This window comes from Photinus pyralis, unplaced genomic scaffold (genome assembly GCF_008802855.1).
Source record: "Photinus pyralis isolate 1611_PpyrPB1 unplaced genomic scaffold, Ppyr1.3 Ppyr1.4_LG8, whole genome shotgun sequence".
In the NCBI taxonomy this organism is placed as follows: Eukaryota; Metazoa; Arthropoda; class Insecta; order Coleoptera; family Lampyridae; genus Photinus; species Photinus pyralis.
In genome coordinates, this window is record NW_022170819.1 from 12,826,780 (window position 1) to 12,886,048 (window position 59,269).

General features: G+C 36.4%; 8 protein-coding genes and 1 long non-coding RNA gene across 11 annotated transcripts; 4 read left to right on the top strand and 5 right to left on the bottom strand.

The window, feature by feature from the left end:
* Nucleotides 1–3,301: 3,301 nt before the first annotated feature.
* On the bottom strand, nt 3,302–7,488 carry LOC116178397 (protein tramtrack, beta isoform-like). Its single transcript, XM_031497890.1, has 4 exons — nt 7,208–7,488; nt 6,907–7,080; nt 3,679–3,826; nt 3,302–3,631 (listed from the first exon to the last, which is right to left on the bottom strand). The coding sequence occupies exons 1-4, from the start codon at nt 7,388–7,390 to the stop codon at nt 3,354–3,356; spliced, it is 783 nt and encodes a 260-aa protein (XP_031353750.1). The 5' UTR covers nt 7,391–7,488; the 3' UTR covers nt 3,302–3,353.
* Nucleotides 7,489–14,456: 6,968 nt separating this feature from the next.
* On the bottom strand, nt 14,457–30,664 carry LOC116178382 (nuclear RNA export factor 1). 2 transcript variants are annotated; one of them, XM_031497868.1, is made up of 10 exons: nt 30,441–30,663; nt 30,118–30,386; nt 29,984–30,070; nt 29,499–29,933; nt 18,636–18,745; nt 17,723–17,759; nt 17,262–17,675; nt 15,232–15,405; nt 15,006–15,178; nt 14,457–14,833 (listed from the first exon to the last, which is right to left on the bottom strand). In XM_031497868.1, the coding sequence occupies exons 1-10, from the start codon at nt 30,493–30,495 to the stop codon at nt 14,734–14,736; spliced, it is 1,854 nt and encodes a 617-aa protein (XP_031353728.1). In that variant the 5' UTR covers nt 30,496–30,663; the 3' UTR covers nt 14,457–14,733. The 2 variants fall into 2 exon arrangements, with proteins under 2 accessions (XP_031353728.1, XP_031353729.1); XM_031497869.1 differs by lacking the exon at nt 14,457–14,833 and adding an exon at nt 14,841–14,945 and having other exon boundaries at nt 30,441–30,664.
* LOC116178406 lies at nt 24,898–29,492 on the bottom strand. Its single transcript, XR_004146841.1, has 2 exons — nt 28,941–29,492; nt 24,898–25,659 (listed from the first exon to the last, which is right to left on the bottom strand). It is a non-coding gene; the product is annotated as an uncharacterized LOC116178406 (long non-coding RNA).
* A 4,743-nt stretch (nt 30,665–35,407) lies between the features above and the next one.
* Nucleotides 35,408–36,499, top strand: LOC116178393 (dehydrodolichyl diphosphate synthase complex subunit DHDDS-like). Its single transcript, XM_031497885.1, has one exon. It carries the CDS (start codon nt 35,580–35,582, stop codon nt 36,459–36,461), a length of 882 nt encoding a protein of 293 aa, XP_031353745.1. The 5' UTR covers nt 35,408–35,579; the 3' UTR covers nt 36,462–36,499.
* A 285-nt stretch (nt 36,500–36,784) lies between these two features.
* LOC116178386 (serine/arginine repetitive matrix protein 1-like) lies at nt 36,785–41,628 on the top strand. Its single transcript, XM_031497873.1, has 5 exons — nt 36,785–37,313; nt 37,368–37,582; nt 40,172–40,604; nt 40,824–41,190; nt 41,243–41,628. Exons 1-5 carry the CDS (start codon nt 37,303–37,305, stop codon nt 41,576–41,578), a joined length of 1,362 nt encoding a protein of 453 aa, XP_031353733.1. The 5' UTR covers nt 36,785–37,302; the 3' UTR covers nt 41,579–41,628.
* Nucleotides 41,629–42,313: 685 nt separating this feature from the next.
* Nucleotides 42,314–45,348, bottom strand: LOC116178390 (protein phosphatase 1 regulatory subunit 7). Of its 2 annotated transcripts, none has more exons than XM_031497882.1 (5): nt 45,230–45,348; nt 44,859–45,150; nt 44,645–44,807; nt 42,710–43,018; nt 42,314–42,658 (listed from the first exon to the last, which is right to left on the bottom strand). In XM_031497882.1, exons 1-5 carry the CDS (start codon nt 45,240–45,242, stop codon nt 42,485–42,487), a joined length of 951 nt encoding a protein of 316 aa, XP_031353742.1. In that variant the 5' UTR covers nt 45,243–45,348; the 3' UTR covers nt 42,314–42,484. The 2 variants fall into 2 exon arrangements, with proteins under 2 accessions (XP_031353742.1, XP_031353741.1); XM_031497881.1 differs by having other exon boundaries at nt 45,203–45,348.
* A 2,780-nt stretch (nt 45,349–48,128) lies between these two features.
* LOC116178383 (actin-interacting protein 1) lies at nt 48,129–56,765 on the bottom strand. Its single transcript, XM_031497870.1, has 10 exons — nt 56,659–56,765; nt 56,491–56,588; nt 56,239–56,360; nt 52,099–52,189; nt 51,076–51,404; nt 50,731–51,015; nt 50,356–50,683; nt 48,961–49,337; nt 48,621–48,768; nt 48,129–48,572 (listed from the first exon to the last, which is right to left on the bottom strand). Exons 2-10 carry the CDS (start codon nt 56,504–56,506, stop codon nt 48,463–48,465), a joined length of 1,806 nt encoding a protein of 601 aa, XP_031353730.1. The 5' UTR covers nt 56,507–56,588; nt 56,659–56,765; the 3' UTR covers nt 48,129–48,462.
* A 70-nt stretch (nt 56,766–56,835) lies between these two features.
* LOC116178402 (ribonuclease P protein subunit p20) lies at nt 56,836–57,348 on the top strand. The gene is made up of 2 exons (XM_031497895.1): nt 56,836–57,005; nt 57,056–57,348. Exons 1-2 carry the CDS (start codon nt 56,862–56,864, stop codon nt 57,320–57,322), a joined length of 411 nt encoding a protein of 136 aa, XP_031353755.1. The 5' UTR covers nt 56,836–56,861; the 3' UTR covers nt 57,323–57,348.
* Nucleotides 57,296–57,813, top strand: LOC116178403 (transmembrane protein 203). The gene has a single exon (XM_031497896.1). It carries the CDS (start codon nt 57,322–57,324, stop codon nt 57,730–57,732), a length of 411 nt encoding a protein of 136 aa, XP_031353756.1. The 5' UTR covers nt 57,296–57,321; the 3' UTR covers nt 57,733–57,813.
* Nucleotides 57,814–59,269: the final 1,456 nt, after the last annotated feature.

Sequence of the window (59,269 nt, forward strand, 5' to 3'; positions counted from 1 at the left end):
TAGAGCAGGCGTGGGCAACCCACGGCCCGCCGATAGGTTTTGTCCGGCCCGCTAATATAATTCATAGTTAGGTAGTACTTCATAGGGCTCACAAGTTTCAAATTCTAATTAATTAATTAATTAATATCATTATGTTACACGTGCAGCATCTAGTGGACGTGATCCGAAGCTTCCAAAACGTTTGAAAGCCTAGTTAAAGATGCATTTATTGTTTCAGAGATACCGCCAGGTATTTTCCAGAATTTTCCTCGCGATAATACCGGGTGGGGCAATACAACGACACGTGCTTTAGAGATTAAGAATCTTAAGAGCATAAATGAAAATTTGGATACAAACTGAATATGGGGATTTATTATCCACATCTGTTAAATTTTGTTTGCAAAATCGTGTCAATTTTCAGTACTTATTGATTTTTTTTTAAAATAATTTTTACGAAAGCAAAAAATAGATCAAGACCAAAAAGAAATAGATACTTAAATATTGATTTCTTTAAACATACTTTTTATTTGGATTTTCAAGTGTGGCCCGTGGCGCATATAAAAAATTTTATTTTGGCCCCTTGGAAAAAAAGGTTGCCCACGCCTGCCTTAGAGGAAGACCGTATTGATTTGTACCATAGGTAATCATCGGTTCCATTTAAGAGATTGCGTAACGTTTCATTAAAAGTAATCAAGAAAATATTTAAAGGAATCGATCATTCGAAATTTTATTGTCAGTTCCTTTTTTGTTGTATTTTTCTTTTGTTTTATTCTTAAAGCTCAAATAAACTTTATTATTATTATTAGTTAAAGAGAGAATATTCCTATAAATGAATTCAATTTTGTTAGCTATAAAGTGCTTGTTTTTTGTATAAAATTGGCATATACTTTATGCTTCAATGGTAGAGCGTTGGGTTATAAAGTCGGAGGTCGGGTGTTCGAACCTGGACTGAGGTAAAAATTTTTCATCTGTGATAGAGATGGAAATTTCTTTAGACCACTTTGTGCTGTAAATGGATGTTCTCTGTTGAGCAATAATAATAAATAAATAAATAAATGAATAAATAAATAAATACATAAATACATAAATACATAAATACATAAATACATAAATACATAAATACATAAATACATAAATACATAAATACATAATGTATAATATGTATTGTAATCTTAGGTTTAGTTGTTAGTAAACACTTTAACTGTAACAATTGGCGCCCTCCACGTGTGGACTATCGTCAGCAACGCGCTTCAACGACCCCCACGCCCATGCAGACAAGAAGCGGAGAAACCGCCGCCGACGCTGGCCCAGCACAAAACAGCGACACGGTTACAGACGTCCCGCCACCAACAAAACCAGCACCAACTTACACAACGCCGAGTTTTTAACCAAGGAGGAGAAGACAGAGTCCATCCATGCCTTGGTTCAAAGAAAGGCGAACATTGAAAAGGGATCAACCCCAGAATCCGTCGGCGTCGGTTTTTGCGCAGGACCAGCCAAGCGACGCTGCTGGAGCTAGCGAAATTTAGCAGCAGCATCGAGGCAGATAACAAGGAGATGAGCAAGTCGATGCAACATAGCACATATTCTCGTAACGATCACAACCCCGGATATCATTTCCATCGTGACTGCCCAGTACGTCTCGCCGATCAAGGAAACGGAGCAGCAGCGGCCGGAACTTCCAGCCAACAATACAATTCATCCGCTCCGAACCCAACGCCGACATACCAACACTTTTGGTTACCGTGGCCGGCATCATAGTGCATGCCCTACTTGACTCGGGATATGCGCGGAGATCCATTCACCGTTGGACAACCCCCATATTCCACCCGAAAGCCAATCGCGTGTAGAATGGAGTAGAGAGTCAACAAATTATAATAAAAACAAACAGTTTATTTTCTCCATTACGAAGCATTATTATTGCTTGTTGAAAGATCCCCGTAACTTTGTGTGTTTTGATAGATGATTCCATCTATTGTTGGAATTTAACAACGCAATTTTACCGCGCAATGCGTGTCAGTTCTCATTCTTCTTTTTTTCGTAAACCGTATCGAGATACACTTCGTTTAATAAAACAACTGAAAGCGGAAGTTAGAACGCATGGAATTTTAATTGCCATCATCCATATCTATATATTTATCTCTAGCGAATGGATTCATAATTTGGGGATTCCGACGTAATTTACGTATACCGCTTTATAATGAAAGAGAGCAGAACTTATATTCCAGAAATAAAGCGCTTTAAAAAAAGAAACAAGTGTTCAAGCAGATAAAAGTCGAAACGTTACAGTGTTGCCGGCTCTAGAAATCGTTTCCGATATACTTACCTATGTATAGAAAACCGAGTGAACGCTGGTTTTGGGATGGATCCGTTTCAGAACTTTCAACCGGTGAGGTACATAAGTGAATATCTAGTGGGAGAGCGGCATTCTTACTCAAACTTTCGAAGAGAATCTATGTCGGTCAAGCGCTACATTTTTTCGATCGCGTATGGATTCTTAACCGAACCTTCACAGTAACACCGCCAATTTTACATCGCGTATAATTCATTCGCTTGGCGCATTTATCGATCGGTACGCGTTAGTCGAAACCATCCGGAGACACACAGAGGCACAACAAAAATTCCATCAAAATCCTTCCAGCCGTTTAGCAGCAGTTCAGTCACACACACACACACACGTACAGAAGAATTTATTCTATAAGAAGTTAAACGAGTTCGTGCCATAAAAGGATACGAAATAATTTTTAACCACGGTATTGTATGTGAAATGCTACTTCAAAAGTTAAAATAGTTACATAGTTACCGTATTAATACGTGAACGAACATTTTTTCTTTGCGGTGCATTAGTAGATTAAGTTGTTCGTAGTTAAATAAGTTGTTACCACGAAGGCGTTGGAGTCCGAGGTGTAAAACGTTCCGTTACACCGGATTTGTAGTGGCAAGTTACGTAAAAAAAACAATTTATTGATCAAATTTGTGCATCTAATTTGATTATACAAGATGCTCATAATATTATGAACAAAGCGGCTACCGGTAAAAGATTAGAGACAATTAATTCAAGCTTCTGTTGGCAGTTAAAAACCCTAAATTACAAGGGTACATTTTTGACATTTAGACAATGTGGAAAATCGGTAAATTACTAATGCGAACAACTCAAAGTTCAACTGATTAAATCAATGTAAACCCTAAGCACGGTTTTCCTGAATCAAATTCGTCAAACATTTTTCAAAATTAATGTTTAATAAGTAACCCGAATTTATGTAATATAAGTACCCTTGAGAAAACGAATGTCAAATAAAATTGAAAGTTCAAGTAAGTGAAGTAAGGAAGAATTCATTTATTAAACACATGATCTACAAGCCAGAGAATGATTGTCAACCTATACTCTCCATTTTCTTCCTCTTTTTAATATTATACTGTTCTTGATGTCTGTACGAGACGTGTTTTCGAAGGGCGTCTCGGCTTCTAGATACGTGAGGACAAGATTGACACATATAGCATCCTTCTTCGTGCGTTTCCATGTGCACCCTTAAGTTGTATTGGTTACTCAGGTATTTCCCGCAAAGAAAACATTTAAATAGCAAGTCTTTGGTTTTTTTCGACGGCGCACCATCGACGTTCTCCTCCTGATCAAGTTTCGCTTTAAATTCATCTGCAAATTTTTAATCAGATTCCTAAAGAGAGTACTCATTTACTTACTGCACTCTTTCAGTTCGATATCTTCATTATCGACGTCGTTTTGAGGTTTTAGCACGGGGGGTAAGAATCTGTCGTCGCTATGAAGCTGGTGATGTCTTGGATACTTTGAATCCGTTAGTCCAACCCTATCGGGAAGGGCATAAGGTAACTGCAAAATACCTATTATATTAACATTAATTAAGGTATTTAAAAGAAGAAGGTTATAAATTAAAAAATGCCGATAGTTAAAAAGAGCACGAATTGGAGGTCTATATACTACACTTTTAATAATTTGTACTGAAAAATTAATTAACATAACCGATTCTGACCCCCCCCCCCTCGTCAAATATTCTGAAATAGCCACTATATTGGCTATAGTTTACTAAATATATATACATTTTATAACAAAATTCTTAACTGGTATCACTGGCATAACACAACATTCCACCAAAAAATAAAAAAAAACCTAGCTGAAATCGGTTTTGCGTTTGGTCCGTGTACATAAGTAAAAATCGGGTGGGAAAGAGGAATAATTCTTAGCCAAACTTTTCAGGCAAATCTATGCAGACCCAGCGCGGAATTTTTCGATCGCTTATTGAAGACTTCGCCAAGCCTTCAATGCGAAACTATGTTCGATCTGATGCCGTATTTTTGAAGTTTAAGAAAGTTTTGTGATCCGCGTAGTCGCACGTGATAAAATAAAAATAAAATCAAGAAAAACTGTACTACCGTTTCCACGAAATTATTGTCGTGGGAGTGTTATCAATTTCTTCGAGCTTCGTTGTGTAATGGAAATTAACTGACAGCTGGTTTACGTTCAACCGTGAATGCAATGCGAATTCGATTACGGAAAGTTTCAGAACTATTGAGAAACTTTCCAGAACGACCTGCAATCAGAACTCCATCCGTTACAGAGCAATCATTTTCAGGTACTATCCGGAACTCTAATCGAAGTTAAAGATACTACTAACCAGGAACAGTCACGAATATTCCTTTAGCACTTGAAAAAGCCTCTTTTTTATTACAAGGTTCGCTAGAGAAAGATTTATGTACAGAATCCAATTAAACTACAAGAAAATCTGTGTCGCCAGAAAAAAACCTTTTACAGAAACTTTCAGAACTTTTGAGAGCGGGAACCCCAACCAGAACTCAACATTCTTTAAAAAATGTGCATGAATACCTTTTTGATATAAAACTACATTACGGAAAGTTTTAGAATTAAGGAGTGGCTCTCCAGAACTCTAACTCTGCCCAAGAAGCCCCCTGTAGAAGATTATTTCATTTTAAGTTTGCCTATCGTTACGATAAGAGTTGCGGCTATCGCTAGAAGTTAATTAATTTTGTAAACAGATATTGTCGTAGGTGCGCGTTTAGATAAGAGAATTTTGTTTATTTTAGCTAAAGAAGTAGGTAGGAAGCGGACGAGAGGGAAATGTGTTAAAACGAGGAGGAAGTGCCGTGACCTTTTGCCGTTGGCGTTTGGCCTATAAGTACTTCATGTTAAATTGAATAGCGAGGTTGAGTCAATGAAAAGCCGTGAGTCACATATTCGGAGAAAAGTTTAAATGTTATGTATTAAAGAAGTGAGGTGTCTGAGATGAATTTAGTTTAGTGTTTGTGTTTTTTGTACGCGTCTGTTTAATGGAAATCGCAGTATAGGACTGGATATTTGGATTATTGACATTACAAGGTAATTAATACTTTATTTAATTTGTTTCGATCGAGCGCTTGTAGCGTGGTATTCGTCTCTGGCCCTGAGTGCCAATTCTTTTTACGGCAATTATCGAATAAATTTGTTTTGTGTTTAAATGAACAGTTTTGTATCAGTTTGAGCTCAAATTACGATCTTTGATTTTAAAAGTTTTAAAAGAACGATTTTAAAGGCACATAGAAGGATTTTGGAGAATCTTTAAAACCCTTGGAAACCCTTTTGCGATACTTAAAAGTTCGGATCTCAGACAAGATGTAAGATCTCTACAAGGATTTAGACTTTTTGAAGCTATTTGATCGTCTTGAAGATTGTTAGCGTCTTTCAAAGGCTCTGAAAAATTTTTGGTGACACTTAAAAGCTTTTCAGGATTCTTAAAAGTGCATAAGAGCTCCTTAACCCCGGAGATAGGTCCTTAAAAAACTTTTAAAGTGTCTTAAGATGTTTTAAAAGTTTCAAAAATAAAAAAGGTAGTTAAAAGCTCCCAAGAAGACTTTTAATATCTTTTAATGTACTTACTGGTCCTTAAAGTACGTAAAGGATCTCCTGAAAATTCGGATATTGGGTACTCTTACAGATTATTAAAATACCTATAATAATGAGTCTCACAAGTTTTTACAAGCCAATGGTTCTAAAGACCCACAAAGAGCTGAAAACTTTTGGAACGAAAGGTTCCAAACAATCCTTAGCTCTTCAATACTAATAATGGCGTTGCAAGCTCTAAAATAATTTAGAATGCTCTTGGAGATTTTCAAAGGTTTATTGACGTATCTTTAGGATTGTTGGCGATCCTTGCAAATTCTTAAAAGCTATTAACGAGTCCTTCAAATACTAAACGAGTTTTGAGAGCTATTTAAAAGCTCTTCAGAGGCGACAATGTTCTTAAAGGCTTTTTAAAGATCAGATTTTAAACAAAACACTCTTACGGATTGTTAAGGTGTCTTAAAGACTAACCGTTTATTCATGATTCTATCAGTGTCTTTTGGTGACCATAAAAAACTAGCTTACATTCCTAACGACTGCCTCATTTTAAAGAAAGGAGAGAATTACAAGAATTCTAAAAGCTTCTGGAAGTCTTTTGATGGTTCTTTGGGAACTGTTTGACGACGACTTCCTATACCCCATTTTTCATTTAAAGGTCTGGAGGAGACCAAGACAACAGAACCTATTCAGTAAAAAACATACAAACGAACCACAGTATGAATTCCAGTTAAATTGAAAAGGTACTCAGTACTGAATTTTCTTCAGTTCTTATTTAAGCGGCAGAGCTAAGCGATGCAAGTAGCTTTATGGGGGAGTCGATGGTGTCGCTCTGTCTGTCTGTCCGTCCGTGAATTCGGTTCAAACTTTGCACAGTTGACCTATATGCCTATTACAAATGGGTCAAATCCAATGACCCCATAGGGCGTAGGGTCACACCGAGGTGCTCTGTCGCTTTTTTAGATCTGCTTTAGGGGTTTATTTGGTTTCTATGTTACAGACAGGTGGTACACATGCATTTAAATGAACAGAAAAGGCATCAAGCTACACACAAATCTTACTTTCATATCACATAATCCCTGAATTTGTAGTAGCTTCGCCAAGGATAACAAACCGGGTAATTGGTTTCTAGTAACCAGGCACTGTCCTCGGTATATAAAGGATATAATAGATTTTAAATCGCTGTAGCTTGTATTATGAAGAATAATCACAGGATGTTGAAGGGAACCAATGTTCTACAAGAAAAATCCACTTTAAAAATAGTCGCACATCAAACGCGCTGTCTATATATAACTCATACATATGACTAGGTATAAATTTAGACGAAAGGAAATAAAATTTAATGAATTAATCTCAACATACCTGAAATAGTTGCAGAAAATAGGAACTACAAGACGCTAAAACAATCCTGTGCGCCTTTACTATTTGGTTGTCCGCCGATAGGGTAATATCGGTTAATATGTCCGATTCGAGCAGTTGAGGTAAATTGCGAACTAACGTCGTCTCGTGGTAATGCCACCTTAAAATGAATTGTTGATCTTCCATTTAATTTCGCACATTCACAAATGATAACAAAATTTTATATACTGACTTGCAAAACTTCAGTCTACAATTATCCAGCTTGAGCTATTTATATAACAGAACTGGAAAATAAATAAGTGCCAAGGATTTTGCTTTACCTATAAATATTTAGCTTACATTAATTGCACGAAAAAAAAGTATCCCCCGCAGTTCTTTCAATTACGGGGGGTGCTAGTTTATTATAGTGAGGAGTTTTTCCGCTTTTAACAGATTATGTTAGTCAATGGGAGTATTCAGTTGCAAGAGGTAGCATCTGCAATGCAGTGGACTCATAATTTCTATATTTCTTTTCAATATGGAATGTAGACGTCTCTTGATGTACCTATAAGAATACATAAGCTGCAAATTTAGCAACAACATTACACATGACTGTAGGAAAAATCGCCTTCAGTTCCATAAATTCGCGCCGAGATTATATGACTTACAGGAAGTATACAGTATACAGTATCATGTAGAAGTAGACATAGGGATTTCTTGTAGGAATTTCCTATGTCTACTTTTACATGATAAAAAGTCTTCTGAAAGACGCCTAATTTTATGCAACCAAAGTAACTACCTACAACCAATGAGGATATGCCTGTCGTATTAATTAATTTGAATATTATCGCTTTGACTTCCCTATTCTAATTTGGGTTTGTGTGCGATGTATTCAACTAAAGAAAAAGTTTCCAATTGGTATAGTGCCGATTACAGTTAAAGAAGCTTAAGAGATTTATTTTCTGTGAAGCTAAAGCAACAATATTCAAATTAGGAATTAATAGGACAGCCAGATCTTTATTTGTTTCAAGAAGTTATTTTGGTTGCATAAAATTGGGCGTCTTTCAGGAGGTAAAAGTAGACATAAGAAACTCCTATAGGAAATCCCTATGATATGTCTACTTCTACATAAATATCACTGTTTGTAATGTTTAACACAGTAAAATCGGAAATTCTGCAGAGAAAAGTACATACCTACTTACCAAAGGCGTAACTTAGTCCTAATCTGAGAACCCGATGACGTTTTTCAATCAGGATTTAGTAAAAAGGCCTTTTTTGTAAAAATGGAAATACATCCTTCTATTCAAAGGGGAGCCCGACCAGGCAGCACTTAGGCACACCAAAGGCCCATTGTGCCTACCTCCTTTCTTTCGCAACTAGGTTCAGAGCCCGTTCCTCTCAATGAAGGATAGGACCCTGTTTATCCTAAGTTGCTTCACCCGCCCCGGTTTCAGATAGCTGTCTCCAAGGAGTTGATTTTCCGGTTACGTACATTAAAGAGTGACCTTGTTTTGTGGCGCAAGACGTGACCTGGGATTTCTTGAGATTTCCCTGGTGAAAAAAACCCTGGTTATGTGCTTGAGCGTTATGCATCTTTTCGGATGGTCGGATGGCAACGAGTTTAATGGCACGACGCGAAGCGGAGTGCCTTTAACGTTGCAAGTGCGTTTGAAAAGCGTTCCAGACTTCTAGCGATTAAGTGCTTTCCAGAGAGTATTTCGAGAGTTTCTTCTTTCTGAGCCTTTTCCGGTCCGGAATTACTAACTTCGACGCCACCGATCGATTTGCTATGCACCTCGAAGGCCGGCGATAGTAGGCCGCCAGGTAATTTAGGTAGAATTACGTGATTGATCTGATTCAGATGGTGTAATTTTTCAAGGCTTGGTAGTCAAATATGACATAGATATTTCATACGTACATAGTAGTGGATCCAAGTAGATAATAACGAAAAAGTAATCCAGAAGAGAAAATTAATAGAAAACTATAAGAGAACAATGAGGGAAGATAAAGCTCTAAAAAATCCGTCTTAGGAATAATGCTGAGTCATAATCTTTACATACCTCACACAAATTACGTACAAATATAAATCCACTAAGCGTATTAAATAAGTGAAGTAAAAGTAATCGCGTATCGAGACAAATTTGCAGGTAATCATTGTGAAAGCCCGATCTTCTTTGCGGGAAAAAAATACAAGTGTACGCAAGACCAAATTGAAGAAAGGATAGGATTAAAACATCTGTACGACCTCTGCCGGCGAAAATAAAAACTATTGTAAATGAAATCTATAATACCGGATGGAGTCTAGTGGCAAACTAAAGAACTAAGTTAATAACAAATCTACTACAGGAATAACTTACATCAATAATCCCATATCCTTAGGAAGTTTGGGTTTACAGGTTCTCAGTTTCTCTCAGAAGTGTGTTTAATTATCCTTTAATCATAGGTTGTTTGCAAACTTTTAAAGAAACATTGGCAAAAATTTCATAATAAAAAATATTGATTTATATGTTTTACAATGTTAGACCGTTTGTTTTTAGATCCCACACAGTGTCTCTTTGTAAATGTTTAATGAGATTAAGAAAATCTCATTCACCTTCAATATTACAACTATCTGGTTCGGTCCGGTTTATCGATCGCTCTGAAGCGATGTAAATAAAAATGAAACTACGTCTTATACTGTTCGCTTACTAAAAATTGATACGCATTGATACGACACTGTTCTACTCTGCTCTGGGTCATTAGATCTTAAATGATATGAAGGATAAGAAAGAAATCAAGTGGCATTACAAACAATTTTCGTAATATGTTGACATTTTTACGAAAAAGATCTTTCCTAAATAATTCTACGACCATGCCTTCCGATAGCACTACAAAGAGTACCATTAATCCTTATATTAATTTCCTGAAGGAATCACAAAAGAATGAGCGCCGTCCATTGGAACACCTGAGGCAGATATGGAGAGGAATGTCAGCCCAACAAAAACAAACCTACAAGGTGAATAGAACGCTTTCGCGTAACCCGTACTTTAATTTCCGGAAGAAATTCATAAGGGAGAATCCAGGAAGTTCACATAAAGAGGTAGGTCATAGATGGAAGGAAATGTCAGACCAAGAAAGAATGCCGTACAGGAAAATGGCTAAAAGTGCACCTGTGATCCGGAGACGTAGAAGACGAAGTTAAAGTGAAGATCATATTAATAGTTTATATTTGGAACTTAAATAAATTATTGATGTGTTTCTTGTCGTTCTCGTTTCGATATTAGGTATAATTTTGAATTGACGAAAACGTCTGCAGCTTCGTTCAGTACCTGAGGCGCGTTCGCGTGAAGAAGGGAGTGGGAGATTTGCCGGAAAATTCAGATCAAGAGGGAAGGTTACTTATGGTCTAAGATCTCTCAAATCTTTTTTTTTCCATATGCGTTGTAGTAGGTACGTTTCCAGCTACGAGTTATGCATGGTTATTACTAAATAGCAGAATAGCATTTGTGAGTAGGTACCGTACCGAGTCATTTATTCACCGCGTCTAAATCTTCCTGAAGGACTTCACAGCAATCTGGAGCAGAGATAGCTTTAAATAATTTTATATCGTCTACATATCACGGAAATTTAGCGACCTTTTCTAGGCTGCATATAGAGAGAAACACGTAGTTCTATTTTTCGTAATATGTAGTAAAGTAGTTAGTTGAAATTTTGTAAGGGCTGTCAATTCGAGTTATTCGTCTTCCCTGCCCTAGGATCTGTCGATCTTTTCCTCCCAGAGGTTTGTTATTTCTGGCTATATCGCCACTAGTCGATGCGTCATTCTGTCTTCGTTCCATGTTTTCCTCCTTTTCTATAACCCAGGTTCCTAATACGTGCTGTACAGTCTTTGAATTCTAATTTTATATTCAAAGGTACAGTGTAGTCCAATTATGATGGGATTACATGGGTGACTTTTTTATTATATGATTTTTTGGAAATTATAGTTTGCCATGGTTTTAAAAGATTATTGTTTTACAAGCTTTCCTACAATGTACCTATAATACATATCATTCTTATATTCAAATAAGTTTTCTATTATGAATTTTGCTTATTAATAGGTAGGTACATCTTGTCTGAAAGTAAATAACAAGAAATGGTCAACTATAATTTCTATTAAAAAATCAACTTTGAGTTGCAACGCAGCTACTAAAAGGTCTAGAAACAGACGACTGAGGGCATTGATTTCTAGGTTCAACAGTGCCCGAAAATGCGAAAGCGATTTTGTACAGATGTGCACGCCCTTTTACCATCACTAAAACTAACAGCCGCCGTAACCTCGTTTTTCTTAATGAAAGTTAAGGAAACGCATCCGAAGGGACGCCGAGCTAGCGGCCGTTGATGGTTTGGTATTTCAGGGGAACTCGGCGGGTCTCGAATGCGACGCGCTCGGACGGACACCACTTCCACCATCAAATAAACTACTTTCCTTATAAATTTTCTAATCAACCGCCTATCACAGTTAGATTAGGTAAACGTTAACCACGGCAGAACGCGCCAAAACGTCTCCACCTCCCCAATATGAGACGCGTAATTCTACGAAACACCTCATTTCTTAACAGAGATAAAAAACGTGCCTTAATTAATTTTGGCATGATATAACTCCTTACCGCAAACGGCCAGATGTGCCTTACTTCTATAACACGTTAATATGTAAATTGAATAATTTTTGCGAGAACGGTAAAATAACGCATTTGCAAAAAGCAAAAAACGACACTGGGATACAAAATTCAAACCAAATGAATCAACTTTGTGTTTATATCGTAAACAATCTCCAGATTTGCTTATTAAATTGAAATATTCTCATATGTAGGATGCCCCGTCATTATTTTTGGTGTTTAGAGCGAAATAACGTCTACATAACGTTTACACAACAATATATTAGAAAAAACTGAGTTGAGATGCACTTGCGCAGAAACGGAAACTTATTCGGCATTCTTTTTCTTTTCGTCCACTGTACCTACGTGTTGGAAATTAAAAAACCGCAACCTTCTAAAAGAGATCCGAGTGCTGTGATTCCTCAGACGGTCTGACGGACGGACAAAATTCATGCAGATAGCTGATGTATTTTCATGAAATATACGCAGCGGAAGAATATGTAGAAGAAAGTATTACTTTAAAGAACCGTATTTGGGTATTTCTCACATGATTGCCAGTCCTCCCGACCCAGGTGAAGAGTATAGGTAGGTACATTAGAAGGGAACCAATATGCTTTGCATATTTCTAACATACCACAAAACTATAAGTGGGTTCATCGATAAACACATCTGTTCAAACAAGTATCAGGAGCCGATCTTCAATTGAGAGAAGTTTAGGGGTCAGCTATAACTTAGGGAAGATTAGAAAATTATATTTAATTAATAACAATTGGAAGGCAGTCACAAAAATCATAACTCCAACTTATTCGTTGTTGCGTCAGATCAACCCAAGAGTGAAATATTTCGCAATACATAAAGGGATTTAAAATCATGATACATCCATAGGAATCGATTGGAATCGACCATGGTATTTTGGAATCGACCATGGTATTTTGGAATCGACTGTTACAGAGATTCAAAGGTGCCGCGAAACGTCCGTCTTTCGACTTGAAAATTAGATGGCTCTGCTCGTAGTTATTTCCCCATTGTTACCAACTGTAAATATAGGGTAAGTCAACATTGCAGCCCCAGCTTAGGAGACTTACAGCTTGTAGCCTATTTTTACAAATTGGGATATGGGCTCCCGGGATAGGGGCCTCCAAGTTTAGAAGTGCCAGGGTGTCTAAGATGGCTCTGGGTACTATACAGTCCAACATTTTTTTTTACCTCACTGATCCTTAGACCATATAGTACATGATCCAGTCCGAGCCGACTGCTACGGAAATTCTAATGCCACAAAAGGTTCGCCGTTATGACTTGAAAGTTAGGTGGCTCTGCTCATAAGTTTTTCTGGTTTTTCCCCAGAGTTCCAACTGTAAGTATAGGCATTGACTTTATTTCAATAGCATATGCAGTCAAGATTGCAATAATAATAATATTTGTGCTAAAAATACATTACTGTATTTACACTTGTCATATTTAAAAATAAAACAAATTAAAATTAACATCACAGCTTGGAGGACAAAAATTCATCGATCGAATAAAAGCTACCAGTTAGCAAGATCTTTTTAACATCAATTCTGAATTTATTTAAAGAGGCAGTCCTTAGCGTGTCAGGTAGATGATTAAACAATTTGGGATAGTTGGTTGAATTCCTACTCCTGTCGAGTCTTAAGCGTTTTATGTTAATTAAGTCTTTGGTACGGGTGTCGTGTGCATGAATGTCATTTTGAGTCGTATATACATGTACGTTGCCAGCCAAATGGGGAACCCCAAAGAACATTACACAGGAAACAAAAATTCTAGGAAAAAGTGAAGTGCACAGGATGAGACTAATCCTTAGTGCAAAATTCAAAGTTTAAAGTACGGAGTGTGCAAAACTTGGTGCATTGCAACTCATGTTTTTATTAGCGAGCTACTACCCCTGGAACTTGTAACTTGTCCGTTGTGTGGGATATCCAAACCTAAAGTCGAGATCACAATCACAGTCTGATATTGTGGGGTTACAATATTTCCTCTCTATGACTCTCAATGTGAAAAGTAAGTTTACATACATACAAGTCCATACAAACAATTCAGCCTTTTGCATATTGAAACGAATGATCAGACATATATTCATAACACGAAATTGGTTGGAAGTAAGTACCTAAACACGTTTGAACATCTTTTTCACTATATACAATTTCAATGAACAAAATAATCTATTGATAATAATCCGCTTGCCATTGGTGTCTGCCTAAGTAGTAAATGTTCATAATCTTCATCTTATATGTGTATCCTGTAACATATACATGAACATTCTTACCGTTTGTATCAAACTGCTCCAACTGGATCATGTAAGTGCTTTCGTACCTACTGTAAGTTGATTGGGAACATCAAAGACCAATTAAAAAATTGTTAAAAACGTTTAATCTAACAGATTCAACTCACATATACTGTTTTCTACCTTTCTCAAAACTTGCACAATCAAACGGAAAAAATGGAACTTTATAAGTTTAATTAAAGTAATACAACAAGTTGTAAGAAAGGGTTGGCAGTAACGCTTTTTGCTAAATTAATAATAGTACTGGAAAATAAATGACAAATGTACAATCATGTTAGATACAAAAATAACAGTTTTACCAACATTTTTAGTTCTCGAGTAAAATTCTTTTACTAGAAACCAAATTAAAATCATGTTCAGTGTACTCGCTATATTTAAGAATCACAGCTGCTTTTAAAAAATACATCTAGAAAGGTGTCTATATAATGGCGTTAAAAAATGATATCTACTAAGAGAGGTATGGTAACAGAAATATTTAACTATTGTTTTAAAAGTATTCTAATTGACAACAAGGTCTCTAAATGTTAAATGTGCCTGTTACATACAAATGAGGGAAATTAAAATTCTACAATTCAACAGTGTGCACTTACATAATAAGTGCACCTCATTTAAAACTACATTAACTCTACTTGTTATTTAACAAAAGCTTCGGCCGGTATCGTCCCTTGTTTCTGTAATTCGGTGAAAATGAACGCGGCGCGATTGAAGTCCCAATTTGTTTCCTCCAAACATCTGCAAAGAAATAAGTTCCTTAACCTCTCCCATTTAGTATGTTTGCAACGATTTACATAATTATAACATTCCATTCAATAGTATAGATTCAAGATTCGACCTTGTGGAACACCTATTTTGATACTTCCGAGTATATCAACATTATTCACCCGACAGGAACTGTCATACTTACTTCTGTGACCACTCTAAATTCATTCCGGATTGTTGAGACATAGTTTGAATCATTTGCTGTTTCGTATTGTCGTCCACCATTGGCACTACCGGTGGAATGGCGGCAGCGGGTGGTGCGGCATTTAATTCCGGTGCCGGTTGAGGTGTTTGAATAATAGGTGTTTTGAAGGCGAGCTGTTGTATAAAATTTTATTTTACTGAAATGCAATCAAAAATTGTGTCCTTACCTTTGCTTGTTGTTCGGTAGCGTTGGAGACGTGCAACTGCTCATTCGCTATACAAAATCCGGAACCGGCCGGTACAATAACTAATGATCTAAAGAAATGTCGTATCGGAGCAGTTTTGTGGCCACTACGCAGCTCTCTGAACATTCCGCTGACGTTTAATAACAACAGTTGCGGCTAAAATTAGGGTGAGATTATAATTGGGTGTCTTAAATTAATTATTCATACGACAATTTCAAATAAAAAATGTGCGCAAGACCATTGTCTTGAAAATGGCGGCATGACACTGTAATTTTCATATATTGGTTTCTTGTGCCAAAAATAACATAGGCAAATTATATCTACTGGGTCCCTATTAAAGATGGAATCAAAGCTCTCACGCTCAAACCGTTTGAGTAGACATGAAAATTAAAATGCTTCCATTTGAATTATTTCACATATTTTGAGGTAAAAAATTTGATTTGGTTTTTGAATGCGACCGCCATTTTGAATTTTTTTTAATGGCTACATAGTCCAAGTGATACGTAATTAGAAAGCTTATTTCTTTCTCGAAATTTGACATTTTCAGTTTTCCAGTGGTCTCAGTCAGATTTACCAAAAATTTCAAAAAAATGGTAAAATCAACATTCAAAAATATTCACTCGTTTAAGGTAAGAAAGTTATGAAACCTAACCTCATTTTTTTTTAATTTTTAATTTAAAATGTTGCGTCGCCAAAAAAGAATTCTTACCTTTAGTTATTCCTTTGAAATTCCTTCAAAGATCTTTAATACGCCCTGTATATAACTATTTCCTGTCCCTGTATAGTCTGAACTTGCACAATGAATCTTTTGGTAAACGTTTTTGAAAAAATCCTTGAACACGTCAATTTTTATCTTAAATGATGCATATTTTACTGTCATTATCACTTAATGATCGTCTTTAATTTTTGAGATATGACGCATCACGCAAGCGATAATTATTATAATTAAGTATTAATGTTATAAAAACAACTATCTCGAATATTTCAAAATACAATAATGTACATATACATTTTTAACGTACTTGGTCTCAGAAATCCATGGTCTTTCCAAATTCAGCATAAAAAATAGGGTTCGCTTTACCCACTACATAAAAAATAGCATATTAATTTATTCAAAAATATAACACTAAAAAGACCAAAATAATCAATATTGATTCGAAAAGATTTTTAAAAAATTTAAAAGAAATTGAAGAACTTCAAAACAAATTTTTGAAAAGAGATCTTTTTAAAATAAAATATATAAGGTGTTCCATTTATAAAAATTCAGTTAGGTCCGATAACTTTCTTACCTGACCTGAAAACAACCGAATGTTCACCAATCATCGTAAAGAAACTTTTATAATACACACTTCTCTAACTCATCCAACTTAGAAAATTATTAGAGTCATTCTGAGATTGACAATTTTTTTTATTTTCCCCCATAATCTCTTACGCGAGTGCATATTTTCAAATGTTGATTTCACAATTTTAAGTTTGACCCAAAAACTGTTGAAAATGGGACACCCTGTACATGTACGCTTAAGATTAAAAAAAAATACTAACTAAGTATTACTAGGACTTCTTCAAAAAATTACAAAATTCACATTCTTCAGTTTTTCCAAATCCTTCAATTTTATACTGTTACACTTGCTATTTTTTCGTTTTTTTTTAATTCTTGAAATGCTTCAAATTTTGCAGACCGATAAGACTTCAAATTGTTAATATTCTTCTATTCTATGTGTTTTCTAATCTCAGGATCTATGCAAGAAAATGTATAGTGTCATACAACCTTTATAGAATTTACCTTTGTATAAAAAAAATTAAATGGCAGAGGCGGAGATAAAGAATAAACAAAACAGAAACGATTTTGACACTACTGTTGACAGCTGCAAATCGTAAAATAGTCTTTCTGCCAACACATTTCATTGCATGCAGATCTCCAAGTCACTTTTTAATGCATGAACGCCAAGTTTCTGATATTTTTGAACTTAGTTTGAGAAGATAATCTGCACACGAGCACGCATCAAACTTACCGTTGATATATTTAAATCCACTGTAAAGCTGTGGATATCATGTTTCGATTGGGGCATTTCAGACAAGAAAGAAACCACAGCCAAATTGCCTTGCTTCAGCAACTTTAGCCGCCTGTCGTGGTCCTGCACGCGCAGTATATTTCTACTGTCCGTATTATACCAATTGAGCCAGCTCGAGTTTTTAGGATTCTGTCCGTACGGATACGCCGAGGTCATCGAAAACTTGGCGTCCTCGTGATACGCTTGCAATAGCGGCTGCCGCGAGCCGCTATCGAATACTTGGAAATACTGCTCCAAGAACTGTCGGACGATACCTTGAGCCTCGGCATTGCAAAGGTACGTCTGAACGCTCGGGGGTAATCGTACCTCTTCGGCTATGTCGAAACCGATCGGCGGCGGTAAGTCGATTCCATCCTGCAAGGAAAAGTGCAATTTCCCGACGGCTTGCTCGATACGCTTACCAGTTTGATGACCTTAGGAAATCGCTTTCTGACTTCGCTAGAAGGGGAATTAGCGAGCGAGCACGAGGCCCACACGCCACATTAATACCGCATAGCCTATAAAATATTTTCGCAACAACAGTAAAAGAACATAAATTGACTATGACAGTCTAGGCACTCTTAATAATCATACTGCGGACAATAAAAAATAAACTGCCTGTTGATCTTAAAGTTACAGTCTCTAAAAATCGTTATATTCGATCCAAGTGCAGTTTGGTGTAAGAAATCGTTCAGACCTTTCTTTTTTTTCCCATTTCTTTTTTTTATGGAAATCATGATTACCAGTCAAACAGCATGACTTAATCAAAAATTTGCAAGCAATCACCCGGCCCGTTATTTTTATGTATGTATTACATTGGAGGGCAATGGAGACAATGTCGAACCTATGTCATAGGTTAAGAAAAAGGTCTATACATAGACACTCCAGTAGCGGATGTGCAGCATCATTTCCCAACACTGGGGTATTATCGGCGATATAATGTGAAAAGCCTAGTCTTGCTGTGCTATTTCACTTGCCTCTCCTGCTTTTGCCTCAGCTGTTTTATACACATTTTTATAAGGCAACAATTGTGAAAGTTCGCAAATAAGAGGTTGTGTTACATTAAAACCAGAATCATAATTTCCTTTTGATTTTTTTTTACTCAGGGATTTTTTTCTTGTTCTAAGATCCTTGCGACTCCTTACCTCAACTACTCTCTAGAAATCACTAACAACGATCCCTAGAAGACACGCAGTTAGCAAAGATTCCTTAAAGGCGCCTATTAATCCATTGGCAGCAGTATTTCGGTTCGCATTTTCGAAATGTGGTCAATGTTATGTTGACAAAGAGTAAACAGTGCATTTAGTAAAGCACTTTAAAATAGAACGGGCTCACCTAATGTATGCTTCTCGTTCCCTGAATTTGGTGCAGAGTGGATTTCCATCGAGAACCACCTCAACTATGGGTAATCCGGACAAAGGGTCGAGCATTGTCATTTCTCGTATCTTAAATAAAATAAGGTCTCACCACCTGATTCGTACATTTTCAATCTTAATTTTTTTCTGCTGATCATACCACTAATTGTGTATACAGTGCGCTCTACAAAAAGGGCCCAAGGCTATAGCGATTTTAACTATGATTTAACCTTAGATTAGGAACGAGTATGCATACCGCGTATGCCGTACAGCCTGTGTATTAATCGTGTTACCTTTTTAAACAAGTCAGCCATTTTATACAGTGAATTTTTTTTAAATGTGAACATAGGAGTTTGCATGCAATGTAATTTCCCTATGTTCGATTTTAAAAAAAACACATCAATCTATGAGGTGTGCGCGGTTCACATTCCCAAATCGTGCAACTTGTGTGACTATGAACAGCAACCGATAGTCTTTATGATGAAGAGCACTCGGTAAGATTTTTTTTAAATCAGCCGTGTGAGGCCATAGCAACTTTAGGATAAATTTACGATAACTTACGATAACTTGACTTCACATGGCACGCGCTGACATCGCAATTCATTGTGAACCAACCTTCAATTATTTGTAGGCCATGCGCACCTGGTATTCTACTAATTTGATTTATTCAATACATAAATGAAGAAAATAAGAAAATAAATAACAAAAACAATTACAACAAGTGTTCGAACTGGCCTCCTTGACATTCTAAGCAATAACCTAACCGATTTCATAATTAAATTGGACGGCGGTATTTTAAAAAATGTGACAGCTGTCGATTGTATCTACTACTCATTTGAACTACTCAATAGATTGATGTGTTTTTTTTAAAATCGAACATAGGGAAAATACATTGCATGCAAACTCCTATGTTCGCATTTAAAAAAAATTCACTGTATGTGGTACACATGTCATTTAAGTTTCATCGTTTTTTATGAGTTTTTGCGCTTAAATTGGGAGGAAATACACAAAAAACAACTTAAAATCATGGTGAATTGTGCAGATTGTGGATGCAAAAGCCGGAGTGAGAAGGAGGAACCAGGAATTTCATTTCAGACGTAAATATTGAAAATGTGCCTAATGCCGTTACCACGTATTTTCCTATTTTTCATCATAAAGCTTTTTCCTTAAATATTCTTCTTTAAATATGTTAAAATTTATAGCTTAATGAATGATTATACATAATTTCGCACAACAGAACCAATCCCATGCATTCAAATTTTGATAACAAACGTCTTCAGGGACGGAATTATTCAATAAACTCCATAGGCGTAGTCATTAGCGCGTTTTTCAAAGAGAAAATTGGTACGGGAACAGCTTTTACGTGAAGAATCAAACAGAAAACAATGAAGATTCATATTTTACTACAATCTTTAACTGGAGGGACAGTTAGTTTGAAAGGCAATCCCAAAAAAAGAAAAGAGGAAGTTTCATTTATACCTGTGTCTGATTAATAAATAGCGCAACGCACTGTGACGAAGAAAACTGGAAGGAAATAAGAAACCCAGCACTACGGCTCCAGCTGCTCTCGGTGGTAGGGGTGGTTCGACGATCCTGAAAGAAATAGCTATAAATGCTCCGAAAATTTAGGCGCCACTAATTTTTCGATAGTTCCAAGCTGTACAGGAAAAAAATTAGAAACCTGCTCCTGTTGGTCTGGAAATGCAGGGGTAAAACTATAAAAAAAGAAATAGAGAAAGATAGCGGGAAAGAAAAGGTATTTATTCTTCAAGGAAATCAAGAATTTAACACAGATATTGTAGGGCGAATGATGATGATTGATAATGGCACGGAATGATAACAGGGAAATAACGGCAAAAAAAAAGAAAACGATACGAGATCTCGTCTCACAGTAAAACAATAAAATTTGACTAAATTACTTATTATGATGTAGGGTGGCTGAATTAATGTGATGGGTTTTTTTTTTAAATTAACTTAACGGTTTTTTTGTTTTTTTTTAAATGTAAATAGGTAACTTGAACTTAGCTGTTCTGGCTCCTGAAATTGTCCAGCAGTTGTTTGGCGGACTTGGCGGTGGTAGACCAGTGGCTAAATACGGGGCAGATTAAGGATAGGGATGCGGGTAGAAGGGAACAAGGAAAAAGAAATTTGAGGGTATCGAAAGAAGATTGAAAACTGAAGACGGACGAGTGTAGATTGAAGACGGACGACTGAAGATTGAAGATTGAAGACGGACGACTGAAGACTGGAGATGGACGAAGACGAAGATTTCTTAGTAGTAGATGGGTACGTATAACAAGTATAGACAAGAAATAACTAAAACTACAAGGCCCTAGAACAACCCACCCAACATTACAAGCTAAAATTATCACAAAAAGGCTACTTACGAGATGGTGTGGGCCTTAACGTAGAGACAATATATAGATATGTATGCTCAATTAAATTGGTGGACGGTGAAATAACCCTCGGATCCTAAGAGACAACGAAGAAATAGAAAAGAATACAGACAACAAAAATACTTACACAAGGGTTGAAATCCGGCGAGCAAGGGTAACATATATATATTGGTTGTAAGTAAGTTCACAAATACAAATGCGCTTCCTCTTCCACTCTTAATCCCCAAAATAGGGTTTCCAAGGAAGAAGTACCAATGCCTTGTAATGAGTGGAGACTATCTGACGAGGGTAGAAATCCCAAAATTGTCGGATAAAAGCGGCTGCAAAAATTCCGCACCTCACAAGCACACCATACAATTGACAATTGACCAAAACGGAAACGAAAACGTAGAAGATTTTGAAAAAAAACGAACAGTAATACCAATAATTAAGGAACATAAAAAGTTTGCGGGAAAAGAAGAATAGATTTTTGAAAAGAGCGGGAAAGAATAGCGTAGCTTACAAGAACTGACAATAGATGACACTGAAAGCGGACCAGAGGCGTAACATGGAATAAAATAGTACACATAAGCTTCGAAAATTAGAATAGTGAAAACAGTAAGGAAAGAAGAAGTGTTTAAAGCGTGAAAGGGTAAATACAATTGTAAGAAGAGAGCAAGAATCCAAAGAAGCGAAGAAATCGAAAGAAGAAATTTAATAAAATAGGCACGCCTATGTGATGAAAATCAAAACAAAATAAACAAATTCCTAACCTAAAAATCAAAATAACTAAAGCAAAACTTAACTAAAAATGGACCTGTAACAGCACGAATTTCATTCGTATGTTCAACGTGTTTTATTATTAGTTAAAAAGTAGTTTGTTTTTTAGCTACTTCTGCTACTATTCGCATTTAGGGATGCTACGCCACTGGCCAATTTCATTATGTGGCAGATGGTAACACTATCGCTTGTGAATTATGCGTCCATATTCTTTCCTTGTCTAAGGATTTAACCATTATCAAACCTAAATCTAATTTGTTGCGCAAAAAACCCGTTATTTATATTAATCTATCTATAAAATATAAAAATCAATATATAATAATATATAATATATTATATAAAATATAAAAATGAATCGCCGAAATTTTTGTACGCGCATCACTTCAAAACGACTGCACCAAATTAGATATTTCTTTTTTTTCTGTGCTTGCGTTATCGAAAAGTGATGCTCAAGGCAAGCAAATAGGAAACTCTTTTCTTAAAAATGAAAGCAAAGAAATGCACGCAAAGGATGCAAACGTTAATAATTAATTTATGAAAATAATCGTCAAGATATAAATATAAATTCGTACCTACCTACTCTACATCTGCTTTAAAAACATCTCCGCAAATTCTATTTATAAAAAGGGCAAGGTTTGCTGTGACTTTAACAACACAGTCACATGTCACAAAATTCATTCCAACCTGTGCTTCTGAGGACGACCCAACATGCAATTAAGCCATAAAGGGATTAAATTTACCAAATGTTTAAGAAGCAATTTAAGATTTACTATAAACTACAGCAGGTACGACGAGGTTCTCAGTGCTGCGGGCTTTCTCTCGCTTGGGGTAAAAGTCAGGGTCGGATAAATACAGGGACGGAGATAATTGGGGGGGAGGGTGCAGGATTTTCATTATTTGGCCAACTCTTCGGAAATAATTGACCAATTAGTTGGAAAGAAAATCTAGAAACTGTGTCCCTGATAAGGATGTCTATCATGGAGATCGAAACCATAGAAGATACGACAATGGTCAAATTAGAGAAAAGATGCGCAACTAAACCATTATTATCGTGCTTTAGAGAAAACAAAAAAATTCAATTACGAGTATTTCCGAAGATATGACAGAAAAACCGAAACTTGCCAATTTTATGTTTATTTTTTGCTGGTATTGTTTGAACAGATACAACAACAAAGACAAAAGACACTTTCTCATTGCCACATTTTGAACTCTACAAGACAACACCGCGCACAACTTGCGAGCATACCTATCGGGAAAATTCCCGGATGCACCATATATCCTGTTGAAACCAACAATTTCCAACTTTTGTTTTTCTTTGTGTGAAAATATTTTTTGGGAACAAGAAAACGGCAGTTCTAGGTTCTAATGTAAGCCCGAGTGTCTTAAAATTATCGTCCAAAAAGTTGATGATCGAGTTCAATACTTCACAAACTTCCTTCCGCTTTGAGGTTTCGACTACATCGGAGTAAAATGTAGAGTCCGCTGGCTTTAAACGGTTATAAAAAAAAACTACCCAACCGATTTATTATTTTTATCAAATAAAGCGTAATATAATCGTCAACTATTTCTAGCTATCCGTACGTAATGTCATATTTCTTGTTAAATTTGGGAAAATGTGATAGTGAAATATGTACGGGAAAGCGCGCTTTTTCAATGAAAGTATACGAACTCAGAACTTTAGGATTTAATTACAAAAAAAGTATTCACTCAAATGGGATAATGTTTACGTATGTGATAGAATACACCTTTAACTATACGTCCATACATTTTTATGCATTTCTGTATAATTACGCAAACGTTACAGCGATAAAATGACAGACGCATTTATTCGCTTATTATAAGATACACTTTAAAAAGTTTTGTTCATATCGATAAAGGACAATTACAAATGATATGATTACGGAATAGAATCAATGACAAAAAAATGTGAAGGGCTGCAGGAATTTGACGTTTAAACATTATCATAATAAAAACAAAAGAATAACATCAAGCGAATTAATTTTTTTTATCAATTTGCTACAAGTAACTAAAACATGGAATATCTCGGAAACCGTTTGAAGCGGCTTTTGACATTTTGTATCAAATTAAAGGTCTGGGAAAAAGGAAAACAACGATGAAGAACAAAATGGCGGGTGCCATTTAAAAAAATGGAGTTACCGAAATTTAAAAATTTAAAAGTTGAGAGCTTTGAAAAAGTGACGTAGCCTCACTTTTTTAGACGATTTCGTATACCATAAGAAAATTCGATCTTTTCTGAATAAAGCATTGAAAACTGTTTTGCAATATCTCTCATCGTTTTCGAATAATAAATTTTTAAAATTACCCCTGCAAATTCAATTTTTGACATAAAAACTTGAATATCGACAAAGCCCTTGGAGCAAAGGATCAACTATGGGGTATCGTTGTTCTCCAAATTCGACGTAGAATCCGATAATGTAGAAAAATAGGGGGTCCCTATTTAAAATAACAAAGTTGATGGCTACTTCCGGTGTTTCCGGAAGTGGCGCCATCTTCAAAATATTTTAGTTCAATTCATCATGTGTCAAAACCCTTAAAGAACTTATCAGTTTATTTTCATTTTCAAAGGTTTTCCATATCTTTCCAACTGACGCTCGTCAAGAATGACCCTGTATATCTGATGTGTATTCCAAATGACATCATTTTTTGGTGCAAATATAATTCGGGAAATGAGTTTCAATCCCAATTTTAAGGTATTATTTTTTCTGTAACCAACATCATACACATCCATCCCAACATGTAACCACGAATACGAAAATTACAAACACCCGTGCGAAGCCGGGGCGGGCTGCTAGTATCTTATAATTTTAATTTAATTTCACAAAATTGTGATCTTCATTATAGTTCTTTACGGGAAATGTTACGCTCGGTTATTAACATTAAGTAATTAATTTAAGTTTTGATATTTTCATAGAACATGCTTCTGGTATTAATAGTCACTTAGTAATTATTCAAGAGGACTGATAGATAATTTTTTCTTCTTCTTATTTGTTCGTTTGTCTGATTTTTTTTTGTTATTGGTTTCGGTAGTTTAAGTACTGTTATCAACATTACTAGACATATTTTTTATTTTTGGTTTATATTGAACTCTATTGTACTCTGGCAGGTTGTAAAATGTTGTTTTTGCTCTGAAATTGGAAAGGTTATGTCTTTCTGTTGAGCAAATAAGGGATTATTATTAAACCGCAGACACAAAAATAATAATTATAAACCTGGATAAGTAATTTCAAAAGAAAAAAGTGCATTTCGCCACCTAGAGAAAAAGATATTAAACTTGTGGGATCGATACTTCTGGAATACATAACTGTTAGGGGTATACTAACCTTAAAATTTTTCAGACTTCCCTCCCATCTTGAGATACAGATACACTTTGAAAAAGAATGGTACATTGCAATTTTGAGGTCATGCATACAGTTCACATGTTTAATTCAATTTCTTGGTTAACTAGAAGAACACGAAAAAATATTTCTTTATTTGTGATCTTGGTCCTTTGGACATTTAGATATGGTAATAATAATAATGACATTTATTGAGTACAGATTATACAAAGAACAGATAGTACATTACATTACATAATGCAGTGGTCCTCAAACGTCGATCTCGAGAATTATTTGCGATTTTCAGAGCAGACCTACACCTACCTTGATTTAAAGAAAATGGATTTTGGGGAAAACTAAATTCTACCGTTTCCACTAATTAACTAATTCTATGTACAGTATTTTCATATATCATATACTTGCAGTCTCTTAGAGTCGATCGATTAGAGTCTAACAACATTGAGGTAGATCGTCAGCAGTTCAAGATTGTGAGCACCCCTGACATAAGGGGTGACTTAAGGGGGGATTAACACCAAAATGTGAGGTTAATATAAATTCAAATTTCAAATGTACAAATTTCAAAATATTTTTACTTTTTTCGTAAAAGATAATTCGTAACACCTTCATCTGAGACAACTACGTGATGAGATACATATTTCGCATTAATACAAAAGAAAAAAAAATATTACGTAACCTTTAAAGGTACACCACTAAATAAATATCAAATAGTGTAGCAAACTATTAGTGTCTTGTCACAAGTAGTACCCTGAAGAATGATGTAGTATTTTGGTTTCGGATGAAACTTACTTATTTTTCAAGTTTTGTACATTTTAGTGCCTGATCGCTAAAATGTGAGTTGCCGCCATCAAATTCCACATGTTTTTCCTGTAATTTAATTTGTGGATTTCGTGTAAGATGGCGCTGTTAGCGTGTAACTAAAGTCTGTATACAATATGGACGTTTAGGTAACGCAGTGACCTATTAACGAAGAATAGCAACCTGTAATATACTTACATCAATTTATCACATGGATATTATCGCCAAAGGCTGACCTTGTTCTTAGAGATAAAGGTGGTGTTTTGTTTGTTATCGTAATTAGATACGTCCTACATTATGCTACAAACAGGATTGTAATTTATTCCACAGATCATTTATTCTTGCTCTGTCAAATTTTCAGGTATACAATACATCACCTGTTACTGGCTTTGTGTTTGGATTTATTTTGGGATTCTTATCAATATACTTGATTTATAGTGTGTATAATCAATGTCAATACTTATATACATAATATATTGGTCAACTTTTAATGCTCTGGTTTTATCAAGGTCCTTGGGTTTTATAGAAATATTTTATCATTAACGACCCTCGCGATCGTTTATAATTTTGTATTGCTGTCCGTCTGTCTGTCCCTGTGCACGATAACTTTGTGTAGAAACGTCCGATCGCTTTGAAAATAGACACACATGTTCTTCAGGATATAAGAAAGGTCCCTATTGTTTTTTGGCTATGTAGACTAACGGGCCAAAAAGTTACAACCCAAAAACTGCCCAAACCTACAAAAAAAAGGGTTCTGTTATAATTCTTGTTACAAAGAACATATGAATATCCGGTTTTCTGTGTTAGTAGATGAATTTTTAAAAAATTGCGCATGTGCAACCCAACTTTTGTATTTGAGCAATCCCATTTTTTTTATTTGTTATATTTAAATGAAATTTTGTATGTATATGCACCTCCCACCTCGTATAAAAGTAAAAGTAATGCTAATTCAAAAATTTGTTTTACAAGCTATGCTGATCTGGTGGAACAGAATCAATCCCTGCGTTGTAAAAAAGATGCATGTGCGAAGATCTCGAGAATCGTTCGGTATTCAGTTGTATCGGATTTTTTGGTCTAATATTGAGGCTAGAGTGGGGCTCTGATATGTACCACAATAGCGATAATCGGATCTCATAAAACACTTATGTTTTTACCTCTTAATAATGCCACAGATAAAATCTCAATCCCCTAAGAACTTGATTAAGGGTGGTGAATGGGGGTGGGGCTGGAAACAAGTTTTTAATTAAAAAAAGGGACATTTTTTAAATTGCAACCAGTACTTGCACGACGCAGATAAAATGTGTCGCTTTGGACATAGATTTTTTAATCTATGTCTTGGGGCTACACCCCCGAACGGTACCAAATTTGCGTTTCTAATTACATTTTCTTCTTATGAACACAACAAGTAAGACTCTCTGGGATTTTGGATGTATTCTTTCTAATTTTGTATTTCCAAAGATGCACCCTTAAACGGGCGTGTGAAAAGTCTGGTCCCCCCAAAATTTTATATTTGGAACTGCAATTGCGGACAGTTTCTTCGTGTGACTTTAAAAAAAAATTATGCGCACTTCATCGTTGAAATAACCTAAACATATTGCACCAAATGTTCGTCTTACAAAAAAGTGGTGCGCATAGCGAATATGGCAGAGGGCAGTTCTAGCGCATTTTCCAATACATGTTGGAAGGCGCTATTATTGCCACTTTCTCCGTCGGTCCACTCGAAGCTGCATCTACTCTTACAGTTTTCAAGATATTTAGTTCGTTCTGTTTGCATTCGGTAGCTTAGGGTATAGTAACAACCAAGAACCAAGAAAATTTACACCAATTGCTTGCTCCTGCGCCTGACCAGCGGCTGGTAAAGTTAAAACCAGTTATGTAGGTATTATTACATATTCATCATCCTTTATATCTCTTTTCTTGTTAGAAACAATACCTACTAACCTGGTACCTACATTTAAAACATAATATGCGCATGGTCTGCGCGTACAGAAGACAACTGTTGATTTATTAAGATATTCGCATGCATTATTACCAATGGACACACAACTAGTAAGAATCGTTACCAAGAATATGTTTTCCGCTTGGCGACATATCGCATATATGGTAAAAACCAGATGTGCGCATACGCATACTGCGCAATGTGCCAACTTTATAGTCATTTCTTTGAAATTAGTAAAGAAAAACAAGGCACATAGTAAAAATTAAATGTGTCATGCGGAAGCTGAGCGATATCATCTTTCTTAATCGGCTATTTTTTGAAATTTTAACCACATGTGCTTCTAGTAAAGGCAAACTTATCGCAGCATTTACCTATACTACCGGCATATCTGCACATGCGTGATTCTACCCAAAAGCTTTTCTGCTCTTTCTTTTAGGTATGTCTAAACATATATGTACCAAATTTGGTTCCAATCGGTTCAGTCGTTTACCTGAAAATGAGAATACCGACAGACAGACAGATAGAGATAATCCAGATTTTGTTTGATTCGGCTTCGTGGTGCTTCAAAACGTGTATTTTTTATTATTTATGCTTCTCAGGTATAAATATTGAGAAAGGTACCTACACCATATGCTGACCAATATATATTATAAGTCTTAAATCAAATGTCATTTATAGCGCAACGGATGTTGTATTGAGAACCGCTGACTCCGTACGGCTGGTTTTGAGAAACTTTCACTCGTAGGGAACGGATTTTTACATTGCATTTCAGGTGCATATTATTAAATACAACTATCGGTCGCGTTATAAATGACGTTTCATTTACGATTTAATAATTTATGTTACATTGCTGCGCATATGGACTATAGTTTACTGACGATATGTACTATATCTTGTCATAGAGTAGTATACTTTAAGTTGTGCTGCGTAAGGCGGACGTGAGATTACAAATTGTGCTGCGTAAAACTGGCTACGTAAATACTTGTACACGTGCTGCCATCCAGTGATGTATAACTTCATTTATTGGGTAACAAAACAACCTTAATGGGGCGAAGTTCGGACTGGAATAAACCATGTTATTCAGTCTGCTATAGTTTGTTTAGTTTTTTTTACTATAATTTTGTGTATTTTTTTTCCTCACTTTTTTGTTGTTGTTTCATCAGTTGTTTCATATGTAACTGCCCAAGACATTATGATTATTATTAATTAGAGAAAAAAAAATAAGAGCGCACAATAAATAGCCGTAAAATTGCATTTTCACTTTTCACACATTTCCGGTCATCCCAATTTTTACTTACAGTCAAGTCCGGCTATAACGAACCCTTACTTGTCTTAGAAACAGGTTCGCTATATCCAAGGTTCGCAATATAAGAAAAGACGCAAATTCGATGGCCAAAGTACAAATCCTCAAAAAAGTTCGTTATAGCCGGGAGTTCGCTATAAACGGGTTCGTTATAGACGGACTTGACTGTATTCGCAATTTTTGTCGCTGTTTGCGAACCGTAAGAAATACAACAAAAATTACAATTGGCCAAAGTGTGCCAGAGTTTGCTCTTCCCAAGAAGATACCAATGACTAATGTGGAACGTGCGACTTACCTTATTATTCCCCAGATGTAATATTTTGAGGTTTGGAAGCTTCTTATCGATTTTCTTAAGATGATTTAAAACTTGAATACGATTTTCGTTTAAATTTAACGCCACCAATTCAGGTATATTTTCGGACATAATGTCAATGACAGTCAATAACATTATCGGTTTGAACAGCGCGCAGAAAACATCTTGGAGTTGCGGATCGGCGTGAAACTTCGTCAGATCTAACGCCTTATTCGCAAGGTCGTATCGATTCGCCATGGCGGCTTTCAATTTTGCTTTGAGCGAGTCGGTAATGTCGACGTTCGGCGAGCCGCTGTGCACGCGAATTGCCAACTTAAATCCGTCAGGGCAGTCGATTTGTCTGTCGAGTGAATTTAATTTATCCGCTAGTTTGTAATCGTCTACGTAAAATGTGGCAAAATTTCCGTCTGTGCTCCACTGAAATGGGATTATGAATACTCAGGTTGTAAAAGTGGAATTCTACTTACGGCAACGGGCGCAAACGGAATTGGTGTGACATGTTCCAGTAATGAACGTAGCACAAACGCCTTGTCGTATTTGTTGCCGTATGGAAGCTAAAATGCACAGTTCATAATTGCAGAAAAGTAAGTTGCGTACATACGGTCACTCGAAACCAATTAGTGGGGCTTTCAAGTAATTTTCTTCTACCACGACCTCCGCTCGTTCCATGTCGTTTATTGCCACGGATAGGTTTTTTTTGGCGTTCAAAGTTACTAACTCCCATATCAATGTCTTCATCGTCCAAGTGTGCACGAAGTGCATTACCCCAGTGCGGGTTCCAATTCTTTTTTGCCGGTTTAAAATGTCCATTTGTGTGTAGGCCAGTACCTCTGCGATGATTGTTAAACTCATTGCCACGTGAGTCGTGTTCTAAAAACGAAGACCTTGCAAAACAGTCTGAAAAGCACAATGTGATTTACTTACCGTTGTTGAACTGCTTCTTCCAGGGTGGATTATTGTACTTTCCGGGCTTGGGCATTTTTAAAACTTATGTGATAGGAAGCTTGATATACGAAAAACACCTTCTAAACTACTTTTATATTACGAAATACGAGTACACGAAACGACGTAAATGATTGAGATTGAACCAGTTTTCTTATTCCAAAATGGCGCACGTGAAACGTTTGCTTGTTTGAGTTACTACGGTGACATCTAGCGAACGCAAATTGCACAAACGACCACCTGCACTTTCAACCAATCAGATTCTTAGGATATTTAAGCGCGAATTTAAACTATGAACGCTTTACTAATTGTAGGTGTTCTATGGTCCCTTTCACCTCGACTTTACAATACAGGCTCTGACGGTCAACAACAATGCGAAATGTCATAGGAATATGATTTGAAAAAAACGGACGTATTATATTTGTAGTCTGTACAGTGTGGCGGAAAAGTATGGAATCAGCGAGCTACAGCCTTAACCATTCGTTATATTGAAAAAAGTGTTAGGTGAAAGTTTGATATTATATTATGCATGTTTTGACGTACCTACACGCAGGGCCGGCGCTAAGGACCGTGCATCCCGTGCACTCGCACGGGGCGGCAAAATGTGAAGGGGCGGCAAAATCTGTTTTAAATAAAATCATAATAATTATTAAATTTCATAACCACCAATAATCACAAACAACAATCGCTTCACATCTGCCTGGAATTTCAGATAAATGACACAGGGAAATGAGACCCTATTACAAACACAAAGAAGCTGTTATATTTGTATTATATTACTTTATTTAGTGTTACCACTTAACGGCTTACTATACCTACTTCCTTTTTTAATTATGTGTAGTCATAACATATCATTTATCACGGTTCACGTCTTTTCGCGACAACTCAATGGTGCCATTGTATTATTCAAAGAAGTACGTATAAATACCTAGGTGTAGATTACAAATTTTCTTAATTTTCGTTAGTGTCCATAGTTACTTCAGCAAGTACTGTCGCGTCGTTGATATTTTTCTAATTTTTATATATCACTTAATCAGTGGATTTCGCAACGCTTAGTATACGGCATAAACATGTCCGAAAAACGACATCGTCTTTCTGGTGCTCAGTATCGCAAACGAAAAGCGATTCTCGAAAATGAAAAACGAAAACAAAGCGATGCGCTAAATAAATATTAAAGATTACAAGGCGATTACGAAACGGAACGTGAATTCGGAGAATCTTCTAAAAATCGCGATAATAACGAAATTCGCGAATCCGAAACACTCGCCGAAACGTTTGTAAATCCTGACGAACTCGATAAATAACACAGGTGTGTTGATTTATCGTATCTATTGTTTATAGTATATAGTTTTAGTCTTTAGGTGAATTGTAAATTATTGGTTGGCGGTTTGGGGGGGGGGGCGGCAAAGTTAAATTTGCACGGGGCGGCTAAATTGCTAGCGCCGGCCCTGCCTACACGGATACTTTTACGAATGACGTCATTTCAAGGTATGTCATGTTGAGCATATTTTTTAAATTGAACACCCTGTATTTGTTAGTTTTTTATGATCCTCTAGACAAGGGCCCATATGAATAAAAAGAAGCAAATGCTTATACTTGCCAAATTCAAAGTAAATACTCGTAATTGCTCCTTCACACTGGGCGATTTAGCAGCGCTGCTAAGTGCTAAGCAGCAGGACAGGACGCAGTGCAGCGCTGCTAAACCATGCTAAATAGACCAGTATGAAGGGGCAGTTACGAGTATTTACTTTGAATTTTGTAAGTATAAGCATTTGCTTCCTTTTATTCATACGGCCCAAGGTGCTTCAAAATGGTATATAGGGTTTTAACCCTCTCAAGTTCCCAGATTTCAAGATATTTGAGTTTTTATATCAATAATTGGCTCTTCAAAAATTACTCAACAACGTCTCAAGTGTCAGTTGTCAGTGTGTCAAGTAAAATCGTTCATTTATCCGAGAAAAAGCGAATAAGTAACAATTTTAATGATGGTTATGGGTATGGCGGAGATCGGATGAAATATGAAATACAATAAATACATACTCATTTCTCAATGTGTTGATTTAATTACTTTAAAACTAATATATCTTGAAATCTGAGACTTCAGAGTGTTACAACCCTATACCATTTTGAAGCACCTCGTCTAGAGGATCATAAAAAACTAAAAAAACGCAGGGTGTTCAATTTAAAAATATGCTCAACATGACAACTTGAAATCGTCATTCGAAAAAATATCCGTGTTCGTCAAAACATGCATAATATAATATATCAAACAACTTTCATCTCACACTATTTTCAATATAACGAATGGTTAAGGCTGTAGCTCGCTGATTCCATACATTTCCGCCACTCTGGATAAATCGTCATCGCAGCGCTAAAAACATGGAATAAGGATTGCATTCCCCATATGTTCCCTGTACTGTGCAAAAAAAAACGATTAATCGATATCTTATCGATAATTATCTATTAATAGTGGATTAATTTTTAAAAAAATGGTCGACTAATCGATAATTTATCGAATATTATTGAAAAATATATCGATTAATTGTGATTTCAAAGGATTGGTCCATAAATCGATAGTCTACCGATTAATCTTGCATCGATTTATCGCAAAAGCAGTCAAATAAGAGCATTCCGGACTTGGCATAACGCTTATAAAATATGATCACAATTCACAACCTACTTTAGGCTGGTTGACGTGAATTAGATACCTACTATTATGCTTAGTTACTGTTTCTGTTAAAAACTAATCATTTTGAGGTTATTGAAGAACGTACCAAATTTTTGAGGATTGTTGTCTAGTTGATCACCTTTGATTTCAGAAAACTACGGAATACCGTATACTTGTTTTAATATTTTTCAATACATCCTGTTTTTATTTAAATTATCAATATCAATACCAAATAAAACCAAAAATGTTAACGAGTGTATGCATTCAGAATATATTTATATCGATAGGATTTATAAAAAAGTATTCATAGTTTTCTCTCGATAATTATCGCTATTCGATTAATCATTAACAATCAGAGATCGACAACTTTCGACATTTGTCAATATAATAATCTATTATAATCGACAATTAACGATCATTATTGATTATTATCAAAAGTTAGCCATAATTATTATCGAAAGTTATCGATCATTATAGAAACTTATCGATTAACGATTAATCCATAATTATCGGATTAAACAGAGTTATCGATAAATCGCCCAGCACTATTGTAAAGTCACACGTTGAGACGAACTATAAGTACAAATTTAAGTTGTCCATTTATTTTACATCAACTAAACCAATACCTTTGAGGACATAATCAAATCATGAACCCACCTCTTAGGATGTAATTGCAATAATTTTCACCATCTATACATATAAAGATGGACTGCGCGTACCAATGCTAAGCGCGGATACTGCAAGTGAGAGAGAGAAGGAAATTGTTGCTTCTTTCAATTTAATTTGAATACAATCAACAAAAAGGCGATAGAGAGAGCTTTCCTCTTAAGTTCTCCCTTCTTTCTCTCTCAGCTTCAGTATCCCATCTCTATTATGTCGATGATAAATAGTCAGGACACGGACACCTAGTGTATATATTTAAACCGTTGCTGGCTGATTCAATCAATCAATCAATCAATCAATCAATCTTTATTTGTCCGTATACCAAAAATAGGTTTTGACACGTCAGAAAATATGGTAAATATTAAATTAGTACAATGCATATATATATATAAAAGGAATAATAAAAACAGTTTAAAATTTCAAATAAATAAAAGCTAGACAGACCATGTGGCTAAAACAGAATATAGATTATAAACAATTTAAAATTTTAGTTAAAAAGAGACAAAACAGAGATAAAATATAAACAAGTAAAGGTAAAAATGACTAAAGAGAATACTACTACACAGGTACAAAAAATTCAAGTAAACAAACAATGAAATAAATAAATATCATTAAAATTATTGAATAGATCTCCAAGGCGTATGTAAATATTCACTAACGTTATAAAAAGAATGACTTAATAAGTGCGCCTTAACGACTCTTTTAAATTTATAAAAATTGTAAGGTTTGATACAATCAGGAACGATATTGTATAAGTCGACCCTAAGACTGTTATTTTTAGACCTACTTAGTTTATAATAGGGCGTTTTTATTTTTTTTGCTCCTCGTGTAGAATAGTTGTGAGAGAAGTCATTGGTTTCAAATTTATTTTTGTTTTTATGAATTTCCAATATGGTGTGATATATGAAAATAGATGGAAGAGGCATATTTAATTTTTTTAAAATAGGTCGGCAGTGAGCACGATAGTCAGCATTTACGATTATACGGATTATTTTTTTTGTAATAAAAACGCCTTGCTCGCTTTGGAAGAGTTACCCCACAAAATTACACCATATTGTAAATTAAAGAAAAATAGCACGATCTTAGGGTGGCTATACAAAGTGATCGTTTTAAATTCCTTAAAATAAATAATGATTTGGATAACTTAGATAAAACTAAATCAATGTGATTGCTCCAAGTGATAGTTTTTCATCAATATATATGCCTAAAACTTTAACACACCTGCCGGTTGCAACCTTATTGTTTGTGGAGAGGGTAATTATGTGAGTTCTATCTTCATTTAATTTTAAGTTGTTCTTATTAAAGCAGGTTATTCCTAATTGTATTAAATTATGACTTTTAAGGGCTAGAGTTTCGATATTTTGGTCCGAAAATCAGTAATGAAGTATCGTCAGCATATGCAACAGCGTGATTAGGATGTATATATTCGAAAAAGTCATTAATGTATATAATGAACAGTAAAGGCCCTAATATGGACCCTTCTACAGGGTGAAGCACTTTAATTCAGTAGAGCAGTTTCACCAGCCACCGCAAACGGAGCACGTTCTCTTAGCACCGGTAAAGAGACACATCCGTCACCCAACATCATGAACACACCCACCTCGGCGTGTCGCAACCATATATATATATGGTCGCAACGCAAGGTGTCGACCTTAGATCATACATAGATGTCGACCTCCTGAAAACAATGTGCTGCCATGTGACCTTAACCGCCTGTAAACAAATTCGTGGTAAAAACCTTGTACTTACAAATACATATTTATTAGCTAGCCATTTACCACGTATCTAATATGTCTTGGATTGCAAGTAATCCGCTAAGTATCTTCCAGAAATTTTGTATAAACGTCTTAAAATGTGGCCCGATACCACAGCACGTCGCATTTATAATGGATGGCAACCGAAGGTACGCAAAACAGCAGCGGTTAGACAAGCAAGTAGGACATTCTCGAGGTTTCGATAAGTTAACCGAAACGTTACAATGGTGCTTGGAATTGGGAATACGGGAGGTCACAATGTACGCATTCAGTATTGAAAACTTCAACAGAAGTCAGGAAGAGGTGGATGCTTTGATGGACTTAGCTCGCGAGAAATACGCCCGCTTGATCGAGGAGAAGGAGAAACTTATGGAGGAGGGCGTGCGAATATCCGTGATCGGAAATTTGACTTTATTACCGGAAGATATTCGAAAATCAATTGCAGAAGCTATGATTATGACAAAACACAACAGTCGATTGTTTCTAAATGTAGCCATGGCATATACGTCACGAGATGAAATTACGAATGCAGTTATAGACATAACAAACGGGGTGAAATCTGGCAAACTAGGTACGGAAGATATAGACGAGGAATTGTTAAACAGCTGTCTGTACACAAATCACAGTCGCAAAATTGATGTACTAATTCGAACATCTGGCGAGACGAGATTGAGTGATTTCTTATTGTGGCAATCTGGATTTGTTCAAATATTTATTGCGGATGTGTTGTGGCCTAACTTTTCAATTTGGCAATTGTTAGGTATGATATTTAAGTACCAAAGAAATTATCGCGAATTGCAACGGGTCACAGTTGAATGTAGGGCACTCGAATTAAGCACAAAGCAACAAGTATTCTTAGATGATTTGGGGTGTTCTCGAATGGGGAATTTAGAGCAGTACACCACTTTGTATACATAAATTTATTATCATAAATAAAATTGAAATTTAGTTACCTACTTTCTGTTTGTTTCCAGCCTCGTTTCTAGCAGTTTGTTAACCAGATTTATTACTTGCACTGAATTTGTATCTTTCATCAAAATATGGAACTAATCATACAGTATAAACTAATTGTTCAATGTGTCTCAAAAAAGTAGGACCATTGTTTATTCAACTTTTAATTTTTACTATACAGGCTGATTCAAATTCGAGGGCCATCACGGCAACTGTAAGAGATGTATAAAATTTAGCAAAGTTGCGTATTTTGATACTTAACAAAATGCAGTTCTGAAACAAAAAATTGCGACTACTTTCGGAAAAAACGAAATTTTGCAGAATCGTTTTTATTTTTTGCCTGAGTGAAAGTAAAATTTCAACAGCAGCTTGTCCTCTTCTATAGTAAAAGGCATTTTATTACGGAACATTACTCTAAAATGACAAAAAAGGAACCCGCCGTAGAAATAATTTCCCTACATTAAAATTGTTTAAAGGAAATTCTATCAGTCTTCACATAAAAGACGAAAATAATAAAGAGAAGTAATTTTGTAACACAGGGATAAATACAGTAAATAATCACAAACAAGCACGCCCACGTTCAGGAATGTGAAAAGTGTAATTAAGAATCGATTTTTTCCGGTCTGAGATTGTTGAGTATCTATTGGTAATTGAATGCGACCGTAACGCAGCCACATTGAGAAGCTTCATTAAACAAAAAATCCCTAGTAGAAAGGATAAAAAGGAAACTGCAACGTGCAGTATGTTTATGTCATTTGTTTAGTTTTTAGTTTTTACAAGTTTCCACAATTAATTAAGGAAAAGCGGAATGAGTAAAAGGTATATACAACAGTAAAAACCAACCTTTTTTTATTTATTAAAAAACCAACGCAGGAGTAGGGGCAAGGAATCTGCCTCGGTTAGCACTAAGGGTAGCAAGGAGCAGGGTGGCCGAGTTAGGGCTTTGCTGACCAGGCTAAGTGCACACGACTTGGAGGGTATAAAGGTTGTAATACGACGACCGTACTTGCCAGATTTACCAACATCGTCTCCACCCGTAATCGAGACCAGTTTGGACGATCCTACTTCTTTAGTCGTTCATAGAAGGGGTAAATATTATAGCTGTTTGTATCGTATTTGAATTTAACTGTGTCTCTTTTATACGTACTTGCTCATGTAGTCATGCGCTGTTTTCTATTTACTGCATTCCATTTCCCCGGTCTCGCTGGGTTTTGACTATTGTGTAAAATATGTAGAGGTGTATGAACTGCTCCTTTGATTTATTAAGTAAGTCATAAGAAAAAGTGACATTTCTTTAGTGCTCGATTGTTTTTTTTGTACCATGAGCAGTCATAGCCAACTAACAAGCATTTTTTACAATTAAAAATATCGGATGATTCAAAAAATTAAGCGTCATAGTTGGCTATGGAAGTGTAATTGTGAATATACCATATAACTTACAATTCACTTAGACATAAATAAATAAATTGACCGGGCTGTCTGGCAAGTTCATTGAGGATTGTTTACATAAACACATTATCACCTCCAACTATGGCGCTGAATTTTATTGAGTCACTATTTTGAAAACGGAAAATTTTTGGAATAGATTATACAAAGTTACCCTGATTTTTTGTGCATAATGATACGGTTTCCATTTTTAAAAAAACTTAGTTACAACAGTGTCTTATTAGTTTTTGAGGTCCCTGTATTTATTTATGATCAAAATTAAATCATTGTTACTTAAGAGTAACAAACAATGTCATTTAGGAAATTTGCAGTACAAACCAAGAGTGTTTATTAACTTTTGATAATGTGTAGAACATTTTAGGTAGGAAAATTTTTTTTCTATTTCGGTGTTACAATGAGAATTTTGTGCAACTGTTTTCGGCAAAAACAGTTTCAAATGAGTTCCATTGTAACATTGTTTTTGGTAACTTTTCATCTCTCAGTTGGCAGTTCGCCAAGACGTCAACGTCAAATCATCAGATGTGAAATCAAATTACGTAAAATTTATGTGTTTTCCTTGATTTTTGGTACACGAAGAACTAACTTAATACATTCCAAATCAGCAGTTTATACACCATAAATAAATTTATCTTCGAATAAAAAATTACACATTCACGGAATTTAAAGTTTCCAAATGCCAGTGTTGTGTTTATCTCATATATATAAGAGAAGATATATGGTTTATCTACGCTGCCAACTTAAAATTTGTCAACGTAAATGTTGTTGCCAACTTAAGACATATTAATTCTAAAGTTTCCTGTAGTTTTTCATAATTACTTTTTAATTAAATTAAAGCCCCGAAATAGAAAAAAGAGTATGAAAAACACGTGTTACAATGCTTTATTGTAATACTCCTATCTTGTGGCCACTCGTGGCTCCGCTTCGCTACGCCACTCGTGCCACAAGATAATCGTATTACAATAGATCGCATTGTAACACTTGTCTTTCAATATACTATTAAAATGTTTAGAAAAGTGTTTTGAAAGTCTTGGTAACATGTAGAAACTTTTTGGAAAAATTTTGTAAATGTTGCAAAATGTGTAGCGTTTTGTCGGTAAGAAACTTAGAAATTGTTTTAAAAATCTTTGAAATGTCTTGGACGTTTTGGAAATATATGTAAGACATTTTGAAGATTTTCAGAACATTTTCGGAAATATTGGGAATTTTTCAGAAATAGAAATATGTAAGTGGGAAATTTTGGATGTTTTTGAATTTGTGTCAAAAAACTTTGGTATATTCAAAAACAGTGCAGTAAATCGAAAACCCCCCCATCACTAAAATTTGTTATAAAACATTTTCGATATTGACAGACTCATACGTTGAGACAGTTTAAATTGGAATTCGAATACAAAAAACAATGACAAGTACGGAAAGGTAATTGTGATGTATTTATAGTTCAACACACAATTGGGTCAAGCTTGCCGAGCGTTAGCCTCATGCAATACCTTGTGTATGTAAGAAATTTGACAAGTCAACATTGTCAACTTTCTACTTTTTACTGTAGATGACAAATGTCTTGCTAGCATTTACTAGGTATTTTGTTTACATTTCTGAAGAGTATTTGTATACAGAAAACAGAAAACATCGTTTATGTAGAAGAATGGAAGACATCAGTAATCGCAAGAACACTTGCAGCATTTTGAAGATACCGGGATTAATAATCTTGTAAGTACTGCTTTTTGTAACTTGTACAAGTAGTAACTGAATTAATTCGTCACTTTTAATTTTATTTAAACATTCCAGTATTAAAGATGTTATTATTGATGAATTAGTATACTTTCACAGTCAAAGTTTTAAAAATCAATAATTCATTTAACAAAGAAGCAATTCAATTTTGATTTTTCGTATTGGAAGATAAGGATCGAAATCTACGATGCAATGGAAGAGACAAGAAGAGAGAAGATTATTTTTGACTTTAAATTTTTTTTGACATTTCATTTTAAAGAAGTATTTTAAAATATTAATATTCAGTACCTAAATTAGTTTATAATTTATTGCTTGTGTTGCTGATTACGTAAAGTAATTTGAATTTCAAAAGTAACTTTAATTTTGATCAACTGAAGAAGAAAATTTAAAAAAAGAAGAAACCGAAGATGGCAGATAATTTAATTGTGGAGCTTATAATTTAAAAAATTGAAAGTAGTTGTGTTTACTCTGTCCTGTCTTAACATAATATTGACTGATTTTGTTAGGTGAAGGAAAGCGTCCGATATTTGACAGAGAAGAGCTCGTGGTCAATGTTGAAGAGCACTTAGAAGAGAGGATCGTCTCGACGTCTCCGGTTCGCACGCGTGCACGCTCCGGGTCGCGAAGCCGTTCCAGAGAGACCTACAAACGGAGTTATAGCCGATCGCCGTCGATAGAATCTAGTCCGAAAAAATTTAAAAGCAGCCAACCGTCAAAAAGTGAGCACTTTAGAAGGCGTTCCTACGATGGCGGGTATCCCAGAAGGAAGGAAACGCGTCGCGAATTAAGCCCGGAACCCGGCACGTCGAAAAGGAGCAAGACGCCCGACAGAAGAGGACGGCAGTATGGTGATAGTCCAAAGCGTTACGAACGGAAACGTAGTCGTTCCATCTCGCCCAAACGACCGTATGATAGATCTAGTACGCATAAATATTCCAGGTAATTATTTATATCTGAAGGGGGCTCGCCATCTTCCGTGTTTTGGTCTTCGGGCCGCTATTCATCTTTTAAAGCTAGTGATTAGTCAATATTTATACATAAATGAAACAAGGATGAGTATCCACTACCGTTTAGTCAGTAGAGGCTAATGGTGTAAGTGCATTATGGCATCTTACATGTACATAAATGTCATGGCCTGAATCAGAATCGTCATTTTAGACCTCGCAGTAAATCTCCGCCAGGAAAACGCAGTCGTTCGCCTTACAGTAGAAAACGAAGTATCTCGCCCTACTCGAAGCGCCGACAACCGTCACCTCCGTCAAGGAAGACTCCAGCGAGGGACAATCCGCCACCTGCTTCCAGCAAAGTTACCAGACGCAGTAGATCGCCAGACGATCGAAATAGAAGGGGATATTCTTCTTCGCACAGAAGGCGCACTCCTTCCCCCTATCATAGGAGGCGCAGCCGTTCGCCTTACAGACCGCGAAGGCGCACGCGAAGCAAGTCGCCTCGACCCACCAAACATTCCAGTTCGTCCGAGCTACAAAGTTATGACGAAACTCACGCGGCGGATTTTTACTACGGGGTGCGTGTGCACATTGTGCGCGATTTTCATTTCTAACCCGTTTCTTTGGTAGGCGGAAGCGTTTTGGTATCCAGATCCGATGCTCAGGCCTAGATTTTTTCCAAGGGGGATGATTCCTCCGCCCGTCGCACTTCCGAGAGGATTATTTCGACCACCTCCGTACATGGTCAGACCCTATCTGCACACTCTACATCCGGGCTTTAGACCGCGAACACCGGTCCGACCGTTTCGACCTGCGCGGCCACAAACACCCACGACAACTACCACCACCACAACAGCGCCATCTGAAAATCAGACGACTGTCAGTACGGCTACCTCGTCTAGTGTTGTAATTGAGGAATGTGAGCCTGAACCAGAAGCTGACAATTCGGTTTCTACAGAACCCTAAATGTATTGTAATATTATTTTGGACTTTAAATATACAATTTTTTTCCTGTACCTTGTTTGGCAAGTCTCTTTCAGAAACCTATATGTTCTAGAAGTCTCTTTCCGACTGTAAAACATAAAATCATGTTTTTTCCTGTTGCCGTTCCCGTGAGAATTTCGGAAAGTGTTTTACTACATCAGAAACCAATTTTTGTATGTAAAGCTCTCGTTCATTATTATTACGCCGTATATTTATAAAGCCGTCCAAATCGAACATTGCTGTACAATGGATGTAAGATTGGAACGAGGCTTTCTTTGTCATAATCCTACTTTCCTCGTTCTATTTTTCCATAATTATTTGGAATGAATATTGGGAGATTTATTCAAATTATGGATTGATTTAAAATAGATTTTGCAGTTAGTAAAATTACATGAAATTGTTGAATTGTAACGTATAACGTTTGCATCATAAATAAAGCCAGACGATATATTACTTGCATTCGAGAGTATTTATTGATTTAAAGGTATAATTCAAGTAACGTATCGATTTTGATGGAATATTCAATTTTTGCACTTTACTTGAGCAGAGCTTTCTTGTCATGAATCTGCCCAAATTTTAGGTTTTCGGTTTACCAACACCACATATTTATGATGATTTAACGTTCTGGGACCACTTGTTTGGAATGCAGCTTGTGATGTGATGGTAAAAATGAAAGCAAACGATAGAATGCTGGACGAGGTAGAGAAAAACAACAACTTAGTTAAAAGTCATGTGTATTTTCCAGGTCTAGAGCAAATAAAACAAAATAAAATTTCTTATGCTAAAACTGTTTTTCTTTTAAATACAAAACACAAAATTACATTTATCCTACAGTTTTATAATTAACTAGGTACAATTATTTCCATACAGGTATCCATAAAATACTGTTTACACACACAGTGTTGCATCAATCTGTGTTAAGGAAGGAATAAACATTTTCAATTTACGACGATAGGCAGGATCGTCAGCAACAGGATTGTGCTCCAAATACACAGTCTTTAAGCTTTTATTCTCCTTCAGAGCTTCAACGTACTTCCAATCTGCAATTCGATTATCGTTAAGCTAAAAAAAGGACCCATAAATAACCATTAACAGTATTACAAAGAAAATTACCCAAAACTCGGTTAGTTCTGTCAGATGGCTAACGTTGCCGATTACTGAAATTTTATTCTGGGCAAGGTCTAGCGTCTCAAGCGCCGTGTTTTGCTCCAGGTTTTCGATTTCCGTTATATTATTCTCGGACAAATATATCTCGTCCAGCTGCGGCAACGCTTCCAAATTCTCAATTTTGGTTATGCGATTCGACTGCAGGCTGAGAGATGTTAAGTTCGGGAGGGAATCCAAATTCGCTATTTTCGATAATTTATTTTTCCCCATGTATAGATATTTCAAATTTGATAGTCCGCCTAGATTTTCGATATCCTATAGATACAGAGTGTTACACGGGCCCTTTTATTGTAATACAGAGTGTCCTGTTTAACATTTATTTTATTATTGGTATATCGCGCCATTGACCAAATAAAAGGGAACTTTTCGAAAAAAGTCAGTTAGGGGGTTTTAGGTAAGCCCTTGGGCCTCCACGCCACCCTTATCCTCCGCGTGCAAAAGTCACTCAATTTTAATAAATCAATTTTGAATTGCAACTTGCATTATTCGTATACCGCGCCATTGACCAAATAAAAGGAAATTTTTCGAACTGTAGGGCACTTTTCGAAAAACGACAGTTAGGGGGTTTTAGGTAGGCCCTTGGGCCTCCACGGTGTCCTTATCCTCCGCGTGAAAAACTCACTCAATTTTAATAAATCAATTTTGAATTGCAACTTGCATTACTCGTATACCGCGCCATTGACCAAATAAAAAGGAATTTTTCAAACTGTAGGGCACTTTTCGAAAAACGACAGGTGGGAGGTATTAGGTAGGCCCTTGGGCCTCCAGGGCGCCCTTATCCTCCGCGTGCAAAACTAACTCAATTTTAATAAATCAATTTTGAATTGCAAGTTGCATTATTCATATACCGCGCCACTGACCAAATAAAAGGGGATTTTTCGAACTGTGGGGCACTTTTCGAAAAACGACAATTAGGGGATTTTAAGTAAGCCCTTGGGCCTCCACGGTGCCCTTATCCTCCGCGTGCAAAATTCACTCAATTTTAATAAATAAATTTTGAATTGCAACTTGCATTATTCATATACCGCGCCATTGATCAAATAAAAGGGAACTTTTCGAACTGTGGGGCACTTTTCGAAAAAAGTCAGTTAGGGGGTTTTAGGTAAGCCCTTGGGCCTCCACGCCACCCTTCTCCTCCGCGTGCAAAAGTCACTCAATTTTAATAAATCAATTTTAAATTGCAACTTGCATTACTCGTATACCGCGCCATTGACCAAATAAAAAGGAATTTTTCGAACTGTAGGGCACTTTTCGAAAAACGACAGGTGGGAGGTATTAGGTAAGCCCTTGGGCCTCCAGGGCGCCCTTATCCTCCGCGTGCAAAACTAACTCAATTTTAATAAATCAATTTTGAATTGCAAGTTGCATTATTCATATACCGCGCCATTGACCAAATAAAAGGGAATTTTTCGAACTGTGGGGCACTTTTCGAAAAACGACATTTAGGGGATTTTAAGTAAGCCCTTGGGCCTCCACGGTGCCCTTATCCTCCACGTGCAAAACTCACTCACTCACACACTTGCGCAATTTGTTAACTTCAGGGACGAATTTGTAGAGGTTTAGGGCTCTTTTTCAAAAAGGGGATGAAAATTGGTTCCGGTACCATCACTTTCGAAGGTCATACATTTAAAAAAAAACCGAATGAAACTTCAGCCCGGTCCTAGTTATTTTTTGTTTCCCCATTTAGGGGGAACTATCCAAAAAGCGAATTTCCTTAAAAAAAAAGGGAATGTAACTTCTGGCTGGTTTCCAATTTTGGTAATTTTTAATACAGTTAATTTTTCAACATATGCTTTCACGGACACCCTGTATACCCAATTTAAACTACCACATAGAAATCTGATACAGATCACATTTCTTACCACTATTGCCCATCAGTACCTTTATTTTATTATCGCCAAGTTCCAGCAGCGTTAAACTCTTCAAATGACTTATATTTTCAATTTTTACAATTTTGTTAGACGATAAGAACAGCTTCTGTAAGTTGACCAAGTTCTCCAACCCTTCGATCACCTTAATTTTATTGAAGGACAAATCTAAAATCCTAAAGATTACATAGTCGACATGGGTCAAAATCATGCCTGTACTTACTTACTGCAAATTGACCAGAGCGTCGAGATTTTCAATTTTTCTAATTTGATTATCGTAAAGCTCGAGTTCCTGTAGTGTAACCAGCATGCTTAGGTTCTCGATTTTTTTTATGAAGTTCCACCGTAAATACAATCGTTCTATACGCGTAAGCGGCTCAAAGTTCTGCAATTTGAGTATACGACCATGTGTTAGATCGAGCTCGTAGGTATCTGGATCAATTATGACTACATCGTTCACTGGAGCCTCTTCATTTGGTTGTTGTTGAGGGGAGGTGTCCTCTTCCATTCCGGTATCCTCTAAAAATATAACATACTTATGAGTAAGTCGAGATGCTGGTATTATTGTAACCGTTGTGCTCATCTGAAGATTCACTACCTTCTTTCGACATGTTCGGGTTCTAATATTTCTTAATAATTTTCAAGAAATCAATTTAAAATAACCTTCTTTGAGGTTAACGGCCGCCCAAAACATTAACCCGAGACAACAACCACTCGCTGGAATATTGCATTGATTTGTTATACGGGGTGTATCCAAAATTGTGGTATTTTTTCCTTAATTATAGAAACTTGAATATTTCATTAAATACTTACACATAAGCACGATACCTAGCCTAGGCAAAAATATAACAGTATTCTCCATCACTTTTAATTGGTCACAGATAAAATAATCCCTGATGGTCTTCTAAATAACCTGATTTACTACGTAATAATTCATTAGAATGCGCATGAGGCTTGCCAGACGTCCCGATTTAACAGCGACAATCTCGGTTTTGGGATCAAGCCGAAGCCCCTGCGCCCCGGGCTTTTAATAGAACGAATATCGTATAGAATGTGGTCAAACTTTTTGTCCAAACGAAATATAATTATGACTTCTTGTATGTCTTTGGTCATAAATGATTTGGCGTTTTGTTTATTTGGATTTTGATCCATTGTGCAGCAACCGATCGATGAAATGTGTCAGTTCTTAAAGACTAAACCACAACTTCTGAAGGAAATTCATGGTTTCAAAAAGTACGACTGGTACCAAAATGATGATCAAAATGTTCAGGCAGGAACGTCGCAGGAAAATTAACTTTTAAAATTTATATATACATAATACAGACATACTATTTGATTAAAGATTCGTAAAATTGTGACCAGAAAAATTTCCCTGAGTATTAGCAATGTATTCCCTTAAAAATTATAAATACACTTTTTTTGTTGAAAAATTATGGTCACCCTACTAAGTATAACGGAATAAAATCTTCCTCACTTTTTCATGCACATGTTGCATCCTCATTGGCTATTGATTTTAACCGACGATATGAAGGCGTTCCCAATTGGTTTGAGATTCATAGTTCATGAATGTATTGGGACCTTCGACGGTAATCCACTGAGAAGACACAGCTTCGTACTTTGTCACTTTACCAATACAATCCCGATATACATAATGTGTGGAATGAAAAATACGTTTTGATTTATGGTTATTTTATTACATTTCCAAAGTACCTATTCTCTTCAACAAAGTATTGGCGAATAACTTCAGATTGTATATGTATAATTGTATTTTGTCATTCTGTAATTCATTGTAATTCCGCGTCTTTGAAGCAGTTATACATTTGCTGTCTCAAGGGTAAGTCCCGTATTATAGGTTATAGATTATGCCGCGATGATCTTAGGGGGTTCCAACCCGGCACTGCAATTTTGACTTACCCTATACTTACCATTGAAAACAAAAACATCCTACAGACCCTACGATTTGTCGTAAGACTTACAAATAAATTTGCAAAAATGACTAATATGGCACTATGAATGTTGAATCGGTTAAGCTCAACTTTTGCCCTTGCGTATTATATCGCTAAAATTTGCCCAGTTTGAATTTCTTGTAATTCGGTTCATAACTAACGGAGATGTCAAAAGGGCCATGATTATTTTTTGTCTACATTGCCATTTTATTGTAATGGGTCCATTTGTTCTCTTCTCGTCTTGCAACACGTAGGTAGTGTTTATACTACGGCGGTTCTTTTGTCTGTTGGGACGTGAGACACAATCGGAAGAGATTTGTGCGTCCGAAAAGAATCAGTTCGCTGTGTTGATTTTAATTTTGCGCAATTTGTGCACTAGATTTTGTTGCGGGTAAATGCACCGATTAATTGTCTTTCAATTTTCTTACCGTACGCCGTTGTATACAAAATTTTATGTATCGCACAATCCCACAAGGCATTGTCCAATGAAATGACTCAAATTTGAGGAACTGGGCTTTTTAACTAGCCGTTACTGTTAGCAATTGGAAAAAACTTATCACGAAAAGCTTCAAGCTCGGTTTATTTAAGTCTGTTTTGTATTTTAAAAGCGGTTCTCCGACTCGAAAATGTTCCTTCGTGTATATTTTACCAATCGTAAATAAAAAGCCTTGCTGCTACTAATCGCAGGTTGCTAAAAAGTTTTTCTTCGTTTATTCGCACACATAAAATTGCAGGTAACCAAATTCCGCGATATGGTTCTTAAAATCGAACCACGATTTTTCACAGATACGGGATTCTTGCAACTCGGCTAAAAATGCCGACTACCGCCAAACAATTTCTTCATATACCGATATTTAGACCGCTAATTGAAAATATTATCATTGACATCGGCTCGGTATGAGAGTTTCAGGGTCAAACAAATCTGTTCGAAGTTATCCGATGATAAGATTTGACAGAAATCAGTTAATCACACAGATATGCCGAAAAAACAAACCTACCTTCAGCCCTCGGCGTAGGTAAGGAACCACTTCCCAGCTCGATATGTAATCTACTATTATAAAGGTTTCTGTACAACTCAGTTACTATAGAATCTGCTCTATACTGCTACAAGTGGTGTTTACACAATTTTAGTTGACCCCGAGATTCACATACCCAGGACAACAGTGCCCCCTATATGTGACCACCCATTTTGTATTGAAAGCGTAGGGCTAATAGCAATGAGGTACTGTATGGTCTAAAGTGTGGTCTTTCCCAAATACATTTCTTGTTATCACCAGACATACTTTTGTTCACGTTCACTATGAAGCGGTAAATTTTCCTATGTTGAACAAAATACAAATTTTAAAATAACTTTTGAAATTCTAAATAGACCACCCACATTGGGTTCCCATTGTCTCAACAACACAAAATTTGAGTGCAGATGTATATATTTTAAATGCTTTTGCTTACAGGCTTCTTTGGCTGCACTTCGCATGGAGCTTTAGTAAGTGGGAGCTGCAGTGGACTATGAACTGAATAAACAAGAATAAAATTGGTAATGACAAACATAGGTAAAGCTGTGTTTCTTTAATAATTAAATAAATCTACAGTTCTTAACATTCCATATACCTACAAGTCAAATTACACACAATCAAACCATTGCCGACAGTTATCACAATAGTTGACATTTATGCACTAAAATTCGTAGATTGTAAAATTATTAAAATCGAGTACAAAAATGTTAGTACAAACGATGTAAATGCTTTTTTCCTTTTATAAATAAAACAGGTATCATCCGCGAAGAAATCCTCGCTATTATAGTACAGTAAGTCCAATATCAAAATATACCGCCAATATTATAATTTTTATCATTTCAAACACCCGGGTAAATGCAATTTGTAAAAGCCTAGAATCGAGTAACATTCCATATCTTCGTGTTGCAGTCTTGACCGACGGATACCAGCGTCTCGTTATCCAACCACGACAGTTGCGTTATTTGGTTTTGAGCGTGTGCATCTAGGTTGATGTAAGATTAGTATGCGACCGGTGGAGAAACTGACTTACTTTTAATTACTAGATGTTTTGATGGCTTTTCGATCGACCATACAATGATACTTGTATCTAAACTGCCACTTGCTACTAGTAACGAATCTGGCGACCATGCGACGCAGTTCACTTTGGCATTGTGATACGCCCACTGTTCAGGGCAGGGCTGAAACATTCAATGTGTATGCTTTTTTGGTATAAAATTAGAGAAATGAACGAACTGCTGCTTGAATTAGATCACGTAATACAAGAAGGAATTAAATTTTTACTTTTATCGCAAAAGCGCACTTTTGATGGAAAACGCATCAACGAAAAAAAATGGAACAGCAGTCAATGCACTTTTCTTGATTTTTATTACCTTATAATCCTCGACGGTGTATAATATCAGTTTTCGGTTAGCGTCGCACGCCACTAAGTATTTGTCATCCGGAGAATACGCGACGGCGGTAATCGCACCAGTATGGTTCAAATCGGTTTTCGCAGTTAAACTGGTACCGTTCAGTTCGAAAATGTGTACCTTATTGTCGGTACCGCCGCCGACTGCGACGTGACCATTCGAGCAAATGCCGACGGAAGACGGTTCGTAATTTACTTTCGTAACGTTAACCACGCGTCCGTTTTGTATAACGGAAATTTCGTTAACGCTACCGACTATTATTGTACTATTATCTTTGGTTATGTCCATTCCTCGTGGTTGTGAACCGAGATGCACGTCTTCCTTTGTATATGTATTACCTACAAATAAAAGTATGCATTACTTGTTACAGCGCAAACACTGTTTCTCTCTCAAAATATGTAGTGCAAAAGAATACCTAGATACATGATAGGCGTTTAACGTCTCCATGTGGTCATCCTAATTCCCCCTAACCTCCTTGTTTGTAACCAGACTGTAATTTGCACAAAAATGTAAGTCAATATTTTTTTAGACGGTCCCCGCTATAAATTTTATGAATTTTATTAAAGGCGAAAGAGGCAAATTACGCGCGTCACTGTATGTTTTGGCACGAATCTTAACAATTCAAATTACTCTAGGACGCAGGCTCTACGTAAATTTACCCTTTATTTTTTTTCTTTGCGATTGGTATAGCTAAAGGGTCTTGATTAATTGCTTTTGTTTATTTGCTGTCGATTTATTAGGCGTTTGAGATTATAAATTTTAATTGGTAGGACCTTTGTCTAAAATTACGCAATAATTATATTATAAGTCAGTTAGCAGTTAACCCACGGCTGTATTTAGAGGTATCTTTCTTAATTTGCTATGGATAGCGCATGTGATTACGTAGCAATTTAATTGATAATGTAGCTTCAATTACGTTTTAAAAGTTTCAAATTAAGTCACAGCCTTTTGATTTTTGGAGATTATGAAATTCACTTATGATTTTTATTATCAGCTTGTACGATAAGTCTTCGGATTTTGGAGGCGTAATATATTTGTTGAATTTGTTTTTGTATTGCTTAATTTTTCAATCTTACCAACCCTCCAATTAAAAACTATCAAATTAAAAAGTGAAAGGTAAAGGTAAAACCACGTAGTGTGTAATGTTTTTTTCTCTCTTGTTTTTGTATATTATTGGTAAAAACCTAATGAAATAAAAAGTATTATTATTAGTATTTCACCATTTCATGCAGAAACTAAATTCTGCATGGACCGATATTAAAATTATCCCAATTTTTGGGGACCACATGAAGGCATAGGTTTCATTCATAGAAAGTAAAATCGCCCCAACTGAATTCCTTGCCTCTTAAAGCTTACCTTCTATATCAATCTGTTTTAGTGAATCATCTATACCACATGTATAAAGCGTATTTCCAACAGCTTTCATTCCATTAATTTGATTACCATGCCCGGCGCCATTAACTCGTATATTCTCCCCGTCGTTGGCATTCCAGTTGGTAACAAAACCGTCATGCGACCCAGTAAAAATGTTGCTTCTATCTTCACTTAACGTTAAAACGGTGATTGGTTTATTGTGCCCCATCACAATCCTCAATGGTTTCGCGGGATTATTCACATCTAAATAGTTAATAAATCCGCTCAGTGAAACGGTGAGCAAATACTGATTTTGCCACAGACAAGAAACCTAAGCAATCGACTGTCAGTGAGGAACCAAAATGGGTAAATGGTTACCTGCTGGTCATCGACAGTAGAACCTAAGATAAACTCTGACACAACCTGGCGAGTTTCAATGTCCCACAACTTTGCGGTCTTATCACCACTGGCGGTCAACAACTGCTTACCATCGGGACTCCAACTGACAGCGTATACCCCTCCGCTGTGAGCAGGACTACCAACCTCACCTACCAGTTTGGACGATGTTCCGTCATACAAAAACACCTTCCCATCGAAACCGGCCGATGCGAACAAATTACCATTTGGTGAATAACGAACGGCTTGCACAAAACGCGAATGATCCTGCCATTAAAAAGAAGCCCGTACAAGTTACGCCAATTTATGTCCATTCGCTTAACTAACCTGTTTCGTCATCTTAAACTTAAAGGGCGGTCCTTCGAAAAAGGCGGCAGTGTTGTCCTCCGAGCCCGTCACTATACGGAACGGGCGCGTCGGACGAAAATCACAGGAATTAATTGGCTTAGATTGTCCGGAAATCTCGCCGACCGACGTACCGGTCTCGGACATGAAAACGTGCCCGAAACGCTCGCGACCCTCGCCCACGACCACCATACGTTGATTATCCGGCGACCAGGCGATGTCCTTAATCGGTCCACCGATCGGGTGGAACTCATTCTTCAAGATGTGCTCTTTATTAACGGTGTCCCAAATACGAATCTTTCCAGATTGATCTGCAAATTTGATTGCGTTATTTAATTTGATAAGACGTTTACATTGTATGAAATTTGCAGATGTTTTCTTTTGTTAAATTTTATTATTTTTTAAGATGTTTGTAGAAAGCCCGACGGGTGTGATAAAAGAAATGTGTTCGATAAGAGAACAACTAATTGCTTACGTTGATATGGGGGATAGTTTGCGAATATGCAGGTCTTACGAAATCTGGATGTGGATGGCGATAGCATGTTCATAAACGGTGGATTGAAGAAAGGAAGATATTCACGTCATTCAACACAATCAAGTTATTCAGTTCAAGAAGAGTCACGTTAGGTGGTTCACGATTTCACTCACGTTTGAAGTCAGTACATATTTGAAGTTAAGCTTGTGGTATCATCGGTTTTCATTTTACCGTCAACAAAGTTTGTCGTAATGAGCATTAAACTATAAAATTGTGTTTTAAAAAACAGGTAAACAGAGAGGTAAGAACAACAAAAACTTTTAAATTTTGTTAAAATAAAGAAAGTAAATTTCGTGTTAAAATCTAATTGTTTTTGCCTTTTGAGTGATGAATAATGTGGTGATAATTAGATATAGTAGTGGACCTGAAATTCTGCGTGACATTTAGATATGTTTGTTCTTTTGTGTGGGTCATATTGGACTTCCAGGTGAACTACACAGCAATACAAAAACAGTTACGTCGGTACTTACCACCCGATGCAATATAAAAGCCGCTTGGAGAGTATTTGGCAACATTGACAGGAAGGGAGTGTTCTGTGTAGATCTCGGCAATTGCTGGGTTCTGAAAAAAAAACAAGTGAATTTAAATGATAATGATAAAAAGAATGCAAGTTTTTATTTGGTGGAAGTGCAAGAAATATTACGTTTGAATATTTAAATAAGTTTTTACCTTTGAACAAAAAAGTGCGTAATGCAGTTTGCGTGTCGAATCTCACCTATATTTTGGATTTTCATTAGATATTTGAATAGGAATTTTGGATTGTCGATTGTCTAACATTGCAAAAATATTATATGAAAGCTATCAATTTTTTATGCGTATGTATAAAAATCAGTTTTTCAAAATTTACAAGTGTCAACTTGGGATTATTTTGGTGCAGTTAGTACATACAGGGCACTTGTGCCACACAGTCACATGACGCACCAGACAGTGAAATTCTAGCGCACGTGTTCGAGCCGCACTTTTGGCGTCTGCGACGTCTTGAGATCTGCGCATGCGCCAAATTCAAAGATCATTCGATTCGGTTCTGTTTGTCGACGGAAACATGTCTGTTTATTAGAAACAGGGGATTAACAGACCTATTTTCGTTGACAAACAGAACCGAATCAAATGATCTTTGAACTTGGCACATGCGTAGATTTCTAGACATCGCAGACGCCAAAAGCGCGTTTCGAACACGTGCGCTAGAACTTCACGATCTGGCACAAGTGACCCTATATCTAGTGCAGTTGTATTTCTAGGTGGAAACAATAAAATTGCTTTAGTTCAGAAAAATATTTTTATTTTTTTAAAAAGTTTCGATTATTTTTACACATACCTATATACACTGTGTCCAAGATAAGGTTGTCTATCATGGAGATCTCCGAAACCATAGAAGATACGATAGTCAGAATAAATGTGCAATTTAATGAGTTATACTTTAAAAAAACATAACATTCCGATTACTTCAGAAGATATTCCAGAAAAACCGAAATTTGCCGATTTCGTATTGTTTTTTAACAGATACAAAACAGATAAAAACACTTTCTCACTGACACTAATTGAGCTCTACAAGACAGCGTTGAGAGACTCGCAATACAACGTTTCGTTTCGGAGAAATCGTCAACTTTGTTTTTTTATATGACCCATAAGAAAAGTACACACTGTATTAAGTAGCATTTTTTATTACACATATAACGATATAAGACACTATATGATTCGTTGTTATTTAGACCAGAAAAAATTATTATTGATTATTATTATTATATATTAAAGACCACCTCCATTCATCGGTTCCATATCGTTATTCCCCGCCGTCGTTCGCTATTCCCACCTCCAAACACCAAACGCCAACCTTCGATATCTTGCATGTGGCGTTAGTAAACAAGGCCAATTAATTTGTCTAATACCTTTTTGGAAAACATCTGACCAGATAAAACATTTACCTTACATCAAGATTACGATTAGGTGAATGTTCCCTTACTTATGCCTTCCAAAATGTATGACTTAAAACAATTTCTAAATTTACACTTAAAAAACATTGACAAAAAATTTTCCAATTCTGTGCCTATTTGAAGGAAATTCCCCCAGGTCCATTTAACAAACAGGATTCCATTTCCAAAGCTTAAAGCGAAATTACGTTAACAACACGTAAATTGTTTACTACAGGATGTTAGACAGGATGGCTCACTCTCATCTTCGGTATTGTTTCAACCTAGAAAAACGGCACCACCCTCTGCGGTTTACACAATATCTTTCCCGTTGTGTCCGTCCGTCTGGTCGGATCCACTTCTGTGATTTCCAATCACTTTTAGGGGAATTGTCATGGAATCCTCTAATTTTTGCAATAGGTAGCCTGCATATTGACGGTTGTTAGACGGCCTTTAAAATTGTTTTGTCTTAAGAGAGGGGGGGGGGCATGAATTATTTCTAATCCTATAAATCGAAGGGAATTGTTGGTTTCTGCCAACTATAACATCCACGACTCCTTATCAAGTGTTGAAAGAGTGGGTGGCTGGGGATGGGGAGGGGGTTAAATTGGTTTTATCTTTCATGGTATTCTAACTAAAAGTCCCAATGACGGAAACTGTTTTCTGCCATACAGCTCTGATGTCTTTAAGGATGGTTGAGCAGGTCATGAAAGGAAAAATATTTATGTAGTTAAAAGTGTGTCCTGAGTATTACTCCGATCGAACCAAACGCGCACGGAAGAGCAGAATAAACGGTCCGCACAAATTGCCACTGAGTTTGAAGTATTTGATGTGTTCACCATGTTCCCAGTCACTTTCAACTGTATTAATTTATAGTATCCTCTCAAACGATTGCCTCCGATTGCGTCTCCCGTACTATATTAATTAATAAATTAGAATTTTGACGTCGACAGCAGATTTAGTTAAATTTTATCTATCTGACTCCTGCATGTAATCATTAATAACAATTACATGGGGTGCCTCAAGGTCCGATTCTAGGTCCCGTCCTCTTTTTGATTTAAGTATATTAATGAGTTCGCTTGTTTCATTATCTCATTCTCTGTCAGCTAGCCATAGATTTTTCAAGAGCAACATCTTTTCGTAGGGAGGTGCAAGCGAAAGCAACCGCATGGTTCAATGCAAATAAATTTTGAGGTACACTACCTCGCCTGTGTTTATATGAACTTTTAATCATAAAATAAGGCAAAGAACTAGCCCCTCTTGCATTTACATACATCATATTTGAGAACATCCTGTATATTTTTTGCTCTTTCTTTTTTCAGTTGACCAGTATTGAAAACTTTGAATGTTTATTTACACAATAAATAACATCATTATTATTATCGGTGATGCTATAGTGGCAGATGGTGCCTTTTTACTGATTCATTATGTTGGAATCATAAAGAATTGCTGGTACAACACATTTTTATTTCTAATTAATGCAGATGGAAAAACGTAGTGAAGTAAACAGAATGGGTTTCACGGAGCGTATTCGGTTACATTCATTTAACTGCGCCCCCAACAGGCTATAGTAGTTCATATATATAATGAGTCAAAACACATTCACTAACAAGAAAGATGAAGAAGAAAACGAACAAAATATGGCTGAAGTGTGAAAAGGGCGAGAGACTGAGAGACACTGGCAGTGGCCATAGTTCCATAATATTGCTATAGTACCAGTTACTTTACTGTTATGTTTTACAATGCTAGCGGCACATAAATTGTGTAAAAAAATTTGCTGTGCCTAGCACAGATACCACCCACACCCTGCGCATACACGATTCTGGGTTTTTATGTGTACCACATTAATTGATCTGAATCGATGCAGCCGTTTAGCTAGAAATGAGAGTACAGACTGATTTTATTTGATTCGGATTCCTGGTGCATCAAAACATGTGTTTCCGTCAAAAAAATGGGAGGCCATTTTTACCCCAAGGTAAATAGAAACCTAAACGTTCATGGAGCACACCCTGGATATCCAGAGTACAGAACAACGGTTATAATGCATTATTCAAGGTTAAAAATACACAATCAGCTGTTCCTGATCTTATGCAACAGTACTACCAACTGGTATGTTTGCAGTGCGTGATACAGGGTGCCACATACAATTTCTACCAATCACGTGCCGAATGCCCACTTAATAGTGTCATACAGGTTACAAACGTGCATGCAAGAAACGTTACAAGAAAATAAAAGTCATTTTCTATATCAGAAATAATCTCGGAAATAATATTAGACATGATGTCAGGAAATGCATAGTGTCATACAGCCTTGTATCTTTGCTGTTACTCATTTTTCTCGATGGTAGAGACCTCTGTTGGCAAACTGCTGAAAACCATCACAATTCTTGCCATAACACCCACATTTCCGAGTTAAATTGAATATGAATATCATCCAAATACAGTACTCTTTGATGATACTAATCAACTGATACAGTACTCTACTAAGTATAATCTGTCTAAAATGAGTAGACACCTGGGTTTATCCACAAAGGTAACTTGACCTAGGTCAATCAAGTAACAGCCTACTGCCTATGCAGTGAAAGAGTAAACTTTAATGTGAATACATTTCAATCTAGCTCTTCCAGTAGCTTTACTTGCACCCGATTTCATAAAACTACATTCCAAGAATATATTCATATGATAGGAGCGAAATTATACTAACCTCTATATTTCTAATTATAACCGAGTTACCATTTGTGTATAAAAAATTCTTCCCTTTTGGATCGCCACCCAAAACTAGCGGCTGACCTCTCTGCGTTCGTGGTAAAGTCGCGAAGGTGTTTTCTAAAAATAAAATACCGATCATGTATCGAATTTATTGAAAGTTTCGGCATGGAACACCTGTTATCACATGTCTCAAAAATACACTGTGTTAAACAAAGTTCCATTGATTAAATTCGGATTTTTTACTTACTAATACTGTAAGACATTGTCGGCGAATACTGTTAACCTATTAATCCAATCAACTTTTAGAGCTTCTTCGCCAAAATGAATGGAATATGAGATGTACGGCTAAAAGATAACACCGGCAATTAGTTTTGTCAACGCCTTGTTTGGATAGATTCAAACTGATATCAATTACCTTATTTGGTAAACGTAATTCCGGATTCATTCGATTACGGTTACTATCGTTGCTGCAATCGTGAAATTTGCGATGGAAATGGGAAATTTTTTGGTTTTGTTAAGTTTTGAGTGTAGGCCATCCTGATTTTAGACGATTGGTAGCCATGCAGTTTAACCTTAAAATTTGTGCAGAAACTTCAAACCTCGAAATGTTGATAAATAATGGCAGATTCATCTCAGCCACATTTCAAGAAAAGATCGTATAAACGCCACGATTCGAGACAGCATAATTTACAAAAGCGACCGCCACAAAAACTCGATCGCCGAGATTCAGTCATTTACGTTAGCTCAAAATCGAACATTAAAGTACTGGGTAAGTACAAGAGTTGCACATTTAATAGCCAACCGTTTTGCAGGCCTTACTAGACAAGTGCGATAAGTTGATAAAAAAGGATGAGAAAGAAATCGTCATCTACTGCATGGGAGCTGCGATTCAACGCGGCATATTGTTAGCCTTACAAGTTTGCGAGCAAAACGTCGCCTTTAAAATAGCCACAAATACGTCAACTGTGGAGTTAGTAGACGACCTGGAGCCGACCGTCGACGAGGCCGATTACGAAATTTTAAAACGCAGCAACTCCGCCTTGCAAATAAAATTGTGTCGCGAGGGCGTCACGGTGTAATGTTTACCATTCAAGAGATAGTGCGGTGGTTGGGACTCACCGTGTTCGAAATATGGATTAATTTGAACGCTCTTGTGGTTTTTACCGTATTGCTGGCGCTGAAATTCGATCACCACTCCGAAGTGCATTATTTCACTTGGTGGGCGATTTTCTTCCCACTGTTCGCCGCGGACGCCCTAAACGCGTACTTTTGCGTAATTGTGTTCATACGTATGCAACTGGAGAGCTCGTTGAAGGCGTCCCTGCAACGACTGGCGTGGTCGGCTAATTTTATATTTATGATGTTTATTTTTAAGTTCCTCTTATGTAAAAAGCTAACGGGACAGCTCAGCTTAGATTATTCGGAAATATTTGCGCCTGTCTATATACTGTTACAGCTGGTTGCTGTTCGCGCATGTCAACAGACTTGAATTTTCCGATTCTTATATGTAAAATAATATACTTTTGTACTTATTACATTGTTTAATACAAGATCGTAATCATTTTGGAATTTTGTTGTGTTTTTATGTAAAATTTACAATTCTAAATTCTTGCTGGTAATATCTTGGGTAGGTCAAATTACGGGACGAAGGATCAGGAGGGAGAGGGATTATAACCTTATAATTTTTAACAAATGTTGATATACAGGGATTTTCTATGTCTACTTTTAAATGATATAAAGTCTTCTAAAGGACGCCTAACTTTATGCAACCAAAATAACTACCTACAACAAATGAAGATCTGCCTGTCATATTAATTAATTTGAATATTATCGCTTTGACTTCCGTATTCTAAAAAAGTTGATATTTCCAATTGGTATAGTAGTGCCGATTACTGTTAAAGAAGCTTAAGTGTGGTGTCACACTATGCGTTTTTACCGCTCCCGCTAAAACGGATGCGGTTTGACAGGATGAGATCTACTTGTCACACTATTCCGGTCTAACGGGATGCGTTTTCGCTAAATTTCGGCAGTCTAAGTAGTGTCATGTCTCAATTATTGTTAAAGGTTTGTGCGTTTGAGGCGGAGGGGTTATTGCGATTTGCGGAAGCAGATATATCGTCAATATTGGATTGATCCTTTTAATTCAGGGCGAGAATCTAATAATAGGTTTGTGAAGTTTTATGAAAAAAATCGAATGAACAAGAAAAATTTTTTTGTAGATTATCGAATGTCCAAAAATTCAATTTCTGCCCATGATTTCTCCCTACAGTTTCTATCTACATACTCTTTAGATTGTTTTTCCCACAGTGCAGTTTTTGCATGCACGCACTCGATGAATAAACCGACATCAAACATTGTAAACCTGACAAAACACCCGGTTGCAACGCTCAGTGTGACAACTGATGACAACCAACGTGCAACAACACGTGGTTTCATATCATTGTGGTTGTCATGTCATCCTGCGCAGCGGCAGCAGGATGCGGTTGCATCCGGTTGGTGCGGCGAAAACGCATATATGTGACTGGTACCATTTAATAACGTGTGATATTATCATCCCGTCAAACAGGAGCGTTTTAGCGGGAGCGGTAAAAACGCATAGTGTGACACCACACTAAGAGATTTATTTTCTGTGAAACTAAAGCAACAATATTCAAATTAATATGACAGCCAGATCTTTATTTGTTTCAAGAAGATATTTTGGTTGCATAAAATTAGGAGTCTTTTAGAAGACTTTACATTTGAAAGTAGGCATAAGAAATCCCTATGTCTACTTCTACATGCGAATATCACTGTAGAATGTAGACTGCTTACAGAAAGCAGCCCCTTCAGTACCTTCAGTTCGTGTATCTTCTTTATGAGGAGCTTAGGCAGTGGCAACATCGCTACTGACACCGGTCACCCATGCTGGAAATTGTCAAGTGCTGAGGGACCAAAAGAGGTACAACCCACCTACATTGTATAAGATTCCATGCTCCTATCCACAGTGTCGCACTGCCCATCCCTTCAATGCACCAGAAGGTGTAGCA

Excerpts from the sequence above, each read along its gene's own strand:
- LOC116178397 (XM_031497890.1), bottom strand. The coding sequence starts at position 7,390 with ATGGAAGATCAACAATTCATTTTAAGGTGGCATTACCACGAGACGACG. Across the intron at positions 3,827-6,906 it reads AGGGATTATGTGATATGAAA|TTACCTTATGCCCTTCCCGA; the intron begins GTAAGATTTGTG and ends GGTATTTTGCAG. Across the intron at positions 3,632-3,678 it reads TATCGAACTGAAAGAGTGCA|ATGAATTTAAAGCGAAACTT; the intron begins GTAAGTAAATGA and ends AAAAATTTGCAG.
- LOC116178382 (XM_031497868.1), bottom strand. The coding sequence starts at position 30,495 with ATGCCCAAGCCCGGAAAGTACAATAATCCACCCTGGAAGAAGCAGTTC. Across the intron at positions 30,387-30,440 it reads GAAGAAGCAGTTCAACAACG|AACACGACTCACGTGGCAAT; the intron begins GTAAGTAAATCA and ends CTTCGTTTTTAG. Across the intron at positions 15,406-17,261 it reads TGGATTTAAATATATCAACG|CCGCAACTGTTGTTATTAAA; the intron begins GTAAGTTTGATG and ends CCCTAATTTTAG.
- LOC116178393 (XM_031497885.1), top strand. The coding sequence starts at position 35,580 with ATGTCTTGGATTGCAAGTAATCCGCTAAGTATCTTCCAGAAATTTTGT.
- LOC116178386 (XM_031497873.1), top strand. Across the intron at positions 37,583-40,171 it reads TTTAGTCGTTCATAGAAGGG|GTGAAGGAAAGCGTCCGATA; the intron begins GTAAATATTATA and ends TGATTTTGTTAG. Across the intron at positions 41,191-41,242 it reads CGGCGGATTTTTACTACGGG|GCGGAAGCGTTTTGGTATCC; the intron begins GTGCGTGTGCAC and ends TTTCTTTGGTAG.
- LOC116178390 (XM_031497881.1), bottom strand. The coding sequence starts at position 45,242 with ATGTCGAAAGAAGGTAGTGAATCTTCAGATGAGCACAACG. Across the intron at positions 44,808-44,858 it reads GACGCTCTGGTCAATTTGCA|GATTTTAGATTTGTCCTTCA; the intron begins GTAAGTAAGTAC and ends TGTAATCTTTAG. Across the intron at positions 42,659-42,709 it reads CAGAACTAACCGAGTTTTGG|CTTAACGATAATCGAATTGC; the intron begins GTAATTTTCTTT and ends TCCTTTTTTTAG.
- LOC116178383 (XM_031497870.1), bottom strand. Across the intron at positions 50,684-50,730 it reads CTACTGTCGATGACCAGCAG|GTTTCTTGTCTGTGGCAAAA; the intron begins GTAACCATTTAC and ends TCGATTGCTTAG. Across the intron at positions 48,769-48,960 it reads ACACCGTCGAGGATTATAAG|CCCTGCCCTGAACAGTGGGC; the intron begins GTAATAAAAATC and ends TGAATGTTTCAG.
- LOC116178402 (XM_031497895.1), top strand. The coding sequence starts at position 56,862 with ATGGCAGATTCATCTCAGCCACATTTCAAGAAAAGATCGTATAAACGC. Across the intron at positions 57,006-57,055 it reads GCTCAAAATCGAACATTAAA|GCCTTACTAGACAAGTGCGA; the intron begins GTACTGGGTAAG and ends ACCGTTTTGCAG.
- LOC116178403 (XM_031497896.1), top strand. The coding sequence starts at position 57,322 with ATGTTTACCATTCAAGAGATAGTGCGGTGGTTGGGACTCACCGTGTTC.